This window comes from Centropristis striata, chromosome 21 (genome assembly GCF_030273125.1).
Source record: "Centropristis striata isolate RG_2023a ecotype Rhode Island chromosome 21, C.striata_1.0, whole genome shotgun sequence".
NCBI classification, from domain to species: domain Eukaryota; kingdom Metazoa; phylum Chordata; class Actinopteri; order Perciformes; family Serranidae; genus Centropristis; species Centropristis striata.
In genome coordinates this window covers 10574559-10646647 of record NC_081537.1, presented here as the reverse complement: position 1 = coordinate 10646647, position 72089 = coordinate 10574559, and the positions used below count along the sequence as shown (strand labels likewise).

The 72089-nt window shown below is 39.6% G+C and overlaps 4 protein-coding genes across 8 annotated transcripts; 2 read left to right on the top strand and 2 right to left on the bottom strand.

The window, feature by feature from the left end:
- Window positions 1–18659: 18659 nt before the first annotated feature.
- kcnj12a (potassium inwardly rectifying channel subfamily J member 12a) lies at window positions 18660–23162 on the top strand. The gene has a single exon (XM_059325403.1). It carries the CDS (start codon window positions 18675–18677, stop codon window positions 19905–19907), a length of 1233 nt encoding a protein of 410 aa, XP_059181386.1. The 5' UTR covers window positions 18660–18674; the 3' UTR covers window positions 19908–23162.
- An 8684-nt stretch (window positions 23163–31846) lies between these two features.
- Window positions 31847–45258, top strand: med24 (mediator complex subunit 24). Of its 4 annotated transcripts, XM_059325347.1 has the most exons (27): window positions 31915–32000; window positions 32080–32147; window positions 32266–32396; window positions 32502–32584; window positions 32671–32709; window positions 32799–32872; window positions 33516–33739; window positions 33986–34097; window positions 34210–34360; window positions 34634–34747; window positions 35980–36033; window positions 36197–36279; window positions 36421–36507; window positions 36694–36805; window positions 37725–37867; window positions 38027–38064; window positions 38174–38256; window positions 38495–38673; window positions 39580–39679; window positions 40036–40211; window positions 40316–40580; window positions 41764–41945; window positions 42033–42126; window positions 42279–42378; window positions 43350–43430; window positions 43554–43702; window positions 44937–45258. In XM_059325347.1, the coding sequence occupies exons 3-27, from the start codon at window positions 32267–32269 to the stop codon at window positions 45051–45053; spliced, it is 2970 nt and encodes a 989-aa protein (XP_059181330.1). In that variant the 5' UTR covers window positions 31915–32000; window positions 32080–32147; window position 32266; the 3' UTR covers window positions 45054–45258. The 4 variants fall into 4 exon arrangements, with proteins under 4 accessions (XP_059181328.1, XP_059181331.1, XP_059181330.1 ...); XM_059325345.1 differs by lacking the exon at window positions 32080–32147 and having other exon boundaries at window positions 31847–32000; XM_059325348.1 differs by lacking the exon at window positions 32080–32147 and having other exon boundaries at window positions 31848–32000; window positions 36706–36805.
- Window positions 45259–45733: 475 nt separating this feature from the next.
- csf3a (colony stimulating factor 3 (granulocyte) a) lies at window positions 45734–48718 on the bottom strand. The gene is made up of 4 exons (XM_059324986.1): window positions 48277–48718; window positions 46685–46792; window positions 46452–46592; window positions 45734–46362 (listed from the first exon to the last, which is right to left on the bottom strand). The coding sequence occupies exons 1-4, from the start codon at window positions 48427–48429 to the stop codon at window positions 46171–46173; spliced, it is 594 nt and encodes a 197-aa protein (XP_059180969.1). The 5' UTR covers window positions 48430–48718; the 3' UTR covers window positions 45734–46170.
- Window positions 48719–58528: 9810 nt separating this feature from the next.
- On the bottom strand, window positions 58529–63908 carry lrrc3ca (leucine rich repeat containing 3Ca). 2 transcript variants are annotated; one of them, XM_059324973.1, is made up of 2 exons: window positions 63535–63908; window positions 58529–59943 (listed from the first exon to the last, which is right to left on the bottom strand). In XM_059324973.1, the coding sequence occupies exon 2, from the start codon at window positions 59858–59860 to the stop codon at window positions 59066–59068; it is 795 nt and encodes a 264-aa protein (XP_059180956.1). In that variant the 5' UTR covers window positions 59861–59943; window positions 63535–63908; the 3' UTR covers window positions 58529–59065. The 2 variants fall into 2 exon arrangements, with proteins under 2 accessions (XP_059180956.1, XP_059180957.1); XM_059324974.1 differs by lacking the exon at window positions 63535–63908 and adding an exon at window positions 63529–63534.
- Window positions 63909–72089: the final 8181 nt, after the last annotated feature.

The following is a 72089-nucleotide window of genomic DNA, read 5'->3' as shown; positions in this document are numbered from 1 at the left end:
AGACATATTAGGAATCTATCATTATCAGCTAATATGTTGTTCGATATGTGCCGATATTCAAACCTTTTTCACTATAAGACAGAGAAAGATGTTTGGGGTGAAATGGTGTCATAAAGCCATTTTTATTTTATTTATTCTTTATTTAAATGTTCAGCAAATGACTGATACTGAACATAGTATGTTATGTATAATAATGTTAAATATTCTTCTGAGTAGCATAGTCTGTGCAGAATCCATATGCTGTAGGTCATTTTCATTTCAGCTCAAAAATTGACTATATCAGCTGTCCCCCCCCACCTCCTTAATCAGTATCAGTGCAAAAAAATCCCACATTGAAGAGGCTCCAATTTGAATACAACATTAATAACAATAATGTAAAATCGATGAGAGCAAGTGCCCACTCACAGGCTTAATTCAGAAGAGCTAATATAACTCATCGAGTGTCACATGGACTTTTAGGTCGGGAAAAAGGCTGCGAAACCAGGAATTCAACAGCTGAAAGTCAATTCTGCAAGATCACAAACAGAAAAAGGCGAAACACTTTGATTGCTGATGGTATTATAATTAGCAGGTACTAATCTGATTACCCCACTATACTGTAGTTTCTAATTAAAATGTGATTATTTGACAGAGTTTGAATGTTCTGTCCCCAAACTATGATTCCCGCAAATAAAATAAGGGCTGACTTTTAATAATTTCGCACAGCCTCAGTCTATTTCTCACTTCTCATCCACACGCCCACAGAGAGAGCTGTTAAAGAGGGACAGCAACTCAAAAAGCTTAATCTCACACAGAGCCAAAGTGAATCCCTCTGGGTTACCTTGGGTCAGTGACACCAAAACACACACACACACACACACACACGAACACGCACACGCACACACACACTATGAGGGGCATTTTATGCCAGCACACTATACTAAAACGCGTGTACAGCGCCTATGCGATGACATCAAACGTCTAACGTGCGCGTGTAAATTCCATTCACTTTCAATGGACAGACAGGCGTCACGCAGGCGTCACGCAGACGCTGTACACGCGTTGTTGCACATACGCCTACGTGACGGCTGCGTGAAGGGTGAACTACGCCTCAAATACGTGACATGAAGACCCGCGTGACTGTTAAGTACAATTCTACATAGGCGTACAGACACGCGTATTGCGAGTACACCAGATAACATGGGTGACGGGTGAAAAGTGCCACTAGCGAACGTAGTGGACGCCTGTGTGTGTGTGTAACGCGTGTACACCTATAACAGTTCAGCTGTTACACAGAGTCTCAGCTTCATATGGTATTGTTTATAAGAAAGCACAACTTATAGATGAAGAGAAAGACTATCTCGTACGTACCAGATAAACTTAACGTTTTTCCGGCCAAAACCGGAGGCTTAATTAGCCTGTTTTAGGAGTGAAAGTCAGCAAAATGCAGCTTAAACAAAATGTTTTACCTCATTAGTTAACTACGAATGTCTGTAAAACATAATGGGACTGTGCATAAGTGCCGAATTGGGTTAAACAGTGTAGATATAAGGTCCGATGGAATCATATTGTGAACGGACTGCTGTCCACATGGCTACTGAATATTCATTAGATAGGTCCGCATGGCTACTTAATATTCAGGGGTGACAGCGATTACGGCTTCTGCAGGCAGGTAAACCTACCTAATTACAGCTGGTGCGTAATGAACTGTGTGTCCGCGCGAAGCTGGGAACTGGCTGTGAGCGTTGCACTTTACTATTAGCCTACTATTTTTAAGTAGCTGAAATTATTTTAATTATCCCTTTCACCCTTGCTATCATTAAATATCAATTCGATATCATTCAAACCTAGAGAGAGAGAGAGAGAGAGAGAGAGAGAGAGAGAGAGAGAGAGAGAGAGATTTCGTTAACAAGAAAATAAAAACTGGCCTGAAAATAATAGAAATATCCTGACAGCTCTGTGGGGGCTTGGAGTTCATCTATAAGTTCTGCTTTCTTATAAACAATACCATATGAAGCTGAGACTCTGTGTAACAGCTGAACTGTTACACAGAGTAACACACTGTTAACGTACACGCGTTACACACACACACAGGCGTCCACTACGTTCGCTCGTGGCACTTTTCACCCGTCACCCATGTCATCTGGTGTACTCGCAATACGCGTGTCTGTAAGCACGCCTATTAATCAGACTTTATGCTGGCACAGGCGACGCATTCTAGGCGTTTAAGTATAGTGTGCTGGCATAAAATACCCCTCATACACGCACACGCACGCACGCACACACACACACACACACACACACACACATAGGTACATGCACTTTGCCATCAGAATTTCACTGACAACTGACAAAAAGTTGGGGTGAACTTCACCCTTGCTAACAGTAGCAGTCCAAATAAAAATTGCTGAACATCATCCCCTTCCACAGCCATCCCTTTAAATCCGGCCTCCCTCGAGGGAACAATGGGAGAAATGTTTGGCCTTTGGAGCCGGTGAACGGGGCCATTGAGCGCCTTGCTGCGGGATCGGATGCAGTGAATTAGTGTAAAGCCTCAGCGGAGAATAAAGCTGACGCAACTGCACTGCTGTGGCCTTGCTATCAGCTCCTGCCACGCAACACTGGGCCCAACCTGGAAAACTCCAGTGTTGGGAACATCTGATACTACCACACCCACGCTGAGCTGAGGGGCTTATTTTTATATCGACATGCAGATATGGATGTGCATGAAAGGCTGAAATGCTATTGTAGGACAAGGGATGGGAAGTTAAGTTTGATCTAGAGGTTGTGCAAAGAGAATAAGTTCATTGACTTAATGAAAAACAAGGAATATTTGTCAAACTAAAGGCTATTTAGAAAAAAAGTCCACTAGTTAGGATAAGGGTTAGGGCTCTTTCGGGCTCTTTTTTGTTGAGGCACCATGGGGGGATTAATAAGAGTTGCACATGAGTGTGGGTAAGGCTGCACACCATGGACTTCAGGTTTTCATCTCTCCAAATGCCGACGCCTGTTAGCTGTCAGGACCATCACCGTTTCTCTCGCTCAACCACACACACCTGCTGCGGACACATGCGGTACATACACACTGAGTTATACACTTTTCACCAGTTATCATTCTGTTGTATGTTTTCGCCAAGACGCAACGAATGTTCCTTTGCGTTTCAACTTGTTTTTTTCTATACTAACCGCCATTTCATACATAAGGTAAACAAGATGCCCCGTGTCTGTTGTCACACAGACCAGATCTAAAACCCTCCTTGAAGACACCAATTGAAGCCTTTTTTTCATAACAAGTCCCTGGTTTGTGGCTGCATAATAACATAAGTTTAACTTCACGATTAAAATTATAGTGATGGACTATTCACTGATCAGGCAAGTTGCAAGTCTCTCCAAGTTTGATTATTAATGGAAAACCAATGGCTGCCTAAAAGAAACAGCTTCCAATTAATGGTTTGAAAGAAGTAAACCACCGGTACATGGTCCTGGCATGTCCTCTTTACTCCAGCTCTGATGTGTAAAGCACAGCTTCTCAGCCCAGTCTTATGAATGACATTTTGTAGCTCTCTCCAAAAAGGCCCCAAGCTAAAGGGGCAAGTGGCATCCCACCATATGCCTGCAAAAAAAACACCATATGCCCCGATGGTTAATTAATTTTTCCAAGGCCACAGGCCTATTTTTCCGTATCTCAACATACCAGTGATACCACAACACACTTTTGAACCTTCGATCAACCTTGAGTACTGCATGGCATTTAAATCATATGATGACATCTTTGTCTTCAAAAACCTATCTGCCATTTAGTGTAAGCCTGCTGTTTGTCCCTTGTGTCTATTCTAGTGACATTACAGACGAGTGCGTGTAGGTGTGACAGTGACTGTGCCTGAGCATACGGAGAGTAAAGATAGGTCTTTATGAGTGTGTGTGTCGTCGAGAAAGCGAGCGAGGGAAAGGGAGAGGGTGAAGCAGAAAGTGTGAAGGAAAGAGCAAAGAGAAAGTAAAGAGCCATGATTTGAAATAATGGGGTCTATGATGCCACTGAGAAAAAGGGTCAGCTGCTGGTAAATTTTGGGTAAAATCAGGGCTTCGCTGGGCTCGGCTGCATGGAATTGACAGATGGAGGATGGGTTCCCAGGGAGCCAGACCTGCTACAAATAGCTCAGTGTGCGCGCTCTCCTGTGCGCACATACAGGCAAACATGAAAGAAGCTCAGCACAAGGAGACGAGTTCGAGCACAGATGTACACACACCCACACAGGCAAATTTAAACACAAGTGTGTGCAATGTTCTACATTGATGCTTTCAGACAACACATGTAAGCTTTAATTAACCTTTGGCTCGTGCAATGGACATACAGAAAAAGAATACTGGAAACTTGACAGCATTGTTCACAAGATGTGATCTGGTTCTTGGGCTGGTTTGACTTTGGACTAAGTCTGAGGGATCCAGGAACTGTCAAAGCACAGCCATTAAGGTTGAAGTAGACGATTGAACACAGTAGCTCTGATGAAGACACGACGAGCCTGCTAACTATGAACTGCTCCCCCTGTCCTCATTCTGCCATTTAAGGAGAGCTAATTTGCAATAAATGCAGGGGATTTTCTAACTTTGAAGACTTTAAACCACTTTAATGAGGAGTACGTGTCCTGTTTTATGTCCATTCACCCACTTTCTTTGTTCTAAAGACGGACAAGGCTTTATTCATAAGAGTTGCCTGCTCTTTGTCAATTAGTCGACAAATTGGTCTATTTTGGTCCCAGTGGACAGAGATTTCTTTCTTCACGAGTATATCACTACAAAACAAGGTGCCTTTGCATTATTCTTTGTGTGGAAACCAAATTTTACAGGTTTGCTGATTAAATCAACAAATCAATTAATTGACAAAATCGTATGTTAGTCGACTAAAAATGTCTCTAGTCAAGGACAGCTCTATTCTTCATAATGATAACACTCTCCATTAGTCTTTTACTGGATGATTGATAAGCAGTCCTCCATACAGGTGGTCATGCCCGCAGAAAATAAATGAGCCGGGTGTTTCAGAGGGTTTTTTTTCTTTCCTCTGTGAAACCAGTTCTAAAAATATCAGCTATGGAAACAGAGAGGGAGTCCGAGAGCGCCTGAATACATAATCTGTTCAGTAGAGAGGTCTAATTTGTGTCATGAGTGACAGCATCTGGTATAATGAACTTGCCAAGACACAGTGTCACACAGGAAGGGGGGGCGCAACCAGAACATCAGGTAAGGGGCCATCTCTCGGTCCAAAAATAACCTCATTTAGTTATATGATTGTGTTGAAGCCCACTGTGACATCAATAAAAAACATTATTTTCATAGAAAAGTCTTTCAGTTCTGAATGGCACAAGGAAAATGTTTGGAAATTGGTTTAAGCACCATAAAGAAATGATAAAAGTGGAGTAAAAAGTACAACCTGCAAGTAGAACATCTCCACAAAATGAAATCCTACTGTATAGTTCTAGTGCCTCAAAACTGTATTTAAGTGCAGGACTTGACTAAATGTACTTCTTCACATGCTGAAGGGAGACGAGAGAGTTTGATCACTACGGGGATGGTTTGGGCAGAGGCAGAGGTCAGGGTCAGAAGAGGGAGACGTGGCTGTGAGGACACTGGATCCTGAGCCGATTAATTTTCTCACCCCCAGGGTATTGGTGGAAAGGCAGACAGGAGCTTTTCTCAGCATGATGTCAAGGTGAGGACATGGTATGCCATAGACACCCAACTGCCACCCCCAGCATTGCACCGCACAGCACATTAGGTAATGAAACGCTTGTGAAAAGCTTCGGGCGAGGTAAAAAGTATATAAAGGGTTTCGGCCTGTATGGAAACATTTTTCTATCCGACGTTGATCAGGTGTTTTCAAAACCTGAATGATGCTGGAAGTGAAGACAATGTCTTTCAACAGTACTACACAACACACAGCGATAAATATACACTCTTAAACTGATGGTGATTATGTTGTCACACACTCTTGTGTCATTCACTACATGGATACCTGCATCATTGAAGCATTAAAACTTCAGATTTATCCTATTTGATAAAGTGTAGCCAATCTGACATTAACAAAACTGATTCAAACAACTAGTTATTGTAGAAGGAGGCTTAAAAACCTTATGTAACTCTGGCTAACAGTAAAATGTATATTTTATATACCTCGGTGGACAATACATTTTACATGCAAACTCGTGGCAGTCATAAGCTGGGTTTCCATTAAAGTAAAAATGAATTTTGAAGTGAAATTTTGAAATGCTGCATTAGAGAAAATGCAAATTCTGTGAATCAGCTGGTTTAAAGTGAATGAACGCAGCTGCATGAATGTAATTTAATCTGAAGATGGCAGTGTAATGTATTGCTGTAGAATAATCCGTCAGTGAACAGTGAAAGAAGTAGAGAAAAAACAACAACAATAAAGAAATTGGTAATCAGACAATTTTAGCCACAAATGAACAGCTGAACAGTCATGACTTAAATGTTTGCTATGTCAGAATTTATTTGGAAAAACATTTGCATCTCTATTTTTCGGAAAAGACAAAAACTACCTCAATCAAGCATAAAAACTAAACATTTATTGCACATATTCTATAGTTTTATTGAATTTTGATGTTTCCATCAAGCTTTTCTCATGCAAATCTTCAAAATGCGCAGAGAAATCTTTTGATGGAAATATGGCTTTGCCAGATGACAGGATTCTATAAATTACTTTAATTTTAATTAATTGCTTAAAGCCCCTACAGATGAGCATTAACACTAAGCAAATTTATTAGCTAATTGAAACAAGTTTCCCAGTTTCATATTTTTTCCAGTAGATATCTCTACCTGAATGTAGGTCACAAAGGTTTTGCAAATCATTGCATTCTCTTTTATCAACTTTTTTGGAATCAGGGTTGTAAAAATCAGTCTATAGGCTGTCATAAACAACCAAGAGTCAAGGAAGGTCTGAGTTTTTAAGTCACAGTTGGTTCGCACAAACACAATACGGAGCAATAAATACATTTAAATGGCTCAAGTGTTATGATTATTTATCATATTTAAGAAGAAAAAAAGAGACTGTGTGATTTCAGCTGATAACCGTCCACTGCCAAGGAGGTTACTACAAATATAATTGTCCTTGTCATGATGAACACCCACATGGCTTTCATACCAGCATGCAGATAAAAACTTAAAGCAAATGCACATTGGAGTTTTTATTAAATAGTGGATAAAGTAAATAAGACATGACAAGAAATAAATGAGAGGTATTTATTATTGTCACACACAGAACACAAAACTTGGTTCTATCTGATTACCTAATCAGAGCAGATTGGAGCATACATTGAAGAAGTGTAGGCAGCGGATGGTTAATAAGTGTAAGATAGGAGTGACGTCATTGAGGGTAGCTAGGTTGACCATCAGATCATTTTCTGGACTTAAAGTAGCTTCAGTTACCGTGAGTAAGGCTGAGAAAAAGAGGGATGTTAAGTGCAGCTGTAGGAGTCATTATGTAAAAACATTTACGGTCTTTGTCCGTACATGCAGCCATGGCTTCTTTGACTGTGATTGTGTAGTCAGTGTTTGTTTGTTTTTTTATTAATCTCTCTTGACAGTATCAAACCTGGCGAGTAATCAACTTGCAACAAAACGTAGTTATTATTTTTCGGTAACGCTTTATAATAAGGTCCTTAATAACCATTAATTAACAAGTAATAAGGCATTGTTCTCGCTTTAGATCCGGTAGTTGCAAAAAGCATAGTTAACTTATAGTTAACTTATAATAGATGAGCAATAAAGTGTATTTTAATATCAATAAGCAAACAAAATAAGATCAATAAAGGCATGGCAAAGACATAATGGGTGGGTCATGGGTGTTTGTAATGCCATTATTAACACTTATATAAGCTTATAAACACACAATAATGTTAATAAGCATCTTGTAAGGACTTACAAGGGCCTTATTACTTGTTAATTAATGGTTATTACAAGGACCTTAATATAAAGCGTTACCTATTTTTCTATTCCCTATTGCTGCCTGGGCGGGTGATTGGCATTCACATTTTTTCTAGCAGTCGCATGGTCTGGGTATAACTAAAGCATGTTTGACAAATAAAGATGTGTATTACAGACAATGAAGACACCAATCACAAAGAGATAACCATCTCTTTTATCACTTTGCTTTGAAATATGTAAGAAAATTATACAGACAAATTATTTGTTTTTGGGCTCTTCTTACTGATCTCAGTCCGACTGACTTCTTTATCCCCCCATAAGTTCTCAGTGTGTATGATTATGCCAAGCAGAAAAATGTATGAAATTAAACTGCAGACCATTAACCTGCACCACAATAATGCACATCAACAGGTTTGTTATGAACTTACACAATATGTTAGTCCAAACTCCCTTATTAAATATGTTTGTGCATAACTAGAAGATGCTGTGGACATCACTATTAGTAAGAAACCATTCATCATTTTCTATTGAAATCAACTTAATATGGCACTCGAGCACTGATAAGAAAACACTCAGTTTTCAGAAACTTTTAGAAATGAACCTGATCAATCTTTGAGTTTGCGTAAGATGTTATTTCCACACTGTCCAACAGTGAATCAACCCCCACCCCCCATCCCACAATACACACACACACTCATTCACCGCCATGCTAAACAACAGCCAGCTGGGTCCAAGAACAAGAAGGCCTTTTCACAACTATTTCAGCCAGTGTGAGTACAGTAATATCACTTTCCTAATCCCTACTGACAAGAAATGAAGCTGCAAAAATGAAATGAACAGGAACGGCTCCTAAGCCTGAAATAGCTGCATCAGACAGAGGTCTCAGAGAATAATGTAATTGGGGTGCTTAGTGACAAGCTGAGCGGGGAGGGAGGGGGAAAGTTCAGTGCTCTTCCGGGCTTCCACGCGATATAAAGACACATTAGTATGGGACAAAATGAGAGGTAAAGTGCCAGAGAAAGATTCTGTGTAGCTGTGGTTCTGAAGAATCACAATGAATGATGAACTCCTTCTCCCAGACTCAACAAAAGTGAAAGCAAATCACAAATTTACTCTCAGATATGTGTTATTTGTTGTTGTTTTTCGGTGCCGAGTGCACTATTTTTGTGGCATTGTGTCCAAAGGGTAACGATTATGATTGGTTTAAAGAAATACAAATAAGCCGGAGCACAAAGTAGAATGATAATGGCTGCAGCTAGACTGTTCTCCAGCACTGTGTGGAGATAAGTCAGGCTGTGAGAGAGTCAAATCCAGTGTATTAGGCTAATCTATTCCTTTAAAATTCCCAAAATGAATCCCTACCTAAATTAGGAAAATACACATGGCGATTTTATTAACTTCATGTATCACACATACTAACACAGCACTTATTTAATATTTAATTCTTTGTGTGTCAAATCCCTTTAGACAATATTTCCTGACTATGATGGAGAGAGATTGAGCTGTCAGCAGCAATAAGTCAATAGAGCTCCTGTGCAGTGTCTGCCTGAGGCGACCGTCATTGTAAAAGATGAAATGCCACAATCACTATCACCAGAAAGATTGTGAAAAGTTTATTCTTAGGGCCCTTCTGATTAATGCAAATTACACCTTACTGCATTCAACTGGCAGGCGCAGAGAGATCTCACTATCTCCGACTATAATTTTTCTTCACTTTCTCTGCTCAGCTGCTTTTTTAACACATTAAATCTGTGTTTCAAACATTGCATGTAAAACTGTTTTTGTGATTTTTCTTTCTCTTACACAGTTCAAATGCTGTAACATGGACGGATTAGAAGGATTTTGTTTAATGTTTAGTGAGTGGAGCCAGTCAAAGCCAGCTCCATATGTTGTGTATGGATCATGCAGCATCGATGCATGAAAAGTAAAGCCCATGCCAAAATGCCTTAAACCTGCATTCTTTCTAATGGCCAACAGGGGGAGACTCCACAGGTTGCAAAGAGAAGTCTGCCTGCATGCAAGTCAATAGGAAAATAACCTTACTCCTCCCAAGTTTAATTACTTCAGTAACCATTCTCATAATGAGTTTATGGTTTCAGTCGCTAGTTTCACAGTTAATTAATTAATTCTAGCTCCCAGTCCTTTCTGAGCATGCTCTGGTTTCAAAAAAATAATATGGTGACGGCCAAAAAAACAAACTTGAGGCTTCAAAACTGGATTCTGGTTGTGATCATGGTGACTATGTCCACTTTATGGCCCACTTTGTCTATTTTATGGAGGCAGTAAGTTTAAGGCACTTCGTGAGCATATTATAATTAAAAATGTTATTTGCTCCCATGCAAGTATGACAAAATTCAGATTTCAAGATGTAATTCCTATATTATCTAACTGCTCATCATCTTAATTTTTTGAATTTTTCCAACACACTCTTTCTCTGATGAGTCATGTTTACAGTGGCTTTAGTATTGCCAAAGCTTTCAGTTGACCAGCAGCCTCCCTCCTTCTTCTTGTCTCTCTTTTTGCTTCATTTCTACCACTTCTTATTGGTCTGAAAATAGTGAAAATGTGTTATACCTGTAGCCATGGAAGCGGCAGCAAATCCCACTTAGCCATCTCCCTGGGAGGCAAAACCCTCTCATTTAGACACACATGCAAAGGATATGTGAGCTGCCACCTGTGATTATGGTGCAGTTACATAACAAGGTTTACAGTCTGGATGTGTGAACCTTGTGATCTACTGTTCTCCAGGCTTGCAGTACCACGGCGTCAAAGCCTTACATTATGCAGGACCGGGTACAGTACCTGTTGCCGACACAGACCGAGAGGCACTTTAAAAGGACGCTTTGAGCTCCATTAGTTGACGTCCTCTGCCAAACACAATAGCCTGGTGATGATCACACACAGGCTATTGCAAATCACCCTCAGAAGTCTGAAATCAGAGGCTGCGAGCGAGGAAGAATAGGAGCACAGAGAGAGAAAGAGGAAAAAAAAAGAGAGAGAGGGTTCCTGCACTGATGAATCATTAGTGATAAAGCTGGGGCTGAGCCAGTATGGCTGTATTTAGAAACTTCTCACTCTTTTCTCTCTTTTCCCTCCTCCCCTTACTAATTGTCATCTCTTTTAGCAGTTGACTGATGACTGACTTTCTGAAAAGACGTGAGAAAAGGGAAGCAGGCACTCAGCTCTGAGGATAATGTCACACTTCGAAGCTGTCAAGGGCAACAGTAATGTCTTAACCGCGGAGGAGACGCAGAAAAAGCTATTTTGCTCCCAAAAACAACTGACGGCAAAAACCAAGGACACTGAAGAATTTTCAGACGCAGAAACAGTGACAGATCAAGATAGTAGTCCTGTGTTAACACTGAAAAAAACTTTCCCTTAGGAGTTAGCCGTATTTTTCCTTGAATTCTTAAAATGTAGACCAGTGTTACAGAATATGATGAAATAAGAGTGCTGACTAATAGAGTGATTGGCATACTTCAGTTTCAATTCCTCTGACACGGGACTCCTGGTGTGGCGAGACTGCCATACACATGTGCACGATCACACACATATAACCTCGGGTGATATGTTGTTGATTAGTCTTTGGTGACAAGTGTGAAAGGCATCAGTCTGCACTGAGACACATCATCCAGCAGCATGGTATATTGATACACACTCTGCACTGCACAGCCGCATTGAATATTTCATTACATTGCCCGATTATCACAGGTTAAAAGGACACATTAGGATTTGTCTCATCATAGCTGTGCAATAATCGATATTCCCACCTGATGCTGCGAAGGCCCGTTTAATTTGTTTTATTCTAAATAAATAATCTTGCATTAATCAGCTCTTTTCTATAGAGATAAATGGTGAGATAACAGAACTTATCTCAGAGTAAAAGCAGAACAGATGGACTAAAAAAGGCAGCAAACTCTGAGCTGTTAATTTTATGTGGGAAGTCATTGTAAAAAAAAAGCCTTTCATCTTCATAATGTTGCTTCCATTTACTTCTGATTAACATCTGATCAAATACAATGGTGGATTGTCTGCTTGTGTTTTCTGAATGATACGTCTGTGCATCAAGTGGCTGTCAACTGGTAGTGCCATGATGTGGGAGGGAGGGAAGGAGGGAGGGAGGGAGGGAAGGAGGGAGGGAGGGAGGGAAGAGACAACAAGAGAGGAGGAAAGAGAGTGAGGGAGGGAGGGAGGCTGCAAATGGCAGCTTCTGTGACACCACTGGAGGGAGGGAGAGAGAGAGAGACAGAGAGGAGAGAGGGAGAGAGAGAGGAGCGAAGAAATAGTCAGAGGGGAGAGAGTGTGTGAGAGAGAGAGAGATACGGAGAGAGAGAGAGAGAGAGAGAGAGAGAGAGAGAGAGAGAGAGACAGAGAACAGCAGTCCAACTAGATCAGATTGCAAAAGATTGATAAAGAGAGCTGTTCAGTTAATAAGCAGTGAGGGAGTATTGTGCAGTTTTATGGCAAATGTGAAGGATAGACTTCATGTTAGTAAAGATGAAGGATGAGCAGAAGACCAGCTGAAGAAATTACCTCTGAAGATGGAGATACAAAAACCTCAATTTTCACTGGGATAATGCTCATTTCGTACCTGCTTTGCGCGTCCGGCACTGACTGAACAAAAGTGTCTTGGCCCGAGGTTCTGCTGTGACTCAGCCAGGTCAGATCTGCGTTTCATCTGCGCTCGCAACAGCACCTGAGAAAGAGAGAGACAAGAGTTCAAGGAAGGATGAAGAAATTCAAAGGGGGTCTGTGTCTTGTGCTGAAGATGATGGAGTGTTTTTCTCCAGTATTAGAGTAACACACAAAGAAGGAGCAGCTGCGGTGGCAGATGCAGAGAATGCCTCAGTTCGGTTAACAGGGACACTGGGGGAGAAGATACCACCTTTTACTTCTGCAGCCTGGGGAGGACAGGTAGAAATAAAGGTAAGAAAAGAATAGAAAACTTCACTTCAAACTGTTACTGGTCTGTACTGTTACAATGTATACTCTTAAGCATTCCCTTTAGAGCACATCCACAGTTGTCTTGCTGAAATTAGACATCTAATACTAGTTTTGCAGACAGCTGTTCCGATACAGGACTTTTTGTGTGAATGAGTCAGTGGTTGCAAAGGATTTGACCCCCAAACTGGGAGAAAATGTATGAAAATTGCTAAATTTCCATGACTCGTCATCTGATGTTAATGTAAACACCACAAATTAAAGCTGAAAGTTACCGCTGTAGTGTCTTGTTTCATTTCAATCCCACTGTGCTGTAGTACAGAGCTAAAAACAGCAAATAATGTGTTACTGATCACATATTTACAAGTGCACAGTTTGGCTTTAATACAGCAGTGTTTCTGCAGAATGTGGAGAAACATTAATTTTAAAACATTATAACATCATTTCTTGATCCTAAAACTCTCATGCAGGGTTAATCACCTGCAGTCTTAAGCTTAGATTTCGAAAGTGCCAAGAAGGCCATGCTTGTTGATATCAGGCTGTGATATGGACAGGATCCCAGCTACCGAAGGGTTAAAACAAACAAACAAAGAAACGTGCAAGTAGAAGGCAGAAAACCTTAAAAAATAAGTTAAAACTAAAATTAAATCCTGAAGTTAACTGCAATCGATGTCGGAGTTTACAATAATAATATTGTCTCATTCCATATCAGAGCTTTTTCACTAAGACAGGAAAGGGATAACAAAGTGAGAGGATAAAGATGCATTATATTGTTTGATAATAGTACTGCTGTACTGCAGATAATCAATTATTGAGTCAACTGTAAATCAAATGGTGAAAATGAACCAAGAAGTCATGGAAAAAAGAAAGTAATGATTTTTTTAATCTGGAGAGTTGCTGCTTTTATAAATGTTTCTTATAATTGTAAAATGAAAAATAGGTTTAGTGTCCATGTATCAGACAAAATAAGCCATCTTATGGTGCCACTTTAAAATCTGAAAAAACTGTAATGGGAATTTGTCATTACTTTTGAGGTTTCACAGACAAATGACTGACTCAAATGGAATCAATTTCTGTTTAAAAAACATTCAAAAGACTACAAAAGTAGACAATATAAAACTGTTAGGCCTTTACCCAGTAGAATGACAAATTCAAGCAATGTAAACAAACCCAATTTCTGCATTACATCCTCCCATTTCAACTTCAACAAACACCTTGATAATAAATGCACTGCCACCACTTAAGAACTTTTTAGGCTCCTAATTTCCAGGGAGTGTTATATCAGATAACTAACAATGGCATGTAATTTAGCATAATGTTACGAGAGGACAGACATGAGCAGGTATTAATGGATAAATGTGTTGCTTCAGGTCCTGCACTTTTCTATCAGTGTATAAAGAAATCACTGATGTGAGGGTACAAAAGAGACAGAGGATGAAGGGAACCAAGATTATGCAGCGTTGCCTGACAGTTCAATGACCCCATCCTGCTTTTCATCTCAGCTTAGTTCAATTTTATTCACTTTTATTATCCAAAAGGGATACTTAGCATGCAGTAGGACACAATGAAAACATAAAATACATCCACACATCCACAAAAAGGCATAATATCAGATCAAACACATGGGCTACAGCTTATGCACTTCTTGGGTGACCTAATGTATCGAGGAGTACTGTATTTAAACCAACATATCTTAGCTTGTGAGCTCTAACCAACAGGTGCCATTTAAAATTGGAAATTACAGAGTTCTGGTTTAATATGGGTGATTCAGCCTTTGTGAATGGTACAAGTAATTAAAAAACTGTGCAAATAAAGATCAAAAAAGGCCCAGTGAGAAGCTCACATGTGGGAATGATCAATCAATGGGAACCAGGTGTTTGCCGGTGAAAAAGCTACAGGTGCAGCTAGCAAAAAAAACTTAGAGATTTTGTTCTACTTGCATATAATATACCAGCTGTTATGACAATGTGAGAAGGTGACTCAGTTCTTTATTAACACCTCTCTTTACCACTTCTCTCAACAACCACCTGAGATGCCACCTGAGCACAGGGGATGGCCTACATACAGATTAACAGCCTCCAGGGTTGGTTACTGTCTTCTAACTCAAACTTCAACGTCTCTTTGTATAGCAGTTGAACCATGAGCAGCCAAAGCGTTGATTATTGCATTATATTTAAAAACAAACAAACTTGTACAACATACTGACAATCAGACAACATCTCTGCATGGTGAAGTGGTGTTGCTTTCTATAGGAAAATACCTGAAGGTTACTTGAGACGAGATGAGTTCCGCGTGGTGAGCTATAGGAAAATACAATGACACCTGAGCCTCGGCTCTTCCTTCACAATGGCCTTGGGAGGTGGGCTGGGATCGTAGTGGTTGAGCTCAGTTTCCTGCATGCTTGTCTTGAGATGAAGTGCCCTCTCCCACTACACCTCATTGTTCCTCCCAATCCCTTCCATTATTTTGCACATCCAATTATTCATTCTTTTCATCCTAATCAGCTGCAAGCTTATCGTCTCCCTGGTCACTTCTCTCCACCCCCCAAGAACACACACTGCAGACGAGGTCACAAAAGGTTATTCTTGAAATGATTGTCTGTGGTGTATTCACCTTATGAATCAAAGACGCAAATTGTTTTAACTGCAAGACGAGATAACAATATAAAAAGAACAATACACTACCGGATGGCTCTGGCTCTGAGCTATCATTTCATGCAGCTTGTAGTACAATATTTGCATGGCAGTGTGATTTTAAACCCACAATCAGTGATTCCAATACAAACAAAAAAGTCGACCCACCATCACAATTAAGAACACATTAACCTGCACACTGATTGACATTTCTTTCAACACAAGGACTAACACCAGACAACAACTATATCTATAAACCTTTAACAGCAGCTGTAATGTTATAACTAGTTGTCATAAAAAAAACTACTTATAAAAGCAGGTGCCAATACAGGTTATTTTATATTGGTCAAACTTTGTTGTCAAATCCAAGTCACAGAGCTAGTGATTAATCTTCAATGTGCTCTCAAACCTTAAATGCATTACATTTAGCTTCACATGTAGCTACAGCAAATGCTTTCTGCATGGGACTCTAAGGCACTTATCTAATGACTCCATGGACGCAGGGAGGGTTTTTACTTTCATTTGTCCAATTCACTGGACACCTGACACTGTGTCAGACTACAGTATGATATGGAGACAGCACACCATAAAGGGCTGCTCAGGTCATGCATGTAGTGTAGAGACAAAGATGTGCAATGTGAAATGCTGAGACGACGTTGAGGCTCAAGATTCATCTCTATTATATAACAGAGTCAGTGTCGTACAGCCAAGCCCTCCTGCCCCCACATGGATGAGCCAATGAGCAAAACATATCTAATTAAACTGCCTGTGTAAAAAGCAAGCGCTAGTTGCAGTAAAAAAGGAGACAATCTAGTTTGGTTGATTCATTTACAGATTTACAGATTTGCGATGAGAATTACTATTTTTAGCATTCACAGCTGTGCCCTTTTGGGATTGTAGTGTGAAGGCAAAAAGAGCCATTGGAAGGATATAAAAAGAACATAACATTTGGCTACAGTATGTTTTCCTGATACAGGTATGTGTCTGACCCCTAAGGGACAATTTTAAAATTGTCCACGAGTAAATCTGGCTCCAGATCAGAAGAACTTCTACCTGAAAGAGTGCGAGTGAGGGATGGAATTAGTGCGAGTGTGTGGCAGACGGCAGGGCACCCGGGATTTGGAAACGCACATGAGTGAACTGTTAAGTCTTCAGGGCCCAAATCAGGCCAGCAGACACAGAACGGATGTGGCCAGGCGATAAAAGCTGTCTGCACCCAGAGGGGCCTCAGTCCAGCCCCCATGGGCAAAACACCTTGACCCTGGCTCAACATGCAGCGCAGTGGCCAGGTTATCTGCTGCAAGACCAAGACATTCATTTGACAGCCATACTGACATGCTGAATTTATTACGTTTTAACAAATATGTGATCAACTGTATTGTATGTGTAAACTCGTAATATAGGTCCCAGTATGTAATTACCATAAATATGTCATACAGGACATTGCACAAGGGATAAATCTACTACGATCATGAAGCACCATGGGAAGGTGCTATAAATGTACAGTATCCTCACAACATGATTAATAATACTGCAAATTGTACAGAATGGGGCCAAATAAATAGTCCTTGCTCTCCATCCCTGTACACATCGTATGGGATTGCACGTCCATGGACTCAGTGACACACATACAGGTCCCTGTGAGTCTGTTTAAAAAAAGATGCACTATCCCCTCTGTTCCCCTGACACAAGAATTGTAGTGAAAGGACAATGGCAAACTTAGACCAGAAAAGAAACAGGAGAGGACAGATTATCGGTTGGACGTCATGCTGAAAACTACCATGTGATAGCCTTCCCTATCACAGATGAGCCTAAAATATAACAACCCTACTTATTTTATAAAACACCTAACCAGATTTTTTTCATTGCAGAATAACAAACATCTGTTAGGTGATGACTTAGTTTTTCTCCACTGCCAACTTTCTTTATAGTTCGAAAGAGAAAAGCACAGGAAGTGCCACGTGACAGAAGTGGATCTGCTGCGAAGCCAGCTCTTCACTTACCCAGCCGACATCAAAAGACATGAGGACCCTTCAGTGAGGGCCAATTGGATTTTGAGTCGTGATGTTTTAAAGAGAGCAAGATGATGAGGAGAAGGAGTGTAAATTTACTGAAGTAACCAGTATAATGGATACTAACACTATAAACCATATACTGGGATTTGGGACAGGGGAAAAAGGGTATAGCATACAGTCGAACTTGACTGTTGTTGTTAATGCAACTATCATAATCCCTACTTTCTCCAATTATATTCATCATCAAAGTTTGCAAGAGGTCAAACTTATCAGAAGCTGGTCTCTGGTAGACTCGCTCTCACTGCATTAGTTAATGGGAAACCCTATTATACAACCATGACGCCAAAAAAGCTGGCAGAATGCATCAAAATCGGACTGTATTTTTAGAAAAATAAATCAGTTTCAACATAACATATACTGTCTTTGCAGTTTTTAATTAAATATGTGTCACATAGGATAAGCAAATTATCAAATTCTGTCTTATTTACATATTAGACAATATCCCAACTTTTTGGGAACGGGTGTTGTAAACATCAAACATGAAATACATGCTAAAAAAAATCAAAGTCATCCATAAAAAATCAAATCATCTATCATCATCATTATGTTAATCTAATGCGGGTTTATCTAGAATAACTCCAACAAAAAATATTCAAATAAGAAAAGCACATTAAAAAAAACGAAAGCGATCGTGATTAATTTGTCATTTTGGCTCTAACAGACAGACAGCTCATTCAGTGAAATTATCTTTTAATGTCAGTGGCTTTCTTTTAGGCCAGTAGCAAAACTGTGTGAGTAATATGTATGATTTTTATTCTGCTTTGCTATTCAGTCACTAAAAGCTTTGATTGTTGGTTCTATGGTGAGGATTCATACACAGGTATGATGTGATTTGAACATTATGTCGCAGAAAGACACTCACATTGTTCTCCTTTCCTGTCATTCTCTACAGGGATTGGATTAAAGCACAAGGCTCCCGCCCAACTCCCTGTCTATGACTCACTAAAATGCAGCTTAGCCAGTGATCAAGCTGAGAGGGGCCTCGATCACTCCAGGCCAGCCCTTCTGCACTGACCCTGCAGCTGGAGGCGCAGCCAGGAGCATGAGTGTCGGAAGGATCAACCGCTACAGCATTGTGTCATCTGAGGAAGAGGCCCTCCGCCTCACTACCATGCATGGCATGAACGGCTTTGGCAATGGCAAGATCCACACACGCCGCAAGTGCCGCAACCGCTTCGTCAAAAAAAATGGCCAGTGCAATGTGCAGTTTGCCAATATGGAAGAAAAGTCGCAGCGCTACATGGCCGACATATTCACCACGTGTGTCGATATTCGCTGGCGGTGGATGCTGGTAGTCTTCACTCTCGTGTTTGTCGTCTCCTGGCTAGCCTTCGGTTTGGCCTTTTGGCTCATTGCTTTGCTGCATGGAGATCTGGATAACCCTGCCGGAGATGACAACTTCACTCCATGTGTCCTACAGGTCAATGGATTTGTGGCTGCCTTTCTATTCTCCATTGAAACACAGTCTACGATAGGTTATGGCTACCGCTGTGTCACTGAAGAGTGCCCAGTAGCTGTCTTCATGGTGGTCTTTCAGTCCATAGTGGGCTGCATAATTGACTGCTTTATGATTGGCGCCATTATGGCCAAGATGGCGAGGCCTAAGAAGCGAGCACAAACACTGTTGTTTAGCCACAATGCTGTCATTGCCATGCGGGATGGAAAGCTATGCCTCATGTGGAGGGTGGGCAACCTTCGCAAGAGCCACATTGTAGAGGCCCATGTCAGGGCGCAGCTCATAAAACCTCGGATCACTGATGAGGGCGAATATATTCCTCTAGACCAGATAGACATTAACGTGGGCTTTGATAAAGGCCTGGACAGGATTTTCTTGGTTTCACCCATCACTATTCTCCATGAGATTGATGAGGAGAGTCCCCTATTTGGGATCAGCAAGCAGGACTTGGAGACAGCAGACTTTGAGATTGTCGTCATCTTGGAGGGGATGGTTGAAGCGACCGCCATGACCACGCAGGCTCGCAGCTCTTACTTGGCCTCTGAGGTCCTTTGGGGTCACCGTTTTGAGCCAGTCTTGTTTGAGGAGAAGAACCTGTACAAGGTGGATTACTCTCACTTTCACAAAACCTATGAGGTGCCGTCCACCCCCCGCTGCAGTGCCAAGGACATGGTGGAGAACAAGTTCTTAGTCCCCAGCTCTAACTCTTTCTGCTATGAGAATGAGCTGGCCTTCCTTAGCCGTGATGACGAGGAGGAGGATGTAGGTGGTGGGAGCAGAGCCCTGGCGAATCTCAGTCCAGACCGGAACAGCCGACATGAGTTTGAACGCTTACAGGCCACCAGATCGTTGGATCAAAGGTCATATCGCAGAGAGTCGGAAATATGACCTCTACCCATTGACTCTGGGTCAACATTCATTAACTTTATTCAAGGGTAAAAATGCAGAGCAATGCAAAGTGCCATAGGAAAAGCTGACTACTGTGAAAGATTGGAAAAGAAATAAGACAAGGGTGAAAGGGACTTAATTGTAAGGAATGGGAAACAGCAAGAGTACACAGCCTATGTTGTGGTAAGGAATGTCTACAATCAAGGAAAAGGCTAGGGAAAGACCTTCTTCCTTAATGGAAACTTGAATCTTTTTTCACATGGTCATTTTGAGTTAAGAGTGTTCAATGATAGCGCATCAAGAACTATTATTACAGAACCTTATAATCAAATCTTAGGTGTAAATACATTGCTTAGGTAAGTTATGTTTTGTGTGCAGTATACATTTCCAAAAAACACCTCTAAAAAATAGAAGTTCCTATTCCAACTTGTTCTTGGGCACAAATAATAGTGTTACAAGGCTTCTCTCGAGCTCTCCTCACATTCCTGTAATTTGCTGGACCTGCGTTCAGTGACACATTGAAAATTCGTGCACTGCAGCATTCAGATGCAATGAGCCATGATAAAACATCTGACCGTGAGCCACTGAGAACAACATAATACGACACCTTCATTTTAGTGTTGGTGTGATCGAAATATCTACACATGTAGGAAGAGTAGGCGAAATTGATTGCACTAAGAAGAACTTAAAAGAGTATGTTGAGATGAAATCAAATTATATAGAGAAACAATATACTTCTAATCTTGTTATGCCTCATGTTTTAACCTTATTTTAAAGCCATGATTTGGCTGCACTGGCCACATCATGTCATGAACAAAGATTGATAAGTAGTCAGGTAAAACAACACTAAAGCACAAATGGACAACAGTCTTAAATAAACTTTTTGTAGTTTCATAGCATTTTGGCAAGATACAGATTGCAATATCCAAGCTTTTATCTATAAAATTAATAACCGAATAGCAGTAACCTCACAAAGAAAAGCACCTTAAAGTGTAAATTTACATTCACAACTTGAACAATTATCTAATAAACTTAATTCAAACTGTAACAAACTAATTGATCACAATTCATGTTTTTGTCCTCTTTAAAAATAAATCTATGCATATTATTAACAATATCAGGGGACAGAAATCCTATTGAGTTATGTGTGAGAGGAAAGTATGTTATGACATTGCTTTAATCAGTACCTAGGCTGAAATTATTTAAAAAAAATACTTTGTTTCTAAGAGTTGCTGTTATGTTTATCAAATCTATATCACAAGAGATACATTGAATTGATGGTCAAAATTTAACATATCGCTAAAACCTTTAAAATGTCAACATGGACGAATGAGAATTATTTCTAACAATTAAACAAGAAAAAAGCCTCATAAGGGCAAATGTGTCTACAACACTTCTGCTAATAAGGTTAGAATAGTCCAAACGTGTTAGCCAACTTCCATTAGCTGGCCTTACATTTCTGTTCATTTTACATCAGCGGTGGGTAAATTTAACTGTTTTTTATATCAGTAATAACAGAGTCAGTCTCTGTTTCAAACATATAGACTAATGACAAAGTATTATTTCATTATTAGTTTGGCTGGAAACCTGTTCACTGTCATTGAACAATGAACAATCACTGTCATTGATCCAAACAGATAGATTTAGAAATGAGCAACTGCAAAACAAAGAGAAATGGCTTCCTCCTTCATCCCTCATTTTGATTCCTCTAGCACTGAAAAACATCACATACTGTAGACAGCTAGATGAATTTTAGCAATACGCTAATATGATGAGCTAAGACACTGAACTGAGGTCTGAATGGAAGCAATAAAAACTGAAGCACACCTTTCTCAATTAATTTTAAGTAAGCATATTTAAAAGTCTTCAGGTTCAAAGATGTTAAGTGAAAGTAATGGTTGTGTTAAGGAGAATGACCCTGCATTCTTTACTTTTTATTGTCCTTGTACATATATGATTTCTCAGATTTGATACCAAAGTTATGAGTGTAGCTCAGACTCAAGTTTTAAGTGACTGTCATGGTACTTTTCCAAAAAACTGTTGAGACTGATCTTGAAAAACTGATGAGTCATATTCCAAAAAGGTGTTTGAGTCTCTAGTTTGAAATCGTCCTTAAAATATGCCATTAATTAAAGCAAATCCACACTCAATGAAAAGTTCAAAACAAATCAACTAAACATTTAAATTATAAACTCAATCATTTGCTCATCACTATATAGGAGTAGTTTAAGAGACACAATTATAATGCATGACAACTTTTTTTCTTTGGCATGAATAATTATCCCTTATTCTAGATGCCTAGTCAGAATTATTCAAACCTCAACATGTTTATGTTGTGTCACAGAATTGTGTTAATTAAGTCCAGTTAATCTATTACCTCACTGAAAATGTGGATGTCATGTCCCTGTGGAACAATTTAGTTAACTTTCACACATAAAAGATTAGCCTACATACAGTATGTGTTAAGAAGGAAACATAAAAGGATATGGTGGAAAAATTACGTCATGAACACATGAGGGGACCATAAAATGGTCGTTATGTTGGTCACAATGACTAATATTTTCCTAATAGTCATCTTGCGGTAGTATATAATATTTCTTGGTTACATGTTGCTTTTTTAGAAAATTGTGGGATGTAGTAAAATATAAAGAGCATTTTCTGGCTAATAAATGAAGTTCTTTACCCAACCCTAAACATTTATAATGCTCATTGCCTTCTGGGAAGGTTCTATACACTGATGTGCAAAGCCTCTGCACCTACTCAGTGGTGAAAAAAAAAGTGAAGCATTTCTACTGAATAATTTTTCATAATTGTTTTAGCGTCGATGTTGCCCACCTGAGCCCTTAAAAAAGAAACACACACAAATGTTTGAGCTAAATATATAGGTTTATAGTGTAAAAAGCATAGTAACATAAAGTATAATAGGGAGCAGCCAGGCTGAACAAACCTGCTTATTTTTATACAAAGTTCTTTTTGATAGAATACAGCAATCGATATTTATCTGTTTTCATCTGAGTACTACAATGAAATCACTATTGAGAGGCAAAAATATGATTCTTGTCTCACTTTTCAATGATTTAATTTCTGTTGTTTCTTTTCCGCACAGATGCTCATGATTAAACAGGTATTTCTCTTAAAGGGATGATTGGAATAACCTTTGACCTCTGTAGAAGTCTTCCTATGTCCAGCAAAATGTCTACTGGGCTTTTGATTTTAATTCAAAGTCATTTAAATTATTCAATTAAAAACTAACTGTGAAAAAAAACGTTTTTTATCTCTTTTGTTGAAAGTGGTCCACCAGTCATGGGCTGTATTGAATTGTAAAAGCCAATACGAACCCCGGACAAGCTCAAGCCTGATAATGAATGGATGAAGTGGTAGCTGAGGTAATACATCACTGTGAGGGGTGGTTTAAGATGAGAGTCACCACAGTCAGATGACTTCCTGGTCTTGGGCCAATTATTCAAGAAGGCTCATCAATTAATCACTGCGACACACAAACAACCAGCGGCCAGGGGCCTTTTGGCCCCGCTGAACTGGGCAAGAGGCCTGCAGCTGACTTTGTCAGATCAATGGGGTAACAACACATGAGATCGTTATTGCTCTACTACCTGAGAACTGAGGAAACCTTAATGTTTTTAAATCTCACTATGAGCATTTTACACTTTAGTAGGGGTGTAACAATACAGCAAACTGTACTGATTCAATGATCAACGACTTAATATTTAATACTATTGAGGCAAAGTGAAAATATTGATGCATATAGTCATCTTTAAGATATGCCTTTATTTTGAAATTCCACCTTTACATTCTTGTCATTAACAAGAATAGGTTGATTTTCAGATAAATGCTTGTAAGAGTTCAATAAAATTGTGAAGTTGCTTTCTGTGAGCTGATAGAACTGTAACCGATTGTGTTAAATGGACATATGATATCGTTTCATATCGAACACTGGCCTCTGAATTGAATTGAATAGACATCGTATTCAGGCAGACAATGTGATTTCAGAAAATTTCTTATAATTGTCCAAAGAATCAATAGAATATTGTATTGGGATGAAACGTTTTTTTTTTTGCACCCCTATACTTAAGACATTTTGTCCCGTCAGAGCAGGAAAACACAGATGTAAAGGGAAAAAAATGAATGATGGCTGAATTCCATTCATTTGCTTCAGTTCCTGACATTGTGCATGCTGCCTCACTGGGCAACTTACTTGAATAGTACTAGTATTTCCGCCAATGACAAGTAGAAATGTATTCTGTGGAAAAAAAAGCATTTAGGTTTTCCCTCAAGTTAAAAGCCTTACACTGTTCAGCAGAGCTGAAGCAATACTGAATATTTTAGGCCAATAACGATGATATTTTGAAGTTTAAAAAAAGAGAAAAAAAATCCATCCATCCATCCATCCATTTTCATGATATATCAGCTAATAGTCAGTTTAACACAAACACATTGATCAAACAGAGTTTTTTGCTAAGGGTTGCTTGCATTTGGTTATTAAATAATTGTGAACAACAAAATGTGCTATGTGGGAAATTTTAATTTTGAAAGTCAACTTCTCTCTGGTTGACAAACTACATAATGTTGACACTGTTTTAAAATTACTGCAAACATATCTTTAGCATTTCTGTACTGTCATTTTCCTGTTGCCAACATATACAACAATACCAATCTGTGGTAAGCTATTATGGGCCTATAATAGAAGTCAAACTAAATCATTAGTCATCTCTAATTTTCAGTGATTTGATCTTTAAGTAGAATATAATATTGGATTAGAATAGTGTTCTTCACAATGTTTTGGAAATATATAGTGTACACTTTAGCTAAAAGTGTATGTATAACATAGACTTGTATGGACACTTCCAAAGCATAACAGTTGCAGTGCCGCAGACTGCGTGGTTAATAACACTCTCATTCTAATAAGAAAATTAATATTTTTGTGAACAATGACATGCCAATCCATTTGAGTAAACATTTGACCTGAAACATATAGATGACATCTACATGTATGAGAGATCTATGAACAAATGTATGGCATTTCTGTAACAGGGCCCCTTTAGAGTAAAGAACTGAAAGAGTCATACAAGTTCCCAATCTTGGGAGTGCAATGGCGTCATCAGCACCACAGAACACATTTTTGAGTGGTGATGAATAACCCTGAGCTCGCTGCACGAGATCTGTGGCCATCAGTTCTTTCTAAATAATTCAGGTTGGGGTGATTAAATCACCCACAGTGAGCGACAGATGTGGGATTAACATGCTGGCCACTGGTTGTGCTGAGCTCAGGCGTTGGGTCTCAGCACTTACTGACACTGGGATCACAGAGGCTATGTTGGAAGCATTTGCCAAGTTTGATTATGTAACATGGCCCGGGCAGTGTATGTTAGGCTTTGTGTGGCTTGGTGTCACACACATAAAGTAGAAGTGAAGCTTTCGGGATTAGCGGCGGACAGTGTTAATGAGTCCCTAATGCATGAAAGCAATATAGATTTTTCATCAGTGTCACACGGGTCGAGGAGCTCGGAATTTGACTTTACTCTGAAAGTGAGCCGTCCTTTGATCGCTGTGATGTAAAACTGGTTCACTGTCATAGCAGGATCAGACCGAAGGGTCCCAGATAATTAAGGGGCATGTCAGAAAACACTGCCCTGTAAATGGGATGATTGCTGTGTAATTCATACCATTCAGGGACATACCATTCAGATGGGATTGGTAGACGATGAGTGCAGTTACTTAGTTCTAAACCTGGGGGTCAGGATCCCCACAAGATCATTTCTGCGGGTCGCCGAGGTTGTGGGAAAAAAACAACTTGTGATTTTTAAATAACTGTCAGTTTGGTAGCTTCCAAGTGTTGTATTCAGTGCTTAATAGATCAAACTAAATGGCGTAATTTTGTAGGCCAACCTGGAAGAAGCATTGCCATGGGTCTATCGAGAATTAGCTTTTGGTATCGTTGCATTGGATTTTGGATCATTGCAGAAAATAAGCTCTGTGGCAAACACACGTTTCTGATACATGTTTTGTTCAGCAGGATAATCTTCACAAATGACCACTTTTATGATATTTAAGTTTATTATTTATTTTAGTTAATGCAGCCATCAAAAGTAAAAAGCTAATATTATACTACAGCAAACTACTCCACAGTCATACACACACTATCGTTATGCCTCAGATGCTCTCTGACAAGCTAACCAGCGGTTTTGCCAATCTTCCAAAACCATAGCCTAATAAATTGTTTATTAAGCGTTTAGTGTCGCCGACATTCATCTCATTTAGCCACTTGTTGGCAATAAAGTGGGGGTATTTACGAAAGTTTTTTATGTCGTAAAACAAAACATGAACTTCTCTTAAGCTTGTGTTGGCTACAGACCTTATTTAAGGCAACTGACCGAAAACCCATTCAAAATCCTCATTGAGTTTTAGAGGAAAGACCCCAGGGTGCTAAAATTCTAACTTACTTCCTGGTTTAAGTACTAATTTCTGTGGTGCCCTATACAGGTGCTAAGTGATAAAATAAAATAAAACTAAACAAAAATGCCCTTACAAACAAAGTATTTGCAATAATCACTCAAAATCAGTAGTGTGAGGGCGTAAAAGCAGCTGGGGGGGATCACAACTCAAAAAGGTTAAAAGCCACTGACTTGAATCATTCTCAGCAGGTAAAATGTCATGTTTTTTGGGGGGCATTTTTGTATCCATGTTCACTGTACATCACCATTTACCTTCGGGCAGGGCCCCAAGTTGCAAAGCTCTTATAGGGCTTTTTGTTGTAAGATTTTGCCAACAAGGTAAGCAAATTACCTATTCTATATGCTATTTTATATTACTTTTTATTAACCTATTCTTCAGAAAGAAAATGCTATACTTCAATAATGGTTTGTTCACAGTTGTCTGTTTCTCAGAGCTGTGAGTGCCACTGATGCACCAGCCTCTTCCTGAACACTCACGGCTCCAGCCAATAAAACATATTAATTACCATATGGAGTCTGTTGCCACGTAACCCGGCCAGAGAAAAAAAGAAAGTGTGAACCAGAGGAACCAACCAGACATGACCTCAGCATAGACCAATGCTAAATCCAGAGAGAATAACAGACAGACAAACAGACAGACAGATAGATAGAAGGTTGAGATGATTTTTTTTCATCATTTTTTCATTTCGTCATCATGATATTTTGTCTAAATTACGCAACAACACGTTGACACCCAGGATCCCTTGGGAATGTCCCTTCTGTGACTCCCAGGGAACAGTCGAATCAGCCAGCTGGGTCCTGGACTCACACGTTTGCTCACATGATATAAAACAAAAAGGATTACACCTACAAAAGACTTCTGGAGCCAGTTAAAGTATGTGAAAGGATGCAAGGAAGTGACCTCGCCAGGCTCTCTGCCAGCCAGCTCATATAGGCTAGTTATAATTAATGCTGGAACAAACTCCCTTTAGCCTGGACTCTTGATGACAGTAAAATGAGGGGAAATCGTGTTGAAGAGGCTATATAAAGCTCTTCAGTGTCAAGCCGCATGTGGCTCTGAGGCCAACACTTTCACCGCTCAAAGAACTCCCTGTTAATTCCTGTGATAGTATCACTCGATCAATGATACGTACTGGAGGTCTGAGGTCTATGTTCTTATAACTATGCTTATTCTGCATTGAGAATATTATCAATTAAAAAAGAATTTATATACATGGATATTATCTCATCCCGTGGGGTTGCAAATGGGCTATCACTACAGCACATTTTTGAAAGAAAGTCATGACTTGTGCAAAACATTTTTAAGTATAATAGTATAAATAGAATCCGAAGTAGCATAGGAAATGAGTAATACATGGTACTATATTAGGAGATCAGTGATTGGTGCATACTGAAGCACAAATTGAGTTATTCTATAAAGAGATACAGACTGGGTGTTTTTCTAAACACTTCAAGTGTCTCAAGTGTGATGGGAATGTATCCAATGACTGAGACATGTTTTGTAGTCTGTTGCCCAAATGGAAGAGACACAACAGCCCTGTTCCACTACCCACGCTTGTCGTCTTTGCGAGGAGCCAAGAGCCCACTGGTGCTGTCCATTAGCTGTCAATGGTGCCCCAGTACACAGCAAAAGACTGCTAATGAACATAGGATTTTAAAAGACACATAGGGGTAAATATATTGGGCATTTTTAAAAGACAAATTTTGACATGGTACAGTAAGAAATGCACAGGTGTAAATACCGAGAAGGGTCAATGATGCAATTTTGAAAGAAACTCTATGAGCTAACTTTTGCCAAAGCACTGCTAATGTAGAAAAATGTGTTGTGCGAGTGTTAAAGGCCCACTGCTTAGACCTTTGTATACACAATGTCATAGGAAAGTGGGTAAAATGTCAATCAAGCACAAAAAAAGAAAAGAAATACCTGTGTGGGTGTTCAGTATTTTTTTGGACAAAGTTTTATAATTTGACAAATGATGTATGTCCAGTGTGTGAGGTATAACAATGTCCTCCCTTGACGAGGCTGCCATTTGGAGCGCTAACCAAAGAAAGCAGCACATGGCAACACATTATGTGCCTTATCTTCTCTTGGTTACAGTAGGAGCCTCTAGTCTATCCTGATTCATGAAGCAACATGAATGGACAACCTGAGGGGACATAAGGGGGCCACTCTCATTTCCTGGCTCTCAACCCTTGGTAATTACTGACATGTGCCCAAAGGCCCTCAGTGTGTTGTTAAAGGAAGAGAGAAAGAAAGAGTAAGGTAATGAAGTTTTGTACTGTGGAAAGAGTAGAATAGGTCTACTGTAATATTTACAGTTTTTCTCAGTCGCTTTGGTGCATTTCTCACATCGCTCTTTAAATTTTCACAACAGTTAATGCATTTCTCAAAACAATTAGTACAAACTGCAAAACCTAGTTGAACCTGCAAAAGTGTGTCACTTGCTCAAAATGGATAGCTTATTCCTCAAAAGCAAGTAATCATGTCAATGAAAGTGTCAGTGTCATCAAGATGAAAAGTCCTGACACCATGTTTATGAACAAGATAGTCAAATGTCTCTGTCATGTTTTCATTATGACAGTTTACTCTGTAAATGTTTTCAAATGCAAAAAAGTCAGATCTTGGTGACATTACCTGAAAATGCTCCAGACAGCACTTTATACTATTTGCACAGCCATTTGAAAACTACAGTAAAGTTACACATTACTGTATTTAGTGAGGTAACACACTGAATATGTATGTTTCATATATTTACTGCATATGCTCCTTGCAATTCTAATTTGTTTACAGCATTGTGAAAAGAAAACAACACCCTTATTTAAATTATTTAAATCATTGATGCACATCCAGACGTTCCTCTCTGTCTGGCCACATTCATCTACATCACAGCCAATATCATCTCTGGCAATGCAGCGAGGAAAGTATCTCCACCCTCTCCAGGACTCTGCTGTGATGTCATCACATGTCACCCCATGACTCCCCCCGTACCCTCACCCCTCTTCCACGAGGCTGACCTTCCATTTCTGTGTCACAGTATTGTAGAAATGGTCCACACTATGTCCTGCTTGGTTCATATATGTTGTACAGTGTTTATAGTTTCATGGATTCTGCTCTGAGTGATAGTAGAGAAGTGGCTTATCATTGGTTCAACTAATGCTTCACACAGCCCTTCTCATCAGTGAAAGCTGAGGTTCACCTCATAGAAATATATTCAATTTAGGAGACATTTTCAGTAAAAAATAAAGACTTTAAAAAATATATAAAATTTGCTTGACAGATTTTGACAACTAGTTCAACATTTTTGTATGTAATGACTCAAGCAATGAAATGAGGACTATTAGTTTTATATGGAATGACTATTCAGCATTCACAAGTATAGTTAATTTTGACTGACATGACATAAGGAAATTATATGTAATAAAACAGCAGAGAGTTATATGAAAGCACTTGATGGCTGTCCAAAAGCATTTGCAATTTGTTGGAAGGAATGAGAAACTGCTACTATGATGAGCACACATGACTAAATGTTGTGGAGGTTGAACTAACTGTTGTGCAAATGTAAAGAGTGATGTGAGAAATGCACCAAAGCGACTGAGAAAAACTGTAAGCATTAAGCCATGAGAGGCTGTGGTTTACAGAGACTTCAGAACAGCTAAGGACTGTGCAACAGCCAGCCATAATATATTTGTTCTGTTTACTTCCATTATTTAATTGCAAGATTACCCCCCTCTGCCTTTCTGTGCAAACCATACAGGAGGATGTTTAATGTGTTAGCTACCAATTTCCCCTGATGGATTCAGTAACTAGCTTACACAAAAACAATAAATACAATCCACATAGTTTCAGTGTTACTGTATAGTGCTGATGTTCAAATAGCACATTGTGTTCATTCCAGTACAATTACATTCAGAGGTCATTAGTGGTGCACAAAGCACCTACAAAATTACATTTGAGAAATGGATCCACATCTCTTTCAAAATAATAATCAGCAGAGCAGAAGTGTTGTGAACAGTGTCTTCATTCTGCAGAAAAAGGTCCTAAATGAAATAATTATCTGTAAGATGATTTTGGGGGGCTTCAAGTACCACAAACTAAATACCAGTAAGCACCATGGTATTGTGATAAGCTACAGCCAATAGCTTCAAACTTAAGCAAACAACACAGTAACTGAGAAGAAAAGTAAGAGTCAGCAAAACTGGGTCTGTCCCAGCAGTGAAGTCATGAGAACAGACACAGAACTGTGACTACAGACTCTCTGGTCTCCCCAGGGGCAGACTCAAATCTGTCAGCACCCTTCTCTAATGCAGTTCTCAGTAGAAGGAAACAGGGATAAGATTCTACCCAAATACGCCTCCACACACACATACACCTCACAGCCTCATCACCCCTCCATTACTAGCCTACCTAGACCATGCCAGGATGCATGGATCATCTCTTGCTGGCTGGCATCACTCTGTCCCAGGACACAGCCATCGGTCTAGCCAGGACAGCGTCTCCGGTGTCAGGCAGAATGAGGGTCTTTGTTGCAGCATACTCAATACAGGAGCTTCACTCGCAGAGGTAACGTTAGTTGTGAGGTCTGATATGGAGAACAGTATCCCTTTTAACATGATGGAGAACTGACTGCAAAAGTGGAGAGGACACAAAACTATGCAAACCATGTTTGACTACACACTTCAAATACTCTTTTAAACTTAATGTAGTTTTGTGTATGTGTGTGTGTGTGTGTGTGTGTGTAATAACTAGATTTCTATAAAAATACTGTTTTTAAGCTCTCAATAAGGGTACCAGTCCCAAACTATGAAATTGTCTTTAGTCCCACATATTCAATTCTATTTCTAACCTGCTTCAATCTGGTGTGTAGATTGTGAATGTTTTTAAGTCATATAATTTTTGCTTTGCTTTCCACCTCTGTGGTGTGATAGACACAAAAGCAGTGTTGAAAAGCAGTGAAGGGACAAAAAAATGAAACTGCAGGGAGTCACACAAATGAATGGGGTGGTTATATAAGACAGGACAACAAAGAATTTCACTGTAGGCCTATGCCTTGGAAAAGAGAATCGCTCACAATTAAGGAAAGTTATTCAACATTTGAAATAACTCAACTAACTCACCTGCCAGTAGTTACCGTACTTACTGTTAATTGGCCAAGTAGCTGTTACAATATTTGGTTCTTCTTTTCAGCCAAATCAACTGTCATTAACTCTTGTTAGTTAACTAAGCTTAATGACTAAAGCTAAACAAGCGCCTGGCTCAATAACAAGTCACTTGTAAATTATTCTCCAGTTGGTTAATTCGACGTCTTATTTTTAATACAAAATAAGTTTTTCCTTAGCTTCCTGTCTGGCTGTGACCAGAGTTTTGACTTGGTAACATAGACTGTATATAAATAAAAGCTTGGTAAAGAGCGACATCCTGTGATAATGTTCGGTCATTACTATGACGTCGTCGAGCGCTTAGTCGCCCTCTAACCAATCAGCGGAAAGAATACTGAGACGTCGCGTGAATAGCCAATGAACGCTTTCGTCTTTCACTGCAAAAATGGCGTTCTTTGTATTGTGAAGCCGAAGAGTCGCGTCGAAACAAAAAATATTTTATGTTTTGAAAAACTGAAAAATTCAGGTACGCATGTTATTTAATAATATCATAGTGCAACTGTGTTTGTCTCATTTGCCGTGACATTCGTGTTTTTTGCTCCCAGCAAGACAACTTTATCTTTATTCACATACTAATTAATGCCAACGGCAGCTAACGGCTAACGTTAAACGGGTAAATAACAAATAACGTAAATTAAGTTAGGCTGAATGCTATTGAAGTGTCCTGTAAAATAGCTTTAATGTCTTCAAAATGTTGAGTAATTTCACAATTGTGTGATTGTTTCTACTAGGATGAAGGTGGTCAACCTGAAACAAGCTATTCTACAGGCATGGAAGGAAAGATGGAGTGACTACCAGTGGGCTATTAACATCAAGAAAAACTTCCCAAAGGGAGCAACATGGGACTATCTTAACCTTGCAGGTTAGACAGAAGATAGTGACGTTCCCTATCCATCCTGCTAATTATTTAACTTCACATCTTATCTTATTAAACTATACTGTTTTAAATGCTGTCTGTGTATTCCAGAGGCCCTGATGGAGCAGGCGATGATTGGTCCCTCTCCTAACCCTCTTATTTTGTCTTACCTCAAATATGCCATAAGTTCCCAGGTGAGAAAATAAGGCAATGATATGAAAATCGATATACCTGAGCAGTTTGTCAAACCGTATTGATGCGTTACCATCTCTCTCCTCAGATGGTGTCTTATTCCAGTGTGCTTACAGCCCTCAGCAAGGTAAATTATACTTGATAAAAAATGTAAGGCATCATGCAGTTTACTTTCGTATATTACACGTTTTTATTAATTTGTTTCTTTTCTGATAGTTTGATGACTTTTCTCGGGAGCTGTGCATCAAATCACTGTTGGAGATAATGGACATGTTTTGCCATCGACTCAGGTATGTAAAATTATATTCCATTTTAAGTATTACCTGTGTAACAAGTCTAACGCATAACTGCACTAATGCTATAATTAGATTATTACGCTTTGTCTGAGTTTAGGATAACATAATACAATTTGAGATGCAGAAAGCACATTTATTAGATTTTGTATATACTTTGCAGTCAGCCATAACAGTCAGAGTTGCTGAAGTGGATTGGGGGCAAGTATCTGTGTTCACTGATTGCATAGTAATCACTAACACACATGTTAAATGGGCTATAATTTCTGAAGCTTAGAATTTATGCTAAAATTAAAAGCTTATCAATGACTTGCTTGGGTTATTTTAATTCCTGTTCGGCAAACTTCTCTCAGATAACCTTCAACTCATTTAAAATGTAGCTGCTAAGGCTTTTTGGTCATTGTTAGAAGTAGTGATATTTATAAACTTCATTTGTGCAGTACTTTTTATGGCTAAAATGCAGCTCATAGTGATTAAAAGTATGGAAGCAGAAGAACATCACAGGATAAAGATGTTTTTAGAAATCAAAATAGTATGAAAGATCCAATAACAAGACAGACAAAAAACAAAATCTTGATTCAGTTTTTAGAAGCCACAAGTTTCTTCTAATAAAATGTACCTCTTATCTCTGACTCTGTAGCTGTTACGGGAAAGCAGAGGAGTGCATTGGGCTGTGTCGGGCTCTGCTGGGAGTGGTGGTGTGGCTGCTGCAGGGCTGTGCCTGGTATTGCGAGAGGCTGAGAGAACTGGGTCCCTCCCCCAGTACTGAGGCCAGTCTGAGAGCCTGTCAGGAGAGGTTGCACAATCTGATGAGCAGCACCAAGAACAGAGCCCTGGTACACATCGCTCGAGTGGAGGAACAAGGTGTTACGATTGTGTGTTTGTGCATGTGTATACATAGAATTGATCAGAATGCATTTGGACACAAATATGATGGTGGTTCTTGACATTTGGTAGAGTTTCCCTGGGTGACAGATCTCGATTTTAGAAGGCAGTTTTCTTTATTTCTGACAGATTTAATGTTCATTGAAATCAGTGAAATCTGATTGTGCACTTTTGTAATGAGCCAATGAGACAATTTACTGTGTTTCTGCTGCTATTCCTCCACAGGTTCCTGGAGCAACGTAGAGCAGTCAGTGCTGAAAGTGGCCGAGGGCCTCTGCAATGTCCCTAACCAGACATTGAGGACTCAATTAGAAGAGAGCTTGTCACTAGTAAAAGGGTGAAGTTTCCTAAATATCAACTCCAGAGAGCTATTTAACTGACACTATTCTGCTTAGCCAAGACGTAGCAACTTATTAATGTAAAGAACATCATGATCTGTCTTTCCTCAGTATTCCCCTCATGCTGTCTGAGCAGAGCGACCCAAAATTCCATGCCTCCTTCCCTTCAGTCCACGCCTTCATCATGCTGGAAGGGACCATGAATCTGACAGGGGAGACACAGCCACTGGTGGAGCAGCTGATGATGATCAAGAGAATGCAGGTGAGCATTTTGTTGCAAAGGATTGTTATAACTACTGTAAATTAGCAGGAATAAGAAAAATAGATGAGAGAAGTTAAAGATGGAACTAAATTTAAAGACTCTAGCTTTCTCTGGAAAGAGTATTTGTTTTTTTTTTATGTTGAGACTGTTTTTCATTTGGACATTATTAGTTTCTTCATGCAATAATTCAGGCACAAGTCGCAATAAGACTGCTTTATTGTACATAAGTATTTTATTATTTTATCAGCGACCCTTATTGTCTGTCCTCCACAGCGAATCCCTACTCCTCTTTTTGTCCTGGAGATCTGGAAGGCCTGTTTCACTGGCCTCATTGAGTCACCAGAGGGCACAGAGGAGCTCAAATGGACCGCCTTCACATTCCTCAAGGTAAGAGATGTTTCAAAGAAGAAGACTGTTCCCTCTATCTCAGGGGTGTCAAACTCAAATACACAATGGGCCAAAATTTAAAACTTGAATAAAATCGCGGGCCAACATTGAACAAATAAACCTTTTAATATATACCAAACATGTTTTGCTTTAACATTAAATATGGAACCAGCAACGCTTATAAACATACAATATATAACTAAATAGTGCAGACATGCAAAATCAAATTTCAAATGAAATGACCCCTGCTCTATCTGCTTGTGATCTGTCTGTCTGTCTGTCTGTCTGTCTGTCTGTCTGTCTGTCTGTCTTTTTTGCTAGAAGTAATTTCTTCTAGCTAGAAGTAATTTCTTAAAACTTGGCACCAGTGTCCTGGTGCCAAGTTTTAAGAAATTACTTCCAGGCGTTCCTGACATATTGTGTTCAAGAGAATGGCATGGAGTGACTGACGACCGAGAAACATAACACTGACAGTATTGCCAGCTCAGGGGCATAAATACAAACGTAAAAAAGGAAACTAATAAACAAACTAATGAAAATCCCAAAAATTTATGAAATTTTGATGTTCAAAAGGACAACAAACACAGGCATAGCAAAAAAGACAGACAGACAGACAGACAGACAGACAGACAGACAGACAGATCACAAGCAGATAGAGCAGGGGTCATTTCATTTGAAATTTGATTTTGCATGTCTGCACTATTTAGTTATATATTGTATGTTTATAAGCGTTGCTGGTTCCATATTTAATGTTAAAGCAAAACATGTTTGGTATATATTGTTTGGTGTCCTGTCTTGGACTCAAAGATTAACAAATTTAGATTTTGGAGGTCAAAGCAGAGTTCCTATATAAATATTTATTGGCTGAAATTTTCTCAACTCCTTGAAAAGTGCTTGATTATCAACATAATCTGGTGTTTACCAATCACTCATGTTAACCAAACAGATCTCCTATGCTGTCAGGTTGAAGATGTGTCTGAAGAGTCCAGTTCTTCGAATTTGTTGTTCCTTGCAGCAACATCCATATTTGAAGCATTGTCTTATGTCTTAAGTCTAAACTGACATGGAACTTGGTGGAGGCATACAACCGCAAAGTGATAATTCTAGTTTCAGTATTAGGTTTTAATTGGGCAATCTTTTGTCTAGATTATCAATACTTTATTTTTGCATGCAGTAATCAATTTAATTTTGACCACACTTAATGAAATACATTTATTGTTTATTTACTTTAGATCCCACAGGTTCTGCTCCGACTAAAGAAGTATCCTCAGAGTGACAACGGACAGGTACAATTGACTCCCTGATGTCTTTGCAACAAATGAAAACACTGACACACTCATGAGCATTCAGTATTGCCAAGCAGCCATAGTCTAAAACACAGTAACTGCTTGTTTAAAATGGAATGTGATAAAAACCTTCTCTATCTCTTTTGGCAAATGTATTTTCCAGGACTTCATGGAGGATGTGAATATTGCATTTCAGTACTTACTCAAGCTCACACCATTACTGGACAAGGCCGATCAAAGATGCAAGTAAGCACTCCAAAAAATCTCGCCACAACCATCTTCACTTGTAATCTTCACGTGTAATCTCATTGTGAGACAATCTAGATAAGGATGCGCGGTAAGCCGGCGCCATGATGCTTATCATTTCACTTGCACTTCTTCACACAGTTGTGACTGCCTCAGTATGCTCCTGCAGGAGTGTAACAAGCTCGGCCTGCTGTCAGACTCAAATACAACCTGCCTCACAGCAAAACGGTACGGCTTCAGAAAACAGATTTAACGCCCTTTTTTCTCTATTTCCTGAAGTTAACATGATCATGGATGAAGCTTTGTTCACCATACTAACACAGTACACCCAACCCCACACCCCCACACCCCGCCTTTGTCTCTCCTCTGCCCCTCCTCTGCCCCTCCCTTCCTGTCTCTGCACCTTTGATTTAGGACCGAGGACAGGGAGTTCACCCCGAGGGTAAAGACTGCAGAAAATGCCAACATCCAGCCAAATCCAGGTCTCATCCTGCGAGCTGAGCCCACTGTGACCAATATTCTCAAGGTAGAGCACCATAACCTGACCTCAACTGTACAGGGAAGTGAATTGCATAACATCAAGGAAAGGTATTAAAGACGTCTGGTAGAGCCCGACCGATATAGGATATAGGATATAGGAGACCTGATTATTTTGAGCTGGAATGAAAATAGACATTTTTCATGTGGATTCTGCACCCATTTTTCACCACTCTGCAACAGAACCCAGAGAGTTACTTTCTCAAGCATTAAAACTTATAAACTATGTAATATTAATAGCTAACACCATTTCTAAATCACGCAAAGCAACATTATATAATATGTTTTTTAAAAAAAGCAAAAAAAACTAAGGCATTACTAAGGAGATTGATTGAAAGCACATTGGTTATTTATCAAAATATACTGTCTTGATACTATATACCGTCATGGAAAAAAATATTAGACAATCCCTTTTTTTCTTCACTTTATTTTTCATTTTAATGACTGGTAGAACTAAAGGTACATCTGTTTGGACAAATATAATGATAACAACAAAAATAGCTCATGAGAGTGTAATTTAAGAGCTGATATCTAAGCATTTTCCATGGTTTTCTTGATGAAAACCAAAATTATTATCATGAAAACCATGGCAAATGGATATCAGCTCTTAAATTATAGTGCTTAAATCTTTATATTTGTCCAAACAAATGTAGATTTAGAAGTACCAGGCATTAAAATGAACAAGAAATTGAAGAAACAGGGTGGTCTTATAATTTTTCCCATGACTGTATATATGATTTATTAAGAGAAATCAACATTTCCTATGTTAAATCAGACATTTAGCACAGTAAGATTGGCAGTCGAACCAGATTCCTTGTATCAAATAATCCACTATTCGGGTCACTCCTGAAATATACCTTTTTGTAAATTGAACTAATGAAAACAACTTCTCTTTTCTCGTTCTTCAGACAGTAGATGCAGATCACTCCAAGTCCCCTGAGGGCCTTTTAGGCGTCCTGGGACACATGTTGTCTGGAAAGAGCCTAGATCTGCTCTTGGCAGCAGCAGCAGCCACTGGGAAACTCAAGTCATTTGCCCGGAAGTTCATTAAGTGAGTAAATGCAGTTAATGAGTTAAAAGTTAAGATAAATAGTCACCAGAATCACGTCTTGGATATTGACTTGCATAACAATTTATAGCCGTATTTTGGAAACTCAGTTTGGTTTCCAAAGTGGAATATTTAATGTGTTTTTTCCCCTTTTTGTTCCAGGCTTAATGAATTTCCCAAGCACATTACCGGCGATGGATGTGAGTTTAAATACGAGTGACATGTTCCAATGTGGGAAATTCTCCCCTTGTATGATCTAATGTTTATTAAAAGAGATAAATGAAATGACATCCTCCTCCTCTCCCTCAGCCAAGTCTGCGTCAGTGCGGGCCCTGCTCTTTGACATCTCCTTCCTCATGCTCTGCCATGTGGTGCAGACGTACGGTTCAGAGGTTGGTTCACGGCAATACAAGCTAGTCAGAAAAAGAGTAGAATGGGTGCAGTACTATCTACTGTGTAGATTTTCCAGCCAATCAGTGTGCGCTTTCAGCATAAGTCCACAAGATGTCCAGAGAGTGCTGTGTAGAAGTGAACCTACATTTTCTCTTATTTTCCCCTGCTTTCTGGGCAAAATATTATAGATGTAATGTTGATTTACTGAGCCTATATTGATGAATCCCTCTTTTCCAGGTGATCCTTTCTGACCCCAGCCCTTCAGGGGAGACGCCCTTCTTCGAAACATGGCTGCAGACATGTATGCCTGAAGAGGGCAAGACTCTGAACCCAGACCACCCCTGCTTCAGACCCGAGCCTGGCAAAGTGGAGAGCTTGGTCACCCTGCTGAACAACTCCTCAGAGATGAAACTAGTGTAAGTTGCAGAACTGTTTTATTGTTTTACCTCACTGGTGACAATTTCCTACGAGAATACCTGTTTTTTTTTAGGGTTCTTTTAAAGACCATTTCCCTCCCTTACAGACCATTGAAATCCATTTATTTCAGCAAGAAAGGAAAATCAATTTGCACATGCTTTAAGTCCTCCAATTTACCATTTATATTTATAGAATATAAACACTTAACTGTGTATTATTTTGTCAATTATAATTCCTCCTGTGGGCACCAGGCCAGTGTATAAGCAGAAAATCAATGACAACATAGTAAAATACAGTTTTAATAATATAAAATATGTTGACATGGGTGACGTCTTCCTACTATAATATCATGTGTTCTAAAAAAGTTATTAAATCTTTATTTATGTCTTCTAAATGCGAAATAGATGCACTTAAAGTAAATCGTTCCCTTATAATAAACATACATTTTGCTTGTAATTGTAGCTTCGTTTAGCTTTTGATTCTATGTCACAGGTGTTGAAGCCTCCCCCCAGTACATGAATGCACCACGCAGGCATACTATTTAATGAAAAGTTAGCAAATTCACTTTAGCTAAAGTAACTTGTGGCTATTTAATAAAAATGAAAAAACAATTGTAAAAAAACTTTCAGATAAATTTTCCCCAGAAGACGACAACTCCTGTGGTCCCACGCCACTTCACGATGTCATCAGTCTGTTTTTTGTTTGTTATGACTTTTTTGATATTTTATGCACTGTCATTGAAACTGGGACTTTAAATGTTGCAACATTAGATTCTAGAGTACGGTAATGACTTACAAAGTACGTCAATGTTTCATTTTTATTATATTTCATTTTCACTTCGGTTGTTATTATGCAATAAATGCTCTAAATCTGGAACTTCCTCTAACGTTTATCTGTTGTGACAGTCAGGTGAAATGGCATGAAATCTGCCTCAGCACCCCAGCAGCCATTCTGGAGGTCCTGAACGCTTGGGAGAACGGTGTCCTGTCTGTGGAGGCTGTACAGGTCTGTTCAACTGTTAAACTCTAATGTTTTCTTCCTGTGACTGGAAAATATTTATCAAGATTTCCGGTTAACCTCCCTTAACTCCTCTTTTTTCAGTCTGATTCATTACTCAAGTGAGCATGACGTATTCTGTGGAAATGGACATGTAACAACTTGTTAGAACTTGCAACAGCAGTGATGTCACAGAGTTCTATAGATGTGGCCGACTTCTCGTTTTCTCCTGATTCCAAGTTTTCAAATCACGCAATGTGGAAGGATGTAGCTTAGTCAGAATCCTCTCTCCTTTACCACGCATTCCTCTCATCACATCCTTCCTTCCCCTTTTCTTGCTGCTGTCATCTCTCACTCTGATACAGAAGATCACTGACAACATCAAGGGGAAAGTGTGCAGTATGGCAATCTGTGCGGTGGCCTGGCTGGTGGCCCATGTCAGGATGTTGGGGAGAGATGAGAGGGAGAAGCCCCAGACCATGATCCGACAGCTGGTGACCCCGCTGTACGGGGAGAACACTCTGCAGTTTTACAACGAACGGTACAAACGACTGAATAACACTCATAATAAGAATTCAGTCTACTTCACAGACCATACATGACTAATAAAATGATGTCCTCACTCCCCCCCAAACACACTCACAGTGTGATCATTATGAGTTCCATCATGGAGCACATGTGTGCCGACGTCTTCCAGCAAACGGGCGCCACCCTGCGCCCCCCAGTGGAAGGCCAGGAGCCGATCCCTTACCGTAACCTGCTGCCAGCCAAAGACCCCATCCACGTGGCCCTCAGCAAACAGTTCCAGACGGTGCTGCGCAAAGGCTGGGTGGACAGCCGGGCCCTGCATCTGTTCGAGAGTCTCCTCAACATGGGGGGGGTCTTCTGGTTCACTAACAATTTGGTCAAGGTAAGAGGCTGTATTTTTATTAATGCAAGAATGCCTCTATGTGGGGCGTCCCTGGTGGCACACCTGGTAGATCGCATACCATAGAGGCTCAGTCCTCGCAAGCGGGAGGCTCAGGTTCGAATCCGGCTCGGAGCCCTTTCCCGCATGTCTTCCCCTCTGTCTCACCCTGAATTCTCCACTATCAAATAAAGCTATAAAATGCCTAAAAAGTACTTATTTAAAAAAAGAAAAAACAAAGAATGCCTGGATGCGTACTGGTTACAGCTACAGCAAATTGGTACCCGTTTTCTTATTATTCATTAATTCAACCGCTTATCCGCACTGTGATCGCGGGGGGCTGGAGCCAATCCCAGCTGTCATTGGACGAGAGATGGGGTACACCCTGGACAGGTCGCCAGACTATCGCAGGCACATAGAGACAGACAATCACGCTCTCATTCACTCCTACGGGCAATTTAGAGTCACCAACTAAACCAAAGTGCAGGTTTTTGGACTGTGGGAGGAAGCCGGAGTACCTGGAGAGAACCCACGCTGACACAGGGAGAACATGCAAACTCCACACAAGAGGAGACGAAAAACCAGCGACCCTCTTGCTATGAACCTTTTGTTTTTCTTTTTTTTTTTTTTACAATATGGCCTTCTTCAAATCCCTTGCTTTGCCCAAGAACCTAAAACCAAGAGATATTCAGTTTACTATAATATAAAACACAGAAAAGCACCAGTAGCCGTCGAATGCTTGGCAGTTTTTATCGGAAAAAAGATTTCAATGCAGGGTTTGTACAGCACATGTTTATCATCATAATCTGTTTGTTTTTTTCACACAGACAAGCATGTAATCCAAAAATCTTTGTCATCAAAGTTCTTTGTCTCCTGGCGTCTCATACCAGACAAGTTCAGCCAGCTGTAAGCTTAATAAGTCCTCAGTTGATCCCTTACTCTGTAAATTACCAAGCATCAAATAAACATGATAAAAACATACAATCAACATATACGAACAGTAAAGTGATAACATACATTGCTTGTGGTAAAAAAAATGATTCTGTAAGCTTTATTTTTGCATTTACAGTCACATTTCAGATTGATGAATCATACTACTAGTGGTTATAAACTCATGTTACCTTTTAAAGATGATCCTATGGCACCTTAGCTACGTATCTCAATGAGTGCTATTGTCTTATTACAGGAGCTGCTAAAGGAGACGCGACAGGAGTGGGCCGATCGCGTGGTGGAGTTACTCTACAGCATCTTCTGCCTGGACACTCAGCAGATCACCCTCACCCTGCTGGGCACCATACTGCCCGACCTGCTCACAGACTCCGCCCACTGGCACAGCCTGGCAGACCCACCTGGGAAGGCGCTGGCCAAGTGAGAGAAGCTTAATCCCTTTGATGTGGTAGCGAAAGTGGTTTTCTTGGATGCAGCGTTAACTTTACTCTCCTGCTTAATCCTCAGGCTGTCTGTGTGGTGCGCACTCAGCTCTTACTCCTCTCACCACAGAGGCTCCTTCTCAGCTCGCCAACGCAAAAGGCAGCGAGAAGATATCGAGGTAATACAGCCACACACGGCCCTGTTGTGTTGTTATATGTCACTATACCAATAAGATTTTTCAGTGTGAGAAAATGACACGTTGAAGCTTGTGAATAAGGTAATCTAATTCCTTTTAATACATTGTCGTCTAACATATATTCTTGGCTGCAGGACTATAACAGCCTGTTCCCCTTGGATGACACTCAACCATCTAAACTCATGCGCCTGCTCAGCTCCAACGAGGACGAGCCTGTCGCCCTTTCCAGTCCAGGTCAGTCTATTCATGTCTGGGTTTTAATACGCTTGAATTATGAACCCTGTGGCCCTTCAGTCATTCGTCTGAGCTGGGGATTATTCAAATACCAGGCAGTTTTCAAAAGCAAATGGACTTTCTAAGACCTTGTTACCAGCAAGTTGCATCTTGTAAGCACTTTTTAAATCAGAAAAGCATAAATAAGCTCTCAGTGTCTTAGCCCCTCAGCAGGCTCTGACTTGAGCACCACAGTTTAATGTTTAAAGTTTGAAAAATGTAGAGCTAAACAACAGGAGGGAGGAATCATTAATCTTCTCATCCTGTTATCAACCTGACTAACGTAATAAGGATGAAGCCTTGGGAATTTTCTTGAGGTCAAAGATGAGCGTTTCATGACTCGGGGAAGATATGTGTGAGCTGCTTTGCATGTTAAGATGCAAGACTCATTGAGTTCCTCCCACTGAAGAGACATGTCTAGTCATGTCAGGACAAGTCATTCAGGAGGCATCATCCCTCAGGGTTTTGGACATGTTGGACACTGAATTCTCTCCTGTAGCTATTTTTTTTAGCCGTTGGCATTTCTGAAATATGGTTAATTATTTTAGTCATTAAGAATAATTTGCATTAAAATAATTTCACAATTATGAAAATTGTGCTAAGATTTGGTGTGACGCAAAATTGACATTTTTTTGATTATATGGATAATAAAATAATGAGCTTTTCATATTGAGAAGAATTAAAAATGTTTATAAGAAGGTTATTTTAGGAACAAAAGATTATGTAAGACAGCAGCAGTGTGGGGGGGGGGGCCTTTTAGACTTTCACAACCTTTGGTCAAGATTGCGCTTGCCAACCACCAACAGGATACTCTAACTTCCCTGTTAAATTCAGTTGTTTTTGTGAATGTTTTTTTTTATGACAGAATAACATGAAAACAAACTCTTCTGCTGTTTCTAACATCACGTTTTGTTTTGTTTTGTTTTTTATAGGAGACCGATCTATGAGCAGCTCCCTCTCTGCCTCCCAACTGCACACTGTTAACATGCGGGACCCTCTAAACCGAGTCCTGGGTGAGCGCTCTATCCTGTGTCCACACACTCTCCTTTTTGCCTGCACGGTGCACAAAGAAATGAAACAGACATGTGTCTCCCTGCTTTGACCATGACAATTCATAGCACTTTTCTTCTCCCCAGCCAACCTTTTCCTCCTCATTTCCTCCATCCTGGGCTCCAAGTTGGCGGGACCTCACACCCAGTTTGTACAGAGTTTTATGGAGGAGTGTGTTGAGTGCTTGGAACAGGGCAGTCGCGGAAGCATCCTGCAGTTCATGCCCTTTACAATGGTGAGTAATGAGCTGGGAGGAGGGGAGGTGAAGACAGGTGGAGATAAGGAGGGAGATAAGTCAATGTTACTTAATTGGGAAAGGGTTTGGAATTTCTTAATAAACGTTGTGTTTATTTTGTGGGTTGCAAACACATTTTTGAGGATTAAGCGCTTTGTTGAAGAGAGATAAAACGGAGAGAGAAGCAAGCGTCAAGCTCAGAATTTCAGAATTAAGCACAGGTCCATTATTATTTGTTTTGCTTTGAGGTTTTTTGACATGCCATATTGTTAAAAGTGAGATTTCCTTGTTTTTTTTATAAAGCAGACCTAGGTGCTATATAAATAATGTAAAAGTATCAATCCACAGAGAAATGATTTCTCATACCATTGTCACGCCAATGATAACCAATATTCCTGGTATGTCCTTCTGGTCAAACAACCTCACTGTCTCAGCTCATATCTCTGCTTGCCTTACTGATATCTCTTCATGGATGACAGAACACCACCTTCAGGTCAAACTCTCCAAGAATGAGCAGCTTGTCATCCTGGTCTGTCCCACTTTATGTCAACCAATTCATTTTCAGCTTGGATTAACGCAACTTGTGCCCATAAATTTTGCACGAAACTTGGGTGTCATGATTGATGACCAACTGACCTTTAAGGGTCATGTGGCCACAAGTGCCATATCGTGTCAATTCTCCCTATACAACATTAGGAAGATCGACACTGAACATACAACACAACTCCTGGTACAGGCCCCAGACATTGTAGAATTAGTAATGCACACAGCCTGTATTCAGACACAGCCTGTAAACGAGCAATTAGGACTGTATATATAGGTAGGAATGTAGGAAGTACTGCTATTGTCAATTTTACAGCTGCAATGATGGTGCAGAGACGCTGAGAAAGCAGATGAGAAAGACCCAGAAACACTGACCAATCACAGCAAGCTTGGCTTTTTCAGGAGCGGTGTTAAAGAGACAGGCGTAAAAACGGAGCGTTTCTGATAGAAACACGTATATTCAGACAGACGGTACGAGAAAAATAAAATTTTTGAACCTTTAAGCATATAACAGATTCTTGTATAAACCCTTATACATGTATGCACCTGAAATGGTCAGAATATATGTCCCCTTTAAAATAAAATTGTTGGTTTTTTGAGTATAAAGTCACTTTTGCAGTGCTGTTGTGTATGAGCCTTTCACAGGAGCCTGTATCTAACGCGTAATGTTGTTTTTTTGCTGTGCATGCAGGTTTCTGAGTTGGTGAAGCTGTCTGCTCTGGCCAAACCTAAAGTTGTCCTGGCCATCACTGACCTGACTCTGCCGCTGGGGAGGAGAGTAGCTGCCAAAGCCATCTCTGCCTTGTAAAATACAGGTTCATATTAACCTAGTACCAATTCAACCCTCTTGCTGGCCCAATGTGGGTGAACAGCAAGTGACACTTTAATCTTTTATCTTTTGTTACGAGTAATCTGAACCCCGTTTCATCATCCATTTAAAGGGATTTGTTGGAAAAGATCATGTTTATAGCCATGTCTCTGTTGTTGCTGTTTTGCTATTGTTCTTATATTCTTTTTCACACTTGAAGAAATGTGTAAATAAGTTTTAGAAAATAAAAAAACAAAACAAAATGAAGATCCTCTTTCCTTCATGATCGTATTGTGATTATGTCACATGGAAATAGCAATAACACAAGATCCAACCGCTGTGATCGGAAACGATGATGATGATGATCACCATCATCATCACATGCTAGCGAGGCTACCACATGACACTACGTAGATGGGAGTTTGTACCACTCCTTTTTAGCCACCAGTCACCGGACACTTGCAACACTTCCTCCAGGAAATGTCTGGCAGAGTGGCAAAAAAAATGACCCAAAAGCATCTATTTCACTTTTAGTTGCACTTCTCTGTTACAGTATTAGCTCCACTGGAATTTTATACGGCATGTCTCAGCGTGACCCACTGCCGGTGCTTGATTTAATTTTGCATCGTCATTGACGAAAAGGAACAATTACGTTTCAGGATTATTATTTTTTTATTGAAAAATATGCACATACAGTACCATGTTTTTAAATATTAGCAAATAAAAATAACGTTCAATAATTTTACAGAATGCATAATTACTCCCCAATCCCCTAAAATATTAACAATGGATAAAGTTCATAAAAGCTTCTGTTAACAGTAAGGAGATATTTTTAATTAATATTATATTCTTGTTTAAATAGATATATATTCTTGTTTAAATAGATACATAATCTTTTTAATTTAAAAAACAAACAAACATGTTATACAGATGGGAATAAAGCTATTTGAGGGATACAAAACTTTATAGAAAATAAATTCCCATAATAAATATTCCATAAATAAATATAACAATATAAATAAAAATATATTTAGAAAAATAAATATTAATTTTAACAAATAAATAAATAGCACATTTAAACATGGACCAAAAGCTTTTAGAGTATGGCAGCTATTGGTCAGCTCTCTGTCTCCTCGTCAATGCTCCTGTCCAGGCTCCTGAGGCTGCGGACCACGTCCTGCCCAAAGGTCTGGAGCTGCACCAGCGTCAGGTGTGCTGCCACCTGAACCTCATATTCCCCCGGTAACCGCAACGCTGCGGGGGTCGGTGAGGGCTGCACCACGGCCTCAGCTTGGACCATTTTCAGCATCTACAAGGCACGCAAAAGAACATTATTAAAGTGTCTAAAAGTAAGGATCATTTGCCAAGAATGACAGTGACTTAGACGCTTTGTTCTACCTTATTGATCTGAACGACAAGATCCCTGATGTCAGCCAGCAGCGCGGTCACTTTGTCTTTGTTCTCCAGCCGAGGAGAGACGGCGCTCAGTAAGGCCCTGTGCAGCTGGAGACCCTCGGTCATACGTGTCAATCTGGTCTCCTAAAAGGACAAAATGCCAGCAAATTGGTCACATGATCTGTTTTTCAACCCTCATTTCATTTCAAAGAATCATTCCTCTTATAGATGCTTACCAAAGACAAGGTTTCGGACACACCTCCGAGTACAGGTGCAGCAGGAATTCCAATGTTGGATGCCATTATTCCAAGTTTCATATTTTCTGTGGAATTGAGTTGCAGCGTCTGTAGTGGAGAGATAACACACATGTTAGAAAGGATAAACTGCAGCTTGGCATGCAGCAGGAAGAAAAACTTTAAGAGCAGAAGTACCCAGATCCTTTACTCAAGTTAATACTAGTACTACAACAATGGAAATACTCAATATGTAGCGGTTGGGGTAATTTTGTTTACATTTGGGTGGTGTAACGTGGATGATGCATCATATTTATTTTACTGTCTGAGCAGTAATGTAACATTAAATGTCAAATCAATGTAATTTAGTGCAAGCTTTAAGTGGCATGCAATGGAAATACTCAAGTACAAGTACTTAAAACTCAAGTACAGTTCTTCACTGTGAAGGTTTTGGCAGGCTTCTTGCAGGATATGGATCCCCAGAATTTCTTTGCTGATTAGCAGTATCCCCTTCCTATCCAGTGCAGGCAAATGTTTTTCCAGATGTGCATTTGAATGTTTGTGATGAACTGACGGATGTTTGTTTGTGTGTTGAGCAGATTCTTCTACTTACTTAAAATAAACTATTTAAATATCCTCTTAAACCAGCTGTAAAATGCATCGTCACAGAGCTATACAATATGATGCACTGCAGTAGATTAGTGGGCTCCCTGGCACTCTGCCACTCTTCCATTTATCTAAGTGATCACATATATAATTTATTTGATTTTTAAACAAAAGGCGTCATAGATCAAATAATATTTTAATTATTACATCTATATTACATTCTTATTTAACACATTTTAGAGTCTGCAAATATGTTTAATACATGTCTCATATATTTCTATGTAGAAAGACTATAGAAGTGTAAAAAAAAAAAAAAAAGTATTCTAAGAGACATATATAAGGGGGTCCCTCATTATATAAGAAAAATATATTAAACTTCCGAACAATATATAAAGCAGTTAAAATGAGCACAACCATAAAAATCTACAGCAACTAAATGCGATATAATACTACTACTACTAATAATAATAATAATAATAATACATTTTATTTGTAACACACTTTACATGTTTAAACAAAATCTATTTAAAAAGTGCCACAGTGTCGAGAGTGAGATGGTATACACATTAATGCAGCAGTAATTTTAATCTAAAAACATAATTGACAACAAATCAATAACAGGGAACATTTTACTGCATAATCGATACATATTTTGCTGCTATTACATATTTAAGTAAGGTTTTGAGTTTAACTTGTTGTGGAGTATTTTTATAGAGATGTATTACTACTTGTAGAATCTGATACTTCCTCCACTCAACTGTGCTACTAATCATTCATCACATTGATTGTATTTTAATACAGATCAATCACAATAATTGACAGGAAGTCATTAATCAGACTAGTGCAAGGGCCGCAGTGCTCACTCATCCTGCAGAGGCCCTTTTATAGACAGACCTGCACTGATTTATCCGCCGCAGCAGCTTTAACCGAAAACACGTCAAACCAGAGCGAAACTAAAGGAAAAGCGGCACGCGAATGCTGTGTCTCACCTCTGTTGTAATGCAGGATTTGTGCGCGTCGGGAATGGATTGCAGGATCTTTTCTACCAACGTGCGGCTCCTCTGCACGATCTCCTGAAACTGCGCCCCCTCAACAAGTGTGCTCCTCTCCGGCAGAGGTGCGCTGCGGGCGAAGGTCGCCATGTGGCAGGCAATGGCGAAAACTGCAAGAGGAGAAGAAAAAAAAACCGTCGATGAGTCAAAAACAATCCCCTTTGTACAACCAAGTGTGAGAGACGGAGGCAGAACAAAGCCTGGCTCTCTCCTCAGCAGCTCCTCTGTGCTGCAGCACTGAACATGCCCCCCCTCAGGCTAAATAGCTGCATGACTTCAGAGTAGTCAGTGTAATGTGAAACCTAAGCCAAAAGTGACTCCAGCCCTTAAACATAGCCAATGTGACACTTTAAGTAGTCTAAACTTATATTAAATATACAATGTACTTAAATTAAAATTTTTAAATTTACTCCTTAAAACAAGTCCAGATGTTTCCAAAGTAATCTTGAAGTTAATAGATGAGCCAAACACGCTCAGTCGCCCGTACTTCCTACAGAGTCTTTGCTGTGTCTGGAGATGGTCAGGAGAGGAAGAGAAAGCAGCATTTTACAAGTATTACCTCACAACTACTCACCAATCAGGATGTTCATGGCCTGTGTTGAGGAATGTCTTTAAGCATTGATCACTATCCATAGTACTTATATATAGCAGGCCCATGAAGGGGTTTCCCAATTTTGGTTCATCTGAAGAAATCTCACTATGACTGATTTCCATGTAATTTGAACACATTTTGATTCCTTGTCATTTTTTTTCAGGAGGCAAACTGTAACCAAATTGTGGTAATTGTTATATTTTTTTCAAACAAAATCCACCACAAATTACTTGACATAACATAGAAAATTAATTATTTAATGGTTAATTAAATTAACGATTCGGCTCTCAATTTGATAGTAAACTTTTATTTTTAATAGCATTTTTTCAAACAAAATCCAACATGGATTACCTAATATAACATAGTAAATTAATCATTTAATGGTTAATTAAATTAACATTTTGGGTCTCTTAATGATAGTAAACCCTTTATTTTTAATTGCATTTTTCCCCAACAAAATCAGCCACAAATTATAAGTGCAGTCCATTTATTCTATTCAATTACTTAACGTGACATAATTAAAAAATAAAATAATAAATAAAAAACATGAACTTTTGATTTACTTAAAGGTGAACTGATTTTTATTTCTAAAATGTTAAAAGGAAGCTACAATAGAGGGATACTTTTACCTTCTTTCTTTTTTTTAAGTGTGAAAGCAGTTGTAGATGACTATGTCTACTTCCTATTATGCAATTACATTTTCAACATAAGCCTCCAAAGTAACACAATTCAAAAGTTTCATTTGGGAACTAAACTGGAATTCATTCATTGATGTCACAAAAGTTTAAGTATGAGTCCAACCAGTTACACAAAACTATCTTGAAGTCACATACAGAGAGGTCAAGAGGAAACAGGTATTTCCTCTGACAGCAGAAAGAGAGAAATGGAAATTGAAAGTTTTAAAATGTTTACATCACAATTGTTTCTGAAATCTAGGTTTTTTTGGGAGGAGGAATCTTTTCTTCTCTTATGATGTTTGTGGTCATCCCTCGTGTTTTTGGTCCATTGTGATTTTTCTTTTACCTTTCCATAAATAGATTGGGAATTTTTACATCTGACATGTACACACGTGGCTGTTTTTCCCTGTTTGTCTGACTTGAAACAAAAAGCAAAAATAATCTAGAAAAATGTTTAAATTCAGAATCAGAACTACGTTATTGATCCCCGAAAGGAAATTTGGTTTGCTACAGTTACTCCAGCTTTTATAGCATACTTAGGTACGAGACAATAAAGTATTTTAAAAATTCAATTGTGGCACCTGTTGCAGAAATGAGACAGGTGATGGGTTCACCTGACTTTATGTACAGTTGCAGTATGTTGGCCATTGAAAAAAGAAAGGCTTGAGGCAGGAGTGCCATCTGGTGGCATTATGTGTTTTACACATTACACCTAAGCTGCGTGGTGACTCTGCAAAAAGTATTTTGTTTGTATTACTTTCAAATATCTCAAAGGTCAAAGTGCAGACAAAGTGAACATAAATTGCAGTGAAGATTTTAGAAACTGTTTTATCAATGTAATTTATACGATACAAATGTGGTTTCAGTTGATACTTACCTTATAGGGGATATATTATGTTAATTTTTTTAGGTTTAAACTTGTATTTTCGGTTTTTACTAGAACATGTTTACATGCTTTAATGTTTTTAATGCCACTTTTCTACTCTGTGAATCTGTGAAAATATTCAGATGTTATCACTTATGTAGGCTACAAATTCTTGCTTCTAGTTATTTAAAAGAGCACCGTGGAAGGAATTTGTCATTTTAAAAAGAAGAAGAAAAAAAAATGTCCTACAGAAAATACACACCTGTTGCCTGGAGTACTGGCTAATGCATATTGTAAAATAACAACCACTCTGTTGCTTTCTTGCCGAGAGTGAGATGAGGAAATCGATACTACTTTAAAGATGAACCTACTGTCAGGAGAGGCTTGGTTTAGCTAAGCATGAAGACTGCAACAGCTAGGCTGGCTAATTTGCATGTGAAATTTTGTTTGTTTGATCCATTTAAAAACTGAAAGAGTTTAAAGTTTCCAGGCAAGAGGCTAGAGGGTTATTTATCTTTACACCTAGACCAGTGTCTGTACAAAGCTACAGCCAGCAGTTGTTTAGCTTAGCTTAGCTTAGCATAAAGTCTTGAAACGGGGAATAAATTAGTCTGGGTCGTGGTCAATATCAGTCCAAAATCCTGCTCCATAACAGCATATCAACACAGATGCCCCTTTAATTTTCTATGTTAACCCCCACACTGGCTGCAGTAGCCTTAAAAAAATGTGTTTTTTCCACCCACTTAATTGTAGGTTACATCCTGACTAACATACCAACTCCTCCTCTTCTACTCCTCACCACTTACTGTCGCTCGTTTATTAAAGAACAGATGAGGGAATAAACTTTTGAAACTAAGAGAAGTATCCCCAGCTAGATGACGCACAATCCCATCACTGTAAAGATGATGGCAATGCTTCCTGTTGGTGCTAGCGGCGGCACTTGACATGTTTCTTCTCCTTAAAGGTAATTATTTTATACATCGTGCAAAAAAAAACAAGTCTCTGAAACCAGGGCCAGGCTAGCTGTTTCCCGTCTTTATGCTAAGCTAAGCTTGCTAGCTCGTATCGATCTTCTCATGGTGGAGAGATGCACTGTCAAGATGTTCGAGGCCATCCTGAAATACCCAGATCATCCGCTACACAAAACCTTTATGGACCAAAAAAACTGCAGTGGACGGCTCCTCTCTCTCCGTTGCAGGATGGAGAGATTCAAAAGATCCTTCTCTCCTACAGCCATCAGGCTGTCTCATTCTCCAAGAGATTCTACCAGACTAACAGAATTCCCCCTTGGGGATAAATAAAGTAATTTTGATTTGATTGATTTTTGATTTGATTGATCTCTGCAAAAAAGTAATTAGCTCATTTCCCAAATTTTCAAACCATTATTTTACCAGCTCAAGTTATCCCTTAAATCACTACATCAATCAAATCAAATCATTTCAAAATTACTTTATTTATCCCCGAGGGTAAATTCAGTTAGTCTGGTTGAATCTCTGGAAGAATGAGACAGCCTGATGGCTGTAGGAGCGAAGGGTCTTCTGTATATACATTTCAAACTTGTAAAATCCTGACATATACATGTGGTGAGAGTTATGTAATCACCTCATAGGTCAATCCTGTGCCTCTATTGTAACAGATCAGTTTGCTTCATGCTCTGACACGAGGCCCCTTGATCAGTCGGTGTAGCTATGTTACATCTGGCCATGCTTGATTGGCTGTGAAGTGAAGCCGTCAAATCTGATCCCTGAAATCCACACTGGTCTGATCTCCAATCAATCCTGCACATGAAAGGAGGGCATTATTCACTGCTGAGGCCTCGCTCTATGGCCCCGTCAGTGACCCAGTTGGAAACACTATTTGGTTGTAGCGGTGGAACAATGCGTAGCTCACCATTAGCTCGGCAGAAAAGCATGTTCTGCCTTTTTAACCCTTAAATACATGCACTTGGATGCTTTGTTGTTACATTATCATTCAAATGAATAGGTTTCTATTAGATTTCATATGTTGCATATGTTTGTAGACCATGGAGGTTACCAAACTTAGCCTGCCAACCCTATCAAGCAGAAGGAATAGTTTGAAACTGTTAGCGCACCTGAGCTAGCTTACAGCTCAACCGAGAAGGGCCCCATTATCTCGTAGATGTAAGCTTCTTTCTCTGCAGCGATACGGTTGCTGGTTGGTTAGAAAGAACATTTTTCCTACAGGAAACTGCTCATAAAAAGGTCAAAAGTGTTTTTTGAGCAACACAAGCAAAGTGCCATCTACTCCAATTACATTAGAGAGAAGGCAGATATCTTTATGGCTGATATCTCCAACACTCTGCAACTCACACCAAAACAGTCTAGATTGATATGTAGCACTAAAGGTTACAGGAATAATATTAACTTTATTATTATTATTATTATTATTATTATTATTATTATTATTATTATTATTAATATTATTATTAACTGTCTCTTTAAAGGACCTGGGATTAGAAATCCTAGTGATGGCCGTAAATTTACTCAGTATATATTAATGTTTTAAGGTTGATGCTTCGTCCTGAGACCACTTCTTATGTTCATAAAAGGTATTCATATTGAATGTTTTCTGCTATGGAAAGATTAATATTGTTAATAAACATAAATCTTTAGTTTTAAAAGCATTTGGCCTAAAGGAATTGGCATTAATTCAGCTTAACATTAGCGTTAATGCAGAACATCAATTTGGTGAGGAGACACATTTGCCCTCTGGCGCAGAAATACCATATGTGTTCCCACCTGACAAACACTGAATGCTTCTGATTTTTCCAATTAAGTTGTAAAAATAAAAACTCATTCAAAGAAAACTGATATCATAAACTGATAGTTAATGTTGTTTCCCTCTTTTTTTCCAAATCAGGAAAGTTTGAGATAACTGACACTCACATACAGGAGGATATCTAGATTAGGTGTCCTTTGAAGCTATCTATTCATGTGATTTCACATAGTGTGTTTCACAAGTGTGAGTAAAGCTGAGCTGTTTTCTAGAAAAATGATGGTACCGAACAACTGCAAAATGCTTTTTAAATCAACTGTCTGTCAGTCAACTGTCAGTTTAGACAGGATACATATTTCTTAGGAAGTAATTTCATAACTAACACTACGATGACTTGTAATTCCAGTAAAGAAAAAAAATCTGACTCAGATAACAGACATCTTTATCAGCTGAATTTCACATTGCACGGCTCATGCATATTCTTACAATATATTCCGGTTTAAACACTTCATGAGAATGCGTTCTTCATGTTCCCAGTCTTCTTTTACAGACATTTGACAAAAGACAATGAATCCCTGAGGGTATATCCAGGCCGAGAATCTTGTCCTACATTAAATTCATGTCATACTAGTTAGTAGGTCGTGTCTCTGAATCTAGATTGATTCATTGTCCATTGGGTAATTCTAAAGATAAATATCCATGTACTGTACAGTAGTTATATATGCACATGCCATTTTGTATAGAACGTTCATTAAACCTGTCATCACTCACATTTTTGCCATTTCACCTCCTGAGCTTTAGCTATGCATAATATAACTATAATCAGCCATTAATGTCCATAGTGCATTTATTATATCCATTTACTGAGTATTAGCTGAAGTAACCACACGTACATTATTGTCTGGCATTTTGACATTACATTTTCCATATTGTCGTATTACACATACTGTAATACCAGTATACAGTATGTGTACCCTCGTTCTTTGCACTCACTGAAATGCTGTTATGTGGATTATTATGCTCAACCAAGGCTGTCTTATGGCATGTTCACATCAGATATATAAATGTAAAGATATAACAGTAGATGTGATATTTGTGTTATTTGTGCCAGGCCAATGGCAGGAATTCCACAAATGCATGATATCTGCATCTTTGTGTTAAGTTTCAATGTTTTGAATTGAGTTTGACAAACAAACTCACAGAATACCAGTAGACAAATAGTATTCTAACTGGTTCCTGGGATTCCCAGTATAAAGGGGGTTGCAGGATCAGTTGTATGGGGCCTCATCAGGGCCTCAAGCTCAGTTTGCCCTCTTTCAACCAATGCGAACCTAGTTCTTGTGCTGGGCTGGTGCTGGTTCACAGTTTGTTCAACTAGCGAACCTTCTCAGAACCTCTTTGCTATTCCACGTGCTGGAGAGTCACGCAATTATGCCACTGTGTCTGTATTCGTCTCCTTTCTCTGGACATATAATAACAACAATGGCAGACTACTCTCTTTACAAATCGTTAGCCCCATAGCATAATTGTCATATTTAGTCAATGATGCATGGTGAATCAGCAGTGTAAGGAGAGTAGAGCTACACAGATTTCTCAACTTGGCCAAAATATGACCTTCAATGAGGCTAATGAAATGTTGCTCATGGCTTTGAGTCTACATTGGCTTCCAAACACGACTGGTACAACACATTTGTGCTTGAAAGCTATGGACGGCTATTATGTTCTTATTAAAACTGAACGTAAGATGTTGGTGCTAGCCTTTGTTGTAAGCTAATGCTAGCCTGCTAACATTAGCCCGTATGAATCACATTGCAGTTAAACAGATCAAAGTAATGATACAAGTTTTAGTTGGTCTTGTTGGTCACGATAATCCTACCCCCAGCCTGTGATGTAAGTGGTTTGTGGTTCGAGACCAGCAGTGTTGGTGCTGCTCTGGAAAGCGTTTTTCCTGACTGAGAGCCTGTTATTTGGCTGTCAAAGAGCAAGGAACTGGATCGAGATTCAGCACCGCCCTGGAACTGCCTTGGTCGAAAAGGGGTATTTGCCACTTGGGCCACTTGATCTTCCAATGCTCCAGATACTCTTTTTAATAAAGCACTATTGTTCGCTGCTATTACTGTGTGTTTTTGTTTCTGTGTTTGTGTAGTGTGTACTGTGTGCTGATGTACATTTCTTAAATGTGCAAAAACACATTTGACTTAAATAAATTAACTTAATTTAATCCAGATTTATTTTCCCCACACTTACACACATTCCGCAACAGGGGGAGCTGTGTTGCACAAAATGAAAAGTAAGGACCATGAAACTGTTTTTTCCTGAAACAGCTCTGGTTGTCTCTTTCTCCCGTCCAAATCCACACACCCCCAAGCCCACGGAGAAAACCAAGAGAAGGAGATCAGCGCAGATTATTGCCAAGGGTGTCAATATTGATGTGCTGACAGTGCATCTTGGGTGTCACTTAGCTTCTTTTTTTGGACTGAAAGAGAAAATCAGGCCACACAATAGGCCCTCGCTGGGAGACCCCATCTGATCTCGGAGCCTGGAAACATTTTCATCTGCAACCTAACCCCAAACAGAGCTGCTCTCCGAGGGATTGGGTGCGTTACCTTATCCCCCACTTTGTGTCCCATTACCCAGCAGTTGTAATGCTCACACCAGTGTAACATGTCTAAGGTAGCAGGCGGGGCAAGCCGAGCTGGCCTGAAATTTAAATTAACCTCAGTGACATTTATGTGTGCTGGGGAACAGGGGTGTTACATTACCGGTACCCTCACTCCCGCCATGCACACACACCTGTCGTACATACAGGTGAACAAAAGGATGAGCAGACTTGCGTATATTAACTGAACGAAAACATAGAGCCACACATGTCGAGTTACTAGTTTAATGTTGTTCTCCTCTTGTGGTGAGCCTCCCTTAACAGTGGCTGGTTTCAAAGCCACCATGAGTCTGTTATCAGAGGAAAGAGCCAAGGAGGCAGCTGTGTGTGTGTTTGTGTGTGTGTGTGTGTGTGTGTGTGTGTGTGTGTGTGGCAGGAAATGTCAGAGAGAGAGGCTTACCATCTATTTTTCAGTACTGTTGAACCTCCTGCTCGTCATGGGAGGCTGTACCTGGGCTTCCTTAAGATTAACTCTGTCAAGATCAATATCATTGTTTTCTGTAAAACAAACTCAACCTGTTAATAGAAACTATGGAGCATGGATGCTGTTAAGCATGTAGGGACCCAAGAAATGTTGCTAAATCCTGTGATTTTCTGCTCAATTGGGCAGTTTAAAGATGGATTATTTTGGTAAAAATGATCTAGAATGGGCTGATGGTGTTGATGTTTTTCTTATTATGCTCAATATTTATATTCTTTTTCTTGATAAAAACTACTTGTTTTAACCAACCTGAGTCACTAGCTAAAAGGCTGCTTGACCAGCTTCAGGATAACGATAGCAGCAAAGTTGACAGTAGATGTTCCAAGATCACAAGAAAGATTTACATTGTACATTTTACACAGAGCTTCAGAGAATCAGGGATGGGAGTAGGTAGCCTGATGGGCAGGTAAAGAGCTGTGCAAAGCACCAGAACAAAAACACCTTCACACTGACAGTATGACAGTCATATCCAAAATACAAGATTCTCTTTTAGTGCTTTCTGTGACATGGGAAATAGTAGATGGACGAATTTCAAAGAAAACGTTAAGGCCAAAGCGCCACTTGGTGGAAAAGACTGACTACGACACTGATTTGTCGGACATTAAAAGAACTTTAGCCTGCCAAACTGGAAGAAAACTGACATCAGAGAGTAAAGAAGAAGGGTAATTAACCAGAAAATGGCTTCTATCTGTAAGGGGCAACACTAAATTTGTCACACAAAATTGAAAGAATGGCGAGACTTCATTGTTTATGACCTAATTGCAAACCTGTCTATGTGACTGCGGTGTAATCACCATCGTGTCCTGCCTTCTGGATGCTCCACCCAGGCGCCACCTTGCCTAATCCACACAGAGTAAAGGAGTCTGACGATGAGGTGGAACCAACTTTGGCTGCCACTGTGAGTACTCCTGACCCTCGGAGCAGCCCTAAGGGTATTTGGAAAGTGCTTTATCCAATCCAGGGTAGGCCAGGCAGCAGAGAAGGGGGCCAGTTGATCCCCTGTGGCACTCTCCCTTAATTTCTCCTCAAGAACTGGGTCGCACAAGATGATGGGTGCATTCCCAGACTTGTGTTTTACAGCGATCATAAATCCTTTATTGGTCCTTCTCTGCTCTACGGGCATGTGTGTGTGTCTGACACAGGGAAATCCTTGTTGACAAACCATTTCCCACAACTTAAACCTCAAATTTCATTATTCAACACTGCGCTGGGTTATTCTTACCGTGTTCTGTGGGACAGACAGGAGCATATCTCAGAGCACAGTCTGATGTGGATTAAATTACGCCTCTGGTTAAATACATTTCCCTTATTGTAGTCTCAGTTTTGTATTGACGATTTCATCAGAAGAGACACAAATGCAACTTCCTCTTTGCAACAGTCTGGTGAAATAGGAGATTTGCATCCCTTGAAGCTCTTTTAAATGAACCAAGAGGTCATAGCCCCATAAATGCTGTTTGGGAAAACCCATAGGAGTAACCACATCAGACAGTATGGCTCCCAGAAGCACCCTGGGTGCTTTTCAAGTCATGAGAGAGAATGAAAAACAGCACAGAAGCAAAGGCTCTGTCTATATAACCTGGTATGATCATGAAGGATTCCTCTGGGTTATATTAATTAAGCTGGGTGAAAGGGTGTTTGCTGAAGGCCCTGTCCTACCAGAATATGAAAATCATGTCCTGGTTTCAACTGCAAGTCTCCCTCTCTTTCTATTTCATGACAACTGAACTGCAGTAACCTCCAATTCTCTGCTTCTCACATCAACCTTGTCTGACAGTTGTATGATATTGCATAAAGGTCTATTGGCGTGTGACTAAAGATTAGCAAATTATGCCGAGGATTAATTCCAGCGCTTTTTGTAGGATGTGGAACATTGAGTTTTGTTCCCTCCTCACACAATTCCATGCATGCATTTATCAAATGGACTTTAACTTTCAAAAAACGGATGTGGACTCTGTCTGTGTAGTGTAGCTGTGATGTATAAATCATTTAGCAATCCTATTGGATATAGAGGTAAGCTATAGCAGCCGTTTTCATCAATATGGAGCTCTGGTACAATAGCTACGATCAAAAACATCACAGAATAACTCATGGTTTCCTCACGCAGTGATCTGACAGTGAGCTGAATGTGCATTAGTTAAAGAGCAATTTAGATTCTAAATACTGTATGTTTTTTTTTGTTTTTGAGACAGTTGACTGCATTCAGCAACACAAACCCCAAAAAACAACAATTTAATTGGAAAACATCCTTTTACTTTGAATATACTGGTGAATACCGTAAGGGTTTTAATGGAAAACAGTTGTACATGGAGTTCCCCATTCTAGCGTTTTCTTATTGTCCATATTGATGTTTGACGTCGTCTCCGTAATTGTCTGTTTGCAAGCGAGGTGCATCTAGGTGCATGCACCACTGGATAAATCCCATTTGTATCCCATATTTGGAGTTCGTCAAAAACATGAGCCGCTTTTACTCCCTTAGCGCACAGACTAAACTATCAACTCAGCCAGTCAACAAAAACTCCTAATGGGTAGCTTAAAGATGAATTATTCATCTGGGCTAGGTTGCATCGACCTGGTTTACTTGTGCAGATGCACACGTCTTACTGCCCATGTTGGCTCCGTGACAACAGCTGAGCAAAACCATCTGAGGCTGATCATGACCGTGTAGTAGTAGCTCCATCTTGTTTGGTGTTTTGTCCCACTTGTAGCTCCGTCAGCCCTATACCACAGTACTAATTGTGGAAGACTCCTCTGACTTGCCTTGCCTGCTTGGCAACGACTTGAGATACTCCAGGTGCCTGCGGGCGTCCTCCTGATTAGCCCTGACATAGTAGACCAGGTATGAGATGACCATGGTGAACCAGCCAAACATGACGACCAGCATGGCCACATCTGTAGTCCTCTTCATCACCACACATAGGTCTATGTCTGGTGCCAACAGGAAGGCAAGTCCTTGAACTCCTATTTCCTCTGGCTCTGAAGTCTGGCACACAATGCCCGTCAGCGACGCAGGCTCCAGGTCCACACGGGACATGGCCATCTGCATGTTGCAGTCACAATGCCACGGATTGTTTGTCAGGTTGGCGCGAGACCGCAGGCCCTCGAAGGCCTCAGCGTTAAAGTTGACTAACTTATTAGAAGAAAGGTCTAGGAAACGCAGTGAGGAGCCCAGGCCTCTGAATGCCCCTGGTTCTAACTGGCTTAGTTCATTGTGTGATAGATCCAGCTCAACCAGATGGGGCAAACCTGCAAAAGCATTAGCTGGTACTGTAGTGAAGAGGTTGAAGTCCAGGTAGACGCGTTGTGTGTCATTGGGGATATCCTGGGGGATCTCTGTGAGCTGCAAATTGCTGCAGCGCACCGTCTTGCCACCGAGCTCGCTCTCAGAGCAGTAGCAGCTCTTGGAGCAACTGGTGGCAGCGTGGTGGAAGCAGAAGGTCATTAGCACCAGGCTGTGGAGCAGCAAACACATGACCACTGAGTGGCGCAGCAACCAGTCTGCAGGTAGGGACATCGTGGGATACGGGCATGCTCCAGGAAGCACCACCTGGGCGCAGGAGGCGAAGTCCACATCAACCTCCCCAGTAGCTGTTGAGCCTATGACATAAAAACAACAGAAAGTCACATTGGCATTGGTGTGCAAAATGTAGTGTGAAACAGTTTTCTCAGGCAAAACATGGGTGATTAACAATGTTATCTAACGCAGAAATTGAAGGTTACTGTAGCTTTTCTAATTGCATTGAGGAAGCAGCGGGAATGCTGCAAGGCTTGTGGTTGTGGCCAGAAACAACAGAACTTCTGTTATATTTCCAGGAAAGTCAAAGGATCAAGCATTCCCTTCATACCAACGCAATAAACAAGCAACGAAAATCCTTTGGTGTCACTGTGACTCCTTTATAATTGACATCCCTGCAGTGCAGGGCTATTTCAGTACACAGGCACTGGCATTAACATAGTGATGTGACACCATGAGGAACAAAATGTTCTTTCTACAACTATAGCTGCCATTCAAATGCAACAATTTTATTAAAAATGACCACCGAGAATGCTGTTGTTTGATGTCTGTCATCCTATGCAGTCACAAGTCCATAAGGTCATTTAGCCAGGAGTGCAAGTAACACAGAGGTTAAAGCTTGTCTCTGTGTCCAGTAAATTACACTTTATATTTTGGATGTAAGCCTTTGAAAATAGCAAGTCTACCCACCCTGACACACTTCATTAATAGCTGATCAGGGCTATGTCCTCTCCTGTTACTAATCCTCTTAAGGAAAAACTCCTTAAGTCAGTGTAGCACCAGTGTTGGCTACCCAATCCTTTTGTCGGGGTAAATGCTAATGCTATAAACAGCACCAAGGCCAACAAAACAGACAATGTGATGGCCTGTCTTCTTTGAGACAAAAAAGAACCACAGAGTTCAACCCTGACTTCTTAATTTCTTCAAAATGGCTGGAGACTGGGCAAGATCCACTTACCAAGATTAAAAAATGAAATCGATCTCTAAGTACCTCGAAGTATCACATGACGTTGGGGGGTAGAGGACAGAGTGTAGTGGCAACGGTGGTGTGTATGTGTGTGTTAAAGGGGACAGATGACTTGTCTACGAGACACAGCTAATAACACTCATTGTGTTACGGCAGTTTTACAGATGCCTGCCAGACAATTGCAATAATGAGGGGGAGATGGAGGCTGATGCACCAGAGCAAAGCACAGATGAAGTCTCTCCTGTTAAGAAGCTCTGACTGCTGTATTTGCCTCCCTTAGACATCAGATATTTATCCATACATCTTCATTAAAGCAAAGCAACTTCCAAAGGATTTCCCTCCGCACGTCTTAACAGAAAGTAAAATAGCATGACAGTTGCAGATTAACACCCGAGGAAATAAATGTCTTTCCTTAACTAAACGGGTAGGGTTATGCTCCTGTAAAGGGTGTACTTTTCTTGTCACACAGCATGCCAGCCTGGTATTTTGCTGAGAGATAATGGGGGAGCAGGAGCAGAAGGCTGGTGACGGAGGAGGAGAAAGCATGTGGGCAAGGAAGGGAAATTGGACACATAAGCACAGGGTTGGAAGAGAAAGAATGATATCAATAGGATTTGAGGAGAGGGGGTAACATTAGACAATAACAAGACAGAGAACAGTGCCTGACGCTAATGAGATATCGAGGAAAGGGGCAAATGTTAGTCAGTCACAGGGACAGCTGATGAAGAAAACTGGCAGTGGAAGAGAAAGGAGAGAAGTGGATGACATAAACAGAAAGGGGAGGGTGTATACCTAATAAGTGGCAGGAGAGGGCCATAGACTGTTTAAAAGAAGTGGAAATAGTTACCATGATGTCATCCATTGGTTTCAGTACTACTATTTTAAAGCCTTGTGCTTGGTATTTTGGCTGTTGCCATCTTGTTTTTTTTGGAACCAGAAATTACCATATTTGGATGATAGGTTGGAGTTGGGGGAAGACGGCGCAAATTTATTAGTCGACACTAGTGCTAGCAGGCTAGTCTTGTAAGCAAGGTGTATGCTGATTCAAAATTAATTCAAATGTATTTTAGTAGCTATTTTAGGCGACCGAAATGTTACAATTAACTTTCATGAACTGAAAACAAACTGTGAACAGGTAAAGTATAAAGATAAAAACACACCGTGCGCTGTGGTATCCACCTGTTAATCATAAGGTATCGTCGCCCTTAAACGTAACCTTCTATATCGTCTATTTTAAGCTAAATGAGACCAAAATAAACATTGTATTGTATTAAAGAAGACTTAAAATTAGTGACTGAGACCACAAACTCATTATAAGAATGTTTTATGAGGTAATAAAACAAGTGAGAAGTAGTAGTTTCCTCTTGACTTTAATACAATCTGACTTCTATTGCAACCAGTGGAGTCGCCCCCCTGCTGGCCATTATAAAGAATGCAAGTTTGGTTGCTTCACGTATGGAGAACCCGTTCCCAAAGATGATCCAACTAAAACATGTTTCTCAAAGACATCACTTGCTGAAATCACATTGTACTCTTGTTCTATCCCCTTATAACCGACATAACCCATCTTACAGCCATATAAAGTAAATTAAATAAATCAGTTGGCTCCTAAATCTGGCGAGGTCTTCATCTGCGTTCCAAAAGTCATTGCCTCCTTCAGTGATGAACAACCCTCCTGCTTTTAATTTAAACAATAAATACACTGCTCCTGCCGGCAAAGGTCATTCTCTCACTTCATAAATTCACAGCACCAGTGCTGCACTGACAAGTCTCCAGCACCAATTATATGAGGAGCAGTCATTTGGACTCAAACCCTAAAATGAGGGGGGTTCAAATGCAACACATGTGATATGTTAATTTTTTTTAAGTTTTTCATGTGTGAATCTGACCTCTTTATGGCATCACACTCAGCTGCAATTGTATGAGAGGTAAATAAGCTGCTGGCTTCTAGTTATCAATGGGGGTGTGTGTGGATGACAGAAAGGGAAACAGGAAAATAAAACATCCTTGACATCTCTCACTTGAAACACAGACTTTTAATGCAACTGTAATTATATTTTAATGCTTTTAGCATTCATCCACTCCTGTTCCCTCACTTAATGCCAATCTCAATTACTAGAGATGCTTTTTCTTGTTTCTTAGAGCACAGTATTGCACTAGGCAGATTTCATGAAGCCCATTTCCCCCCAGTAGAATAATCTTGGTGAGTTAACCGACACAGCTCTTTAGATAGTGCAATGGCATTTAATGTACAGCATGTTCAGAGATTAATACAATTTTAATATCATAGTCAGTTTAAATATATCTTCCAGATTGAATATCCTCAACATAAACTACAATACTAAAACAAAACTGATGTAATTAGTTTATTCATATTATAACACTACATGCTGAGGGCATTTAACATGCAAAATTAAAGTGCAACAGTGGGTTAAGTATCAGTTCCCGGGTTAAAAATTTAAATTCTACTTATAAGCAACGAGTATCTGGTGGAAAATTAACTGAAGGGAGAGGAGATAAAGGCGATGCTTCGCGGGAGCTGATACCCTGTTAAGTTTGTCTTTCATTCTGTTTTAGCCTGCAGCATCAAGTGCATGTTTCCAGCGAAAATCCCATTAACAAAACACACGTAAAAACTGCAAAACACTTGCTATTTTACGGGTTAAGAAACGTGTAAATGCATGTCATAAAGAAAACGCACACTCACGTCTTTGCCGCTTTCCCTCTCCTTTTCATGATGTTTTCTCAGCAAGTGTCCAACAATGAAATGGTTCCAGCAGATCAGAGCGCTCCCCGCAAAGCGATTCGCTCAATATTTTGGTTCGCTTCCATCAGGTCCTCTTGCAGCTCGTTAAACTTGTGCTGAGAGCCGCTCTGGCAACCACGACGCGCCACTGGAAATGCTCCTACAGTTCAGGGCTTTGCTCAGTGCAGCCTTTTAGTTTCCACGCAACCAGAAAAACGAGAGGCAACATTGCTGGAGCCAGAGCAAGTGGACAAGGACGCAGGGCGAAGGCAAGGCATGTCACTGATGGCGGTATCTCACTGGCTTTGATCGTGCAGGTGACAAAAAAACCAACAATAATTCAAAGTTAAAAAATGGCAGACATTGAGGTATTATACGGCGCGCAATGCATTTACGCACAGACGCAAAGCCTTAATGGCTGGATATTTGGTCGCTGCAGGAAGGAGGAATAGTAGAAATGCATTAATGCAAATACAAAAGGGAGGGCCTGGTTACATTCATTCATATGCATCTGTTGATTGCTGTGAGTGAATCATGCATCAGGTGCCAGTAAAGTAAGGGGTAGCCCTCCCTCAGTTACACTCACACACCCACTCCCTCTCTCTCTCTCGCTCTCTCTCTCTCACACACACACACACACACACACACACAATACAGAGAAGTGATCTCATACACAGTGTTCATACATGGAACAGTTGAGTTGGTAGCCCACACTAATCATGTTTGATCTGAAGCTTGTTGTTTCAAACATGCAGCCTGGCTGCCAGGGCGGTGGATCTTTGGCCGTCTCCGGGCCCTTTTCCTGCCTGCTGCCAGCCGATAAGGAAGCCCAATCAAATCCACTATGAAAACAGACGTGCATGGGCTCAGGCCTGGGAGAGTCTGCCAAGCAGCCGGTCATAAGGTATTAATGGAATTAAAATCAATAAAGTGGGATACTCCACCCAAACTCCCTCCCTGGTGCTCGGGAATGACAGACTGTGAATGATTAACTACAGCCAGGGTCTTTCTTTCTTCCGTTCTTCAGGTAGTATTGTCTTTTATTACCATTTGAGTAAAGCATTCCCACTTTGTCCTAATTCCTTATGTCCCTGTGTAATGCTCCTTAAAAAAATCTCATACTCTAAGTCTCAGTTTTGGATAATGTAAGCTGTAAGCACTTCTGCCAAGGAGGTTATTTTTTCGGATCAGTGGAATAGGGAAAAATTTCTGGCCCGATTTTCCTGAAACTGTAATGAAAGGGTGTAGCATGGGCCAAGGAAGAACCCATTAAATTCTGGAGTGTATACATAAATAAATGTACCCTTTTATAACATTATGAGATGGGTGTTTGTGCAGCATTCATGTGCTGCCGGAATAATCGGAAAAAATTACTTTCCTGATCATATTTCATGGCTCACCTGATCTGTTTCCTTTGCTCTTTGTTGTCATGCAAATACTGGAAAGAGCTATCAACTTGTTGAGCAATGAAATACAGCACACCTTCTTGGTAGCGTCCATGTTGTTTTTACATTTACAGAAATTTGTGATGTTCCTGCTGGGTAACACAAATGTGTATTTTGCATCTTTACGTTTTCACGCAACACTGTGCCGTGGCTGATTGATTAATAAAACCATAACACATTTATGTATCACAGCCCCCATGAGAAACACGTGTATCTTAGTTGCGGCTCCATAGTCACTACTTTTGCAGCCCTGAGGTTAAGAGGCTGCTCTTGTCAATTAGAAGACGATCAGATAGGTGGAAAAGCACATGACAGTGAAACAGCAGAAAATAGGATTACTTTCCTCATCGACAGAGGAGAGTGCACTGGCAGTCAGTCTTCCCCAGCTTTATCAGATTACTTCAAATGCTCCACTGTGGTTGGCAGCTCGACGGGCGCTGTATGCATTATCAACCAAGCATTAGTCCTGATAGACTACACTTTCAAGTGGATCAAAGTTCCTTTTTTCCCCTCCCCTCCTTACTTTTTACTTTCCAGCTTGTCAAGTATCTCAAAGCAGGCTCAGGAGTCTTCTCCGTTACCCTGATACATGTGCAGGTGGCATACCTGCAAGCTGACAGTAATCCACAAAGCCAAAGTGCTGAGTGGCTGAGAAAATATTAGAACCTACAATGTCATCTCAACAGGGTGGGAATGTTTCACCAGCAGCCTTCTCTGTGTGCTCTGAGTTGCAGTGGAACAAGAGGACCCATATTAATGAGATCTCTCCCTTTCATTCTCATTTTCTACTTTGTCTCGACCGCTCACACAAACACACATACATGTATATACTTCAGCGCACACAAACACACTCGCACTTTGTCTCCGTCTACCAGCTTACTCCTTCTCCCCGAGTAAGATCAAAGTCCTGCCTTGTCTTTATGAATACAACATTACCCCGCTTTATATATTTATATCCTTACCTAGGTCTTGAACCTTTTAATCAGAAACTGTGAGAAAGGTGCATTAAAAGGATTTTCCTGCTATTGCCCGCAACAAAGGGGGTCACGTCATCTCATCTTGCCTGTGAACATCCTCTTCTTTGAAGTCTCGTATCACTGACATTAAGGAAACAATGGACTGGCGATATGAAAGTGTTGTAGATATTCTCTGATCCTTGTTGCATTTTCTACTGACAGACTACCTCTGAATGTGGTCTGAGCGATCAGATCTCAGTGCAGTGGTGGAAGTACATTTACTCAAGTACTGTACTTAAGTACAATTTTGAGGTACTTGACCTTCACTTGAGTATTTAAATTTTATGTAACTTTATACTTCTACTTTACTACATTTAGCTGCCAGCTTTAGTTACTTTTCAGGTCGATATTTAACATAAAAGCATCATAAATTTCATGTGATTAGCTTTATGTTTTTTAAAATATAAATTAAACCTCATAACAGTTTATTAAGTAGTTAAAAGTAGCCCTATCTTGAGAAAATTAACATAAATGCATCAATGATAATGATACAATAATATATTAAGAATATATATAACAGTTTGAGTTGGGTCATTCTGCATTATGAGTACTTTTACTTTTGATACTTTAAGTACACTTTGATGCTGATACTTTTGTACTTTTACTTCAGTTACTTTTACTTGAAGTGGAGCATTTCTGCAGTGTGGTATTAGTACTTTTACATAAGTAATTGATCTGAATACTTTTTCCACCACTGCTTGTGTGCATCCACACCTGTACAACTGCATCAGATCATCTAAGATACATGTCTGAACAGTGCCTTTGTACTACGAGTTAGCATGCAAATGCTAACTCGTAATACGTAAAATGTTAAATGCAGCTGAAGCTGATAGGCATTTGGACAAAAAAGTCATTCTGGAAAGATTTTCAATAAAGTTATTACAATTCACCCTGTAGGGATCATAAATGTCTGTACAATATTTTATGGACCTGAGCCGGTGCTATTTGTTTAGAGCTGACCAGGCTAATAGGGAAGCTAATGGTGCTGACTGACACATCCAAATGAACGATTTATGCACACATGGACTCTGTGACTCTCAGTCAATACTATCGGGGTCAGCGGAGGCCTACTCTATATTTCACTCTGCCAGCTGATGAAGCTGGTTAATCCAATCCACCTCCTTTGAATCCATATTAGGAGTGACCTTGACAAAAATACAGCACTAACTCAACAAAGCCACGTCAGTGATTGTCATGTCCGGCATCTTAAATGTTAAGTTGCTATAGTTGCCTGCCAACACAGGATAGAGGTGGCTAAATCTGTTTTCCACTGCCCTTTTAAAGTAATTAATAATTCTCGGTCCTTCATTGTGTCTTTCAGACGTATTCACAATGACAGCCAGGGAGGGGTGTTCACCTTAAAGGTCATGTTATGGACCTCCAAGGACACTGCTGGGAATGTGATGTTCAAAACAACCCAAAAAGTCTTTGTTAGAGGTTTACTGTAGATCTGATTTACTTCCCTAAACACTGTCAGGGTGGTATGTAATGATTTAAATATTCCAATCTTAACCCTCCTGTTATGTTCATTTCTTAGGAACAGTAATAATGTTCGTGGGTCCATTTGACCCGGGGCATGTTTAATTATCTAAAAGTGTCAGAAGGTATAAACATTGTTTATATTTCATTTATAACTCCATCACTAATCTTTTCCATCAATATTTATTGCAGTGGTGTTCTTTACCTCTAACAGATCATGCAGGGCCGGTTCTAGCCCATTGGCTGCCCTAGGCCCCCCCAGTGTTCTAGTGTTTTGTGACTTGCAACTGCATTGTCATGACGAGTGACGACACCCATGCACGTATCATATTTTATATAATATAATATTACATTTTCATTCGAAATATGGGTTGGGGCATGTTCATTTAATTCAATGAGGGTTTTATTGCCCATGCTTTTTAAAAAATGTTTCGTTAATCAATGTTGTTAAAACAAAGATGCATGCTTAAGGGCGCCACAAGGGGGCGCCCCCTGCCAATTTGGCGCCCTAGGCAGCCGCCTTGGTGGCCTGTAGGAATAACCGGCCCTGAGATCATGGTTCAATGAGGATAAATCACTCGTTTTTCATAAAAAATGCATGTTAAAACTTTTTTTATGAACATTGGAAAGACCTACATATAAAACACAGTGGTTTTACATTACATTATTTTTTTAAGTGTTTGTTTTTTATATTTAAATTTTTCTTTCTTTTTAAATGGGTCAGTTTGACCCGCAACATAACAAGAGGGTTAAAGAATATTAACAGTACTTTTAATTTGTCATCTAGTTTGGTCTTAACATCTATTATTTTCCTGTGAGCATCTGCACAAATTTTTAATTTTTTTTTAAATGTTTTACCTTTAACATTTTGCTGCCAATTATTTCGTCTGTCACACACCAGGAAATTGCCTGAGATAAATGCTCACAGTAAACATGAAGCTGTAATTTCAGTTTTCTGTTTTCCATCATGATTTCATTCTAGTTGAGTGTTTTCATATCAGTATGCACATTACATGCTCTGCTTCCTGTCTATCATTTAACACCCACAAGAAGAAATGGGACTAGTCTTTGCCAGGAAATAATTACTCAGAAGTGAAGTGAATTAATTAATGCTCAAACTTATGATGGGAACTCTGGGGGAACACATCTCCAACTCGAACAGGAAGTTTTCTCAAAGAACAACCTTTATAGTCTTTTGGACTAAAGCCTTATGATTAATAAAAAGCAGAACCAGACTCAAATCAACATACCGTGATAATCTTGGGATATTAATATCTCCAAATCTCAAGAAAACCAACCAGTTATCTCAGGGAAACAGCATTTGTTATTTTGAGATAATGACATAAACAACTCCAGAAAACAAAAAGAATCATGGCTTATCATGGGAAAATCATGGAGGAAATAAAATGTCTGAGTCATGGCCTTTAGGGCTTCCCTACAAAAGCAACACTCAAATGTCTGAAATAGCTCTACTTCTGCCATGTTTCAACACATCATCCGTATTTCCAAATCCACTTCTGAGAGTATTTTCAGAGAGCTCTGATGGTCCACTCACATATCTTATCTTTGCAGGTGGGAGTCAAAATGAAGAAAAAATATGCATCCTTATCACTGTAAAATGTCAACTGATATTTTCTGGAACAAACTCTGATGTACCTGTCAAGTGCTCAGCTGGAATAAGCTGTTGTTTACCTGTCACCCTAATATCTGTAAAGTAGCTCTATCCTTGTATGACACGGGACATCAAGCTGCACCAAACAGCCCCTTTAGACAGCTATCAGCAGATCTATGACACATCAAGTTTCTTTTTTCCCCAACAGTCAAGCTGTATCAGGCCTCTGAAAACACAGGGCCATCAATAAATAAACAGGAAAGCAGGTGGTACTGAGAGCACGGGTGTCCATCTACTTTGCTAACGTCTCTCAGCAACTTCAGATGGGTGACTATTTTTGGATGCCAAGTACTTAGTATTCCCTGTTTTAGACAGCCCAGTTGTACTAGATAAGAGGACTTCTCCTGTGTGAATGTCTTTCAAGGTTACAAAAGTGATGGCATCGTTAAGAAGAATGTATGTAATTTTATTCTCTTAAATTGCTTTTAAAATGATGTACTCTGAAAAGATAGATTAAAAAAGAATATATATATAAAACGGTATCCAATGGAAGTATTCACAAATGTGCCAAACTACTTAAAGGTATACAGGTGTATCTCAATAAATTAGAATATTATAGTAAAGTTTATTTATGTCATTAATTGTTAAAATATGTTATTCTGTCTCTTATTCTGTCTCTGTTGTCTGTCTCCGTGGGTGGGGGTCACTATCTGATTGACGCAGGTCACTATCTATGCGTGCGTAATTCACTAACTGTGTATGTACCCTCTCTCTGTGCATTTATAGGTGAATCATGCAAGATGCTTTGCTACAATGATCACGTGCTAATATTGTTTTCAAACTATGATTCCTCTAAATACATTTAACCCTTTATCAGGCAAAGAACTATATTTGGTAACTTCAGGTAATATTTCGAGAAAAAAATTGCAAATTCACTGGATTAAAGTGGCAAATCTACAAGAAAAAAGTTGCAGATTTAAGCGATTTAAAGTGCAAATCTGTGCGAAAAAAAGATTTACAACTTTTCAAAAATCTACGCATTTTTTTCTCGTAGATTTGCCACTTTAATCTTGTAAACTTTCTTCTCAAAATATTATTTTCGTATGTTTTTTTTACACATTCTGGCTGTATGTAATATCCTCCAATATTCTCTAGGCTTGAAATTTGGAATTTGCAAGTATTTCAATGAGTGCCCTATTAAGGGTTAAAGTGGTGAATCTGTGAGAAAAAAGTTGCTTTTCCCCCACTTTTTTCTCGTAAATCTGCGATTTTTTTCGCACAGATTTGCCACTTCAAATCTCTTAAATCTGCGACTTTTTTTCTTGTAGATTTGCCACTTTAACCTAGTAAATTTGCAACTTTTTTCTCGAAATATTACCTGAAGTTACCAAATATAGTTCTTTGCCTGATAAAGGGTTAAACTATATAATACATTTACTCCATGTGCTTAAACTTCCTCTGCCCTACTTTATGTTTTATATTTTATTGCTTGTTGCAATATCTATGTCTCCAATAACATCTCTGCAAGTCATATCAAGGCAGGAGTTTGGGTTTTGAAAGTTTTGTTAACAGGTCAGGTCACTAACATGGTGTGCTGAGCAGAAAGATAACGGTCTTCTCTGCTTGGTGACATGACGTGTCCACGTGTTGAATAAACTGACAAATCACCAAATTGAAAGGAGGCGACTTCTGGAGGATTCAACCTACATTTCTTTATCAAACCTCTGTTAGGTTATAAAAAAGGGTTCAAGGGAAAGTAGACTGGTTCAGCCTCATGAACTGACCAGCCTAATGTCATGTCAGGGACGTGAAGATTGAACCCAGAGACTCTGTAAACTGCACATTTCTTGTCATATTGTAATAAAATTAAGTTAAAGTGAGAACTCGGACGTCTCCTACTCATCATTCCCCATCAAACGATCAGCGCAGAGAAATAAGTGAGGATTTTGTGTTGGAGTCAGATAATTTAATTTGAAAGATTTCCTCAGCATTTCTCAACATAATTCATTATATAAATCCATTACACACAGAATGAAACATTTCATGGCTTTTCTAACAATAATGATTATGGCTTACATTTAATGAAGACCTAAAATTCAGTGTTTTAAAATTTGAATATTACAAAAGGCCAATTTGCTTAATATGGAAATGTTGGTCTCTGAAAAGTATGTCCATCTATATGCACTCAATACTCGGTTGGGGATATTTGACTTGAACTACTGCAAATGGACTTTTATATGATATTTATTTCTAATTTATTGAGATGCACCTGTAGTTAAGAATGTTTGGATTTATTGAAGTGGGGTTGAATGGGGTACTTATGCATAGTCAGTGAATTACAAAACATATTTTAGTGTATTTTACCCACCTAAAAAATGTCCACTGAAAAAAAAATCAATAGTGTAAGTGTACCCTGTTTCGAATATTTTCACCACTTTGCCTTGCCATCAGTCAGTCCTTGCTTTAGTTTACACAGCAGTAAACAAAGCCGTTAGCTTTCTTCAAAGCCATCAGACTCCATTGACAAAAACATGAATTTTAGCTTGCAAAGCAAGAGAGGTGCTGGTTTACCACTGTATCATTCCTTTAGTTTGTTTGTATTATTGTGTTATTTTGGTGTTTTTAAGGGTTGGTTTGGATTCACAATTACACAAAAAACTCAACGATCCAGGCAGGCAGGTAGACCAGAAACACCTGTGATCTGCAAGGCAAATTTACTATTTTTTTCAAAGGAGTCTGGTGGCTTTTAAGAGAGGATCAAAGGAATTTTGTTCCCCTTGCATTAAGTTAAACAGATCTGTCTAAGGGAATTGAAAACATTTTAAATACAGCGAACACGTTAAATGATACTGATTTTATTATATTTTAGGTGGCTTAAATATGTTTTGCTGCTTTTCTGTTAATTCAAGTCGATACTGATTCTGTTCAATAGTACCATTACCCCTAAGGTAATAAGGTTATATA

Bases quoted from the DNA above. Each gene is read 5' to 3' on its own strand.
- kcnj12a (XM_059325403.1), top strand. From the start codon at position 18,675: ATGCATGGCATGAACGGCTTTGGCAATGGCAAGATCCACACACGCCGC.
- med24 (XM_059325345.1), top strand. From the start codon at position 32,267: ATGAAGGTGGTCAACCTGAAACAAGCTATTCTACAGGCATGGAAGGAA. The intron at 32,397-32,501 runs GTTAGACAGAAG...TGTGTATTCCAG, and splicing joins GGACTATCTTAACCTTGCAG to AGGCCCTGATGGAGCAGGCG. The intron at 43,431-43,553 runs GTGAGCGCTCTA...TCTTCTCCCCAG, and splicing joins CCCTCTAAACCGAGTCCTGG to CCAACCTTTTCCTCCTCATT.
- csf3a (XM_059324986.1), bottom strand. From the start codon at position 48,429: ATGGCGACCTTCGCCCGCAGCGCACCTCTGCCGGAGAGGAGCACACTT. The intron at 46,793-48,276 runs GTGAGACACAGC...TCTCCACTACAG, and splicing joins AATCCTGCATTACAACAGAG to ACGCTGCAACTCAATTCCAC. The intron at 46,593-46,684 runs GTAAGCATCTAT...TTGTCCTTTTAG, and splicing joins TGTCCGAAACCTTGTCTTTG to GAGACCAGATTGACACGTAT.
- lrrc3ca (XM_059324973.1), bottom strand. From the start codon at position 59,860: ATGTCCCTACCTGCAGACTGGTTGCTGCGCCACTCAGTGGTCATGTGT.